Source organism: Monodelphis domestica, chromosome 6 (assembly GCF_027887165.1).
Source record: "Monodelphis domestica isolate mMonDom1 chromosome 6, mMonDom1.pri, whole genome shotgun sequence".
Taxonomy (NCBI): domain Eukaryota; kingdom Metazoa; phylum Chordata; class Mammalia; order Didelphimorphia; family Didelphidae; genus Monodelphis; species Monodelphis domestica.
Window position 1 is genome coordinate 21,427,706 of NC_077232.1, and position 72,089 is coordinate 21,499,794.

At 37.4% G+C, this 72,089-nt stretch overlaps 4 protein-coding genes across 4 annotated transcripts; all 4 read right to left on the reverse strand.

Moving 5' to 3' along the window:
- Positions 1–3,345: 3,345 nt before the first annotated feature.
- LOC100024664 (olfactory receptor 9G4-like) lies at positions 3,346–4,293 on the reverse strand. Its single transcript, XM_001375827.4, has one exon. The coding sequence runs from the start codon at positions 4,288–4,290 to the stop codon at positions 3,346–3,348; it is 945 nt and encodes a 314-aa protein (XP_001375864.4). The 5' UTR covers positions 4,291–4,293.
- An 8,956-nt stretch (positions 4,294–13,249) lies between these two features.
- Positions 13,250–18,628, reverse strand: LOC100024645 (olfactory receptor 9G4-like). The gene is made up of 2 exons (XM_001375813.4): positions 18,545–18,628; positions 13,250–14,206 (listed from the first exon to the last, which is right to left on the reverse strand). The coding sequence occupies exons 1-2, from the start codon at positions 18,626–18,628 to the stop codon at positions 13,250–13,252; spliced, it is 1,041 nt and encodes a 346-aa protein (XP_001375850.4).
- A 4,971-nt stretch (positions 18,629–23,599) lies between these two features.
- LOC130455210 (olfactory receptor 9G4-like) lies at positions 23,600–25,301 on the reverse strand. The gene is made up of 2 exons (XM_056803757.1): positions 25,215–25,301; positions 23,600–24,556 (listed from the first exon to the last, which is right to left on the reverse strand). The coding sequence occupies exons 1-2, from the start codon at positions 25,299–25,301 to the stop codon at positions 23,600–23,602; spliced, it is 1,044 nt and encodes a 347-aa protein (XP_056659735.1).
- A 7,594-nt stretch (positions 25,302–32,895) lies between these two features.
- On the reverse strand, positions 32,896–33,840 carry LOC100617928 (olfactory receptor 9G4-like). The gene has a single exon (XM_003341531.2). It carries the CDS (start codon positions 33,838–33,840, stop codon positions 32,896–32,898), a length of 945 nt encoding a protein of 314 aa, XP_003341579.1.
- Positions 33,841–72,089: the final 38,249 nt, after the last annotated feature.

A 72,089-nucleotide genomic window follows, 5' to 3' on the forward strand; every position in this document is an offset into this window, starting at 1 on the left:
TTTCAAGTCAAGAGGAAGGAGAATCATGAAACTTCCAATAAGAGAGCATCTTCCCCTCCTGGACATCATGTTGTTCAAATATATTTTTTTCTTCTTTCTCCATTCATTCTTCCATGATACCAAGTCAATGAGATCTGGAGATTGAACAATCCTGTAATCCAGGAAAAGTCCTGTAATGGGACTCCATAGCAGAGTTTTTAGTAGTCATAATAGCAAAGCCCACACAATGAGCATGTCCCCAAGGAGTGACCTGCTTAAGCCAGCTCAACAATGAATTGACTGGGCAGCTGACACTCAATAGCATGAAAGGCATGGAACAAAGTGCTTATCAGCTATGTCATATTCCAAAATGAAGTTGGTGGAAGGAATATGTAGTTACTATATTAAAATTTAGTGTGTTCTCTCCAAGGTCCTAACTGGTGAAGAAAATATAAATTCTCTGTGTTTAATTGGGAGATTTTATTGCATTCATTTTACATTTGTTTCCAATACCCTTTGTTTGTGCCTACTTGTTGAGGTACAGGGAGGATGAATGTCATATTTTGGGGGGACACTCTTCGAACTTCATTGTTTATGTCTCTTTTCATTAAATATCACTTTGTAAAATCTAATTGATGTTGAGGCAATAATTATTTACTAGAGGCTATACAAAAGAGAATAATTGGGTGAATGTTATCAAAGAAATTATACCAGATGGGGGAATTGTATATGATTGTATCAGAGACACCCTAACCTCTCATGGCTATATTAGGAACATAATGGCAAGAAGAATTAACCTTTCTCAAGGGATCAAACCTACTAATATGAGTTTGATATGGGAGAGTGGCCCCAGAACTTATCTCTTTTACATTTACACCTACTAAAACAGGTTTAGTCTTCTCTTTTGCCAATGATTGATAGACTTAATCATGCAAGCTCAGAGAAAAAAAATGCTTTACTCATTTTTCTGAGTGATGATCTAATGAGACCCTATAAGTATCCTGACACTATTTTACCAAGAGAAGCCTATAGATTATTATTAAAATAATGTTATTAAATGCATTAAATAAAATACATAGCTATAGATGTAAACTTTACTAAAGAATTAAAAAAATACTTAGGTCCATCTAGTTTATAGAAAATAATTCTATAATTACCATATCAAAACTTCCAAGAATCCCTGACTCCTAGACTTTAAGAGTTGAGAGGAACCTTCCTGGCAAATGTATAATTTAGGAAACAACTGGTACAACATATATCTAGAAGTAATCTTCACTATAATGTACCAAGTAAGAGATCAATCTGCCTCAATCTGAAGACCTATAAGGATGAGGAATCTAGTACCGCTTGAGGCATTCCAGGCTACTTTGAAGGAATTTTTATTGTAAGCAGATTTCCCCACCAGATATTATGCTAATTTTGATGCTTTACAAGTTTAACTCTTTGCTTATGTATCTGCATTTTCCAATTATGGACACATTTAATTAATCTATGAGTAAACAAATATAAGAACTTAGTCATAATAGCTTTCTATATAACTTTTAAGATTTGCAGAGTTTTATAAAAATTCTGAGATAGCTAGATTACTAAGTGGATGGAGTCCTGGTCCTGGAGTCAGGGAGATATAAATCCAAATTCAGCCCAAGACTCTTAGTAGCTATGTACCATTGGGCAAGTCACTTAATTTGTGTTTACCTTAATCTACTGGTGAAGAAAATGGCAAATCCTTGTGGAATCTTTATCGAGAAAACATAAGGATAATATGATTCACAGAGTCACAAGAGCTGGACATGGATAAATGACTGAATAGCAACAGTGAAATATTTCATTTTATTCTCAAATAATTCTGGGGCATAAATCCTATTATTAGCTCCAACATACCATTTGAGATAATTTAAGCAGGTCAAATTGAGGTGACTTGCCCAAGGCCACACAGCTAGTGAGTGAGGCTGATTTGAATTCTTGTCTATCCTGACTATAGATTCCAAAATTCAGCATTCTATCAACTTGGCTACTGGCTGGTTCAAAAAACTGACCTTTATAATGAAATTAATTCTATAAAGGATTCACACATTACAATAAAGATCAAAAAAGTAACTTTCTTTTTGTCTCCACAATTGTTTTGTCTTTCTTCCTGGAACTGCTTTGATTTAAAAATGTACCACCCTATTCCCAATAATAGCCCCCCCCCTCTCTCTTTCTCTTTGGTCCTCTCTCACCCTTTGCTTCCTTTGTCTCTTTCCTCCTGTCTCCTGTCTCTCTCCCTCTCCATACTTCCGTCCCTCCCCCCCCCCTCTCTCTTTCTCTTTGGTCCTCTCTCACCCTTTGCTTCCTTTGACTCTTTCCTCCTGTCTCTCTCCCTCTCCCTCCCTCCGTGCCTACTCCCCCCCCCCCCGTCCTTTCTCTCACCCTCTTGCTTCCTTTGTCTATCTGTCTGTCTCTTTGTCTGTCTGCCTGTCTTTCTCCTATTCTCATTTTTCTTTTCATGACACTTGGTACTCTCAATCATCTCCCTTTTGTGTAGGTATCTTTTTGACTGACCATGGATACACATAATTTACCACTTAAAGCCTATAAAAACTCAGATCCTTGTGAAAAGTAGTTTTTGGACTAACATATAGTTTGCCATTAAGTGAATTAAATATACATGTTTAACCTAATACTTCCTCTTTTCATCAGTGTACATTTTAATTTCACATAGTGGGAATAAGGACTGTAAAAGGAATTTCTTATTCTAGAGAACTTCTTGTCAAGGGTCTTCTTTATACCCTTATACCATTGAGGGTCAATTCCTTTACCGCTTTTTATAATCTTATACATCTGCCAAGAATACTCCCTGATTAAGACACTTGCCAGCATATCATGGAAAGAAAGATCTATATTAATGTGAATAGCTGGCTACAATCTAAGATAACAGCATAATATCATAGCTAGTTCAGAGGTCAGGGTGCTCCTATATTTTTAATTATACCTAAAAGAAACAAATATCAATACAAGGAATCTCACAAATACCATATTACATTGACATTTTGTTAGTTCTGAACTTTAACATTAACTTTTGTAACACATTAGGACCTCAGAATTTGTCTTAATACCTCAGATTCTACATAAAGAATAGGAGGCTTATAAAGTTATGTTGCTTGATCTGGATTTCCAAGGAAGTGCCAAGTAGAGATCAATTCTCTTGCCATCTATTAGAAGATTCATCACTTAAAATTAGGCTCTCTTTACCCTTTGGAAAGATTTCTTAAATTAATAAAATAACATTAATATTCAAATTAATTTCAACAAGAATACACTGTCTAAACACAATATTTGTCTCCTTTTTTTAAAGAGATGATAAAAAATCCTGGATATGAAGAAAAGTTATCTTGGTGTTTGGATGCTCTGAATTGCTTTCTTGAAGGCCTCCTTCACATCCTTGTTCCTGAAGCTGTAGATCATTGGGTTGAGCAAAGGATTCACCACTGTGTAGAACAGGGAAGCCAACTTGTCCTTCTCCAAGGAGTAGGTAGAGCTGGGTCTTGAGTATGTGAAGAGAAGGGACCCATAGAAGAGCATGACAGAGATCATGTGAGAAGCACAGGTGGAGAAAGCCTTCCACCTTCCTGAAGCTGAGCGGATGCGAAGGATGGCCAGGAGGATATTGAAGTAGGAGATCAGGATGGCTAAAATACTAGAAAGGACCGTGAAACCCACCATTCCCAGGAGTACCTTCTCATAGACTTTTGTGTCAGTACAAGACATCTTTACCAGGGGTGGTGCATCACAGAAAAAGTGGTCGATGATGTTTTTCCCACAGAATTTCAGGCGAAATGTGTTAGCAGTGTGGGCTATGGCATTCATGAACCCACCTATATAGGACCCAGCAACCAGTCCAACACAGAGAGACTTGGACATGGTGGCAGAATAGAGAAGGGGGTTACAGATTGCTACATAACGGTCATAGGACATAGCAGCAAGGAGATAACACTCAGTGTAGGCCACAAAAGCGGAAAAGAAAAATTGAGCACCACAGCCTGCTAAGGATATACGCTTGTCCTCTGATATACAGGTAGCCAGAATTTTGGGGATATACACAGATGTATACCAGAAATCTAAGAATGACAGATTCCCAATGAAAAAATACATGGGAGTATGTAAATGGGAGTCACTCCTGATTAAGACAACAAGAGTCATGTTCCCAGCCAATGTTACCAAGTAAAGGGCCAAAAAAACTACAAAGAAGACCAGTTGCATCTGGGAGTCAGCCGAAAAGCCAACTAAGATGAATTCATTTAAGGTTGTTCGATTCCCCACTTCCATAGACATGGTGTTGTAGCCTGATTGAATCAAAGGAGCAGCAACGAGAGAGACAGAATTTATTAGTTGATAGGATTTAGATTTGGGGTACATTCATGTAGTGGGTAGAGCTTTAGACTTGTAGCCAAGAAGACCTGAATTCACAATCAGTTTTATCTGTTTATTATCTGTGGAACCCTGGGTACAACACTTACAACCTCTATATCACAAATGTTTCTCATCTGTAAAAAGGGAATAATAATAGTAGTGACCCCTGAGGATTGTTGTGTGGATCAAATGGAATAATGTTTGTAAAATTCTTTGTAAAACTTAATGCAATATCTAAATCCTAGCTAGGCCTTTCCCTTCATTTCACAGAGGAGGAAGCTGGGCATCCTAAAATGTAAGACACTGAAGAATATAGAAGAGAGAATTTAAGGTCTCGGTGGTCCCTTGGAATATGGAATGTCTGAATTGGAAAGTACAATTCAGATTGTCAACTTGGTGATCATCAGCTTTCTCATTTACTAGATCATGGGGATTATTTTACCTACATTGAAAGGGAGATTTTTTTTTTACAACTGGAAGTTAAGATGGAAATTTGTGGCCATAGGGGACAGAGAGTGCAAAAGCATAAAGTTGATATACAGAACATCATATAAGAGGAATACCAAATAAACCGATATGGCTCGACCTTACATCATGGGAGATCACTATATTAAAGGACTGGAAAGATAGGATGAAGATAGATTGTGAAGAGCTTTAATTTCCTTACAGCATATTTAATATTAGATCCTAGAAGTAATAGGGAATTATTGCCTTTTGTAGAGTAGAGTACTGACTTTATCAGATCTATCCTTTGGGACAATCACTTTGACAAGGATGTACAAGATGGATTTGAGGGGGGTGCAGACTGAGAGACCTGAGGAAGGACAATCAATCAGTTAGGGGGAAATTGTGGCAGCACATGTGAAAGGTACCAAGAGCTTGAAATACAGTACTTTGTGGATAGAGAAAAGATGCTGTATATGAGAAATATTGTGATATTTTTTTTAAAAAAATCCTTACTTTCTGTCTTAGAATGAGTACAATGTGTTGGTTCCAAGGCAGAAGAATGATTAGGGCAAGACAATGGGAGTTAAATTACTTGCCCAGGGTCACATAGTTAGGAAATCTCAAAGTCCAGATTTGAACTCAGGACCTCCAGTTTCTAACCTGGCTCTCAGTTCACTGAGTCACCTAGCTGCCTGCAATAGTAATACCTTTATTTGGTAATAGATTGGTTACATGGAATGACTATTATTGAAGAGTTAAGGATCACAGCAACCAATGCTGTGAAACTGACTAGAAAAATGGAGGTGTCTGTGAAAGTAATAGCAAATTTCAGGGGAGTTTTGGTGGAAAAGATAATGAATCTGTTTGCACATTTTGAATTTGAGATGCTTTTGGGAAATTCAGTTGGAAATGCCAAATGGCTGATAGGAGATGATAGTGGAGTTCAGGAAGAGGACTAAGACTGGAAAAAGTAGATTTTTGAGTAATCTGTTATAAAAGGAAAATGTTTCTGCAAACCCTTTGGAGGTGGGTACTCATTCATACTTTTTAATGACCATAATTGGAAGCTCACCCAGCATGTGAAGACGGCTTCGGCTGAACAGAACGAAGAAAACAACAAGAAGGTTCAATGGCTGAGAGGGCGACGCAGCAAAGCACTGTGAAGTGCTCAGGACGTGATGGAGCACAAAAGACAACATGGCCATCCAATGCAGCTGAGGAAGTCTCCAGCTGTAATGACTTTTCGTGCTGCTGGACCCAGGCTTCCAACGCCAAGAGAGTGGGACTGTCTCTGTGCATCGACTTTTCCACTTAAATCTCCTTCACGCACAAGTGTCTTTGTGCACACGCATCTATCCTAATCCCAAGGGTACACCATAGATGAAAACGCACAAAGACAATCGTCATTCTCAGTTACTGAGAGACTACTACTATATACTAGTTGGAAGCAGGATGCCTTGGAACAAATGAGTTATAGAACCTATGGAAGAAATTTTTGGAGTCTTCCATGATCTCTATCCTCAGACTGTACTGAAGAAAAAAAAATTCTTTAACATATATAGTAGCATGATTATGTAATAATTTACTCCTAGAACATTTAAGCTGAGAGAACCTTCAGGGACTAGACTATCAAAATATGCTATGATAAGTAAGATTTAGCCCAATTATTTTATAGAGAAAGAAAAGAAAGGCAAGAATAAGCATATGACTTCCCCAAGGTCATGAAGCTATCTAATAGAAGACCAAGGACTAGATCCTAGTTCTCCTGCCTCTCAGTTCAGCTTGTATTCAGGAATAGAATATGAATATAAAGAGGTAGTTATCTATTAAAGAGAGAAGTCATAGAAAGCTAAATTAAATCAAACTATAGCCACTGTTTTATGGAATTATTGCCTTCGAAAAATCTCTTCCTTTCTCTGGACTTTCTCTGGATGTCATCTGCCAAATAATGTCATTATACAAGATCATGTCTAGATTTTATGTTCCTATATTTGCATAATAAGGAAAGATTCACATGTTGGAAAGTATAAGGAGTGGGGATTTGAGCATACACTAAAAACCAGTTTGCTTAGAATACAAATATTCATCACACCTCAGACTGTGGGAAAGGCTAACATTTTTTCCTTACAGCTTACTTTTAGGGGAATAACATGACTTAATACTCAGCAACTTCAGTAGTCATAAAAAGAGAAAATTCTACAACCTAAATAAGGGCTGGAATCAGGAAACTTTCAGGCTTACATAAGGACCTCCAGGTTTCTATTTTATTTAATACTCTAGAATGCTGACAAAGCAAAAGATAAAACATCCAATAAAAACATCCAAAATAGCTTTGTGTAATGAGTAAAGGCATATTATTCTTTTTAATATTAATCTAAGGATAAAAAATAGTGGGAAATTTCTTCTTGATCCCTTCCAGCCTGGACCAGTCCTAAATATAATGATGAAAAACATGTTTTGGAAATGAAACTAGACCTAAAACAAAATGAGCCTAGATTAAAATTACCCTAGTTCAATTTTGACACTAGATTAATCATTTCACTTCTGTGAATCTTGATCATGCTATCTGAAAAATGGGAAATATTTTGTTTTTATGATGTCATTTTTAGTCATGTCATATTCTTTGTGATACTTTTTGTGGATTGCTTGGGAAATATTTTGGAATGCTTTTTTCATTTCCTTCTTAACCTCATTTTACAGATAAGAAAACTGAGGCAATAGAGTTAAATGACTTGCCCAGTTTCACAAAGCTAGTTCATATATGAAACCAGTTTCAACTCAGGGAGATTTAAAGAGGAGGAAACATAAAAATACTAGTTGCCATCATTGCTTAATACATAAACAATTAATTTTTTTTAAGGATGAAGCCTGTTGTGAAAAAAAGAGCACTTTATTTGGATGGATGAGACCCAGGTTCAAATGCTGTCTCTGGCACAACCAATGTGAGCTCGAATATGTTATTTACTGTCTTTAGGAACCATTTCTTAACTGCAAAATAAGGAGCTGAGGCTAAATACGTTTTAAATTCACTTCTGTGAAAGACCATTTTAATATGATAGGAATCCAGGTTCTGCTATTAACTACATGTGTGGTTTTTGAGAAGCTCCTTCCTAAAGTCTCTGATCTTTACTTTCTTCATCTGTATAGTAAAAGATAAAACAATTCCATCTATAAGTTCTTCTCTGACATCTCTGCTTCTATGGTCTTAAGAGTAAAATCAGATTCAGCTCACTTGGTACCCATACGTCAATTTCTAGGTCTAGCCACTTACCTTAAGTCTGGCAGTGGACAGCTGGGGGCACAGACAGTCTCTTTCCTTACTTGATCTACAGCTCAGACATATCTTCTCTTGGACCTGAACATATCTCCAGTACATCCCTATGGGGCCTCTCCTTCCCAGGCTCTCAGAAACCCATACTTGAGTCTCCAAAGAGTCAATTAGAGTTGTTCTGGAGTTTAGTGATGGCACATTAATTGGGGACTGATGAAATATGACTTATTTTATTTTATTTAAGGTACACTTTTTCATTGTGAGTATCCTTGTTTATCTTCATGTTGGGAACAATGATTCCCAAAGGCATTCCTAGAGCTCCATAGATTGATTAGATATCAAGTTTTTCTTGATATAGTATGTGGTGCACGGGTGGAGGAATTAAGTTAATTTCAATTTTTTACAATATGTGAATTATTTTTTTTGTTTTATACATATGTGTGTCTTTTGAGAAGAGCTGAAAAAAGAGGGAAGAAGTTAACTTTCAAGGAGCGAAACTACTATGATTAAAATATCTTGAGAGGCTGATTTTTTGGAAAGAATCTAAGGTTATTAATTATATCAGGTTTATACATTAGGATAGCATCATAACCAATAATCATATAGGACTCCACAACTCTCTGGCAATGAGGGACAAATTGACCTTGGTTTAGTAGTTCATTATTCAGCCTATCCCTTAAATATTACAATATATATTTAAATGGTAATAGCCAATTAAGAGGTTTTCCATCATCTTCACCATCCCTTCCCGTCCTCAAAGCTGAATGGAACAAAAATTCATTTTGTTACTCAATTCCTTTATTATCCAATGTTTCTGTATTACTCAAATTCTGTAAATAGGAAGTAATTCCCTCAGATTTCCATGGAAAAGGAAAATGAAAAAAGCAGCAGACTAGATGGTATCTCTGATCTGTAATAGGCATATTTGGGGGATGAGATTGGATGGGATCAGATGAACTATTTTGGGCCAGTAACAAAAGTTTTGCACCATCGGTGAAAGGGAAGTCTTGCCGAGGCCAGAGTCTGATCTAGGGTCTAGCACACAGACCAATCAGTTACAGAATAGGGAAAAGTCACTGGAAGTTGAAATTTATCCCTTTATAGAGGTTTTGAGAGAAAAGGGAATGACTATCACTATTTTCTAGTTAATGATCCAAGAAACTACACCTTTTCAAGAAAGGTCTTTATAGAGTTGTGGGACTACTCTTATTACCCTCTTTTCTCTCACCAAAAAATCCCTAACTATAAAACTAGCAATTTTACACTAACTCAAACCTCTTTTGATTGTTATTAGAGGTATTAGTCTATGCAAGATTAAACAGGGACCCAAGGGAAAAGATCCCAAATCCAGATGGACTCAGATCTCCCACTCACTGACAGCTGCAGATGACTGGATACTGTTTCAGGTCAGCTTTGGGTTCAAAGATCTTCTTCCTAGGGAAACACAGGTATCAACAGCAAGGACAGGCACAGGAATTCCACCAGGTATTTGGAAGCAAATCCTTCCAGGTGTTTACAGTTATCAAATTCCTAGTGAGATTCCCAGCTCCTGAGTTCTCAGCTCAACCCTTCCTTTTCAGTATTCCAGAATATTTCCTCATGCACCTGTCCTCTGCAGAACATCAACTCTTACTATAACCCTCTGTTCCTTATAATGGATCCAGACCCTGGATATAGAGATACACAATATTTTTACTAATTTAAAGGAATGAATATTGTATATGAAAAAAAAATTTTCTCAATCCCCCCTTTTCTTCTTGGGGAAAGAGAGCCTCAGTATCCCCTATTTAGTAAGCTAAGAAAGAGTGTAAAATGATTGACAAGAGCATGTGATACAGAATCTCAGGAGAGCCTGGGTCAAGATTCCAAGCGGATCATGGTCCCAACTGAAAGCAGACTTTGGCTGTAGCTTTGGGATGTAGCTGTGATTTCCACCTATCTACAAGATATCTGGCCCTCTGTGACAAACCAGCTTGAGGAGAAAGAGACTTGAACAGGCAACTGGCAGCTAGATTAAAGACCAAAGAAGAACCATCAATTCTCTACTGGACCTAATTTGGATTTTTCCTGTTGGATCTTGGTTCATTTCAGGTCTCAGTTCATGAGATTCTGTTTGGAGGGAACTTAACTCATTTAACTTAGATAAGTTAGCTAATAGGTTAGTGTTAAGGGAAATTAGTTTTGGAGATAAGATTAAGAAATTTTTCTTCTCCTTTGTTACCCTCATTCCTAACCCATTTCCCTATCAATAAATTTGAACTATTTAGATGTTTACCTCTTGTGTCTTCCCCTTAAACATCCCTTAATAACACCTATGAATCAGAACCATAGAAAAGGGTCTCAGTGCCATAGATGACTATTAACTACAAGCTAGGTGAGTGCATAGAGGGCAGTGGGAATGATGAAAGAAATCTTCCCCAAGAAGGTAGTGAACAGATCTCTGAAGATACTGTTGTTTTTCTACTTCCTTCCCATCAAATCCAGCTAACAGCAAACTTCTATTTAATAGACCTTGTACGAATGGCTAATTCCACATCTAAACTCTAACACAGATTAATAAAGGCTGGTCCAAGGAGGTTATAGAAAATAATTCTACAATTCCAAGACCAAAACTTCCTATAATCTTTGACCCCTATACTTGAAGAATTGAGGGGAACCTTTGTGGCAAATGTACAACTAGTAGCACACACATCTGGAAGTAATCTTCACTATAATGTACCCAATAATTTGCCAATTTGCCTCAATCTGAAGACCAGTGAGGAAAGCCAGTCTACTTAGAGGGATTTCTTTTTGTAAGTACATTTCCTCACCTGATGTGAAGTCTAGTTTTGATGTTTCACCAGCTTTACCCATTGCTCATGTATCTGCATTGTCCAATTATGGACACATTCAAATTCTCTTTGAATAACTGACAAGACTTCAAATACGATAAGAGTACTTATATCTCCTTCAATCTCAAGTCTTTTTTTCTGAATTAACTATTCAAACTTCTTTCAAACAATCTATCCTCTTAGAATGATCTTTCTCTGATTCTCTCTTTTCCTCCCTCCATTCATTCCTTCCTTCCTTCCTTCCTTCCTTCCTTCCTTCCTTCCTTCCTTCCTTTGCTCCTTCCTTTGTTCCTTCCTTCCTTCTTCCTTTCTTCCTTCTTACCTTCCTTCCTTCGCTTCCTCCTTCCTTCCTTCCTTTCTTCTATGTAACAGATATTTATTTATATAGCTAAAAATTCTATGAAGATTTTTTAAAAATTTACTTTGTTTCATGCTGTTATTTGTAGACAAAACACAGTGACTTGTTTTCTCTAACAATAGCCCTTTAAAGAAGGGTGAAGAAATGTGTTTCCTTTAGTATTATTTAGGGCAGTTTCTGATGTCTTTCAGAGAAAAATAGACCAAGGATAAACTCAAATAAAAGAACTTAATCATGATTTAATTTTTATATAACTTTAACATTTGCTGGGTGTTAGGCAAATACTGAGGTAGCTAAATTATTCAGTGCATATAGTGGTGGTCTTGGAGTCAAGGAGACCTAAGTCCAAATCCAGCATGAGACATTAATAGCTATGTAACCCTGGGCAAGTCACTTAACTTCTGTTTATCTTAATCTCCTGGTGAAGAAAATGGCAAACCACTTCATAATCTTTATAGAGAAAACCCTATGGGCCGTATGGTTCAGACAGCCACAAAGAGTTGGATATTGATAAATGATTGAATGACAATAGTATAAATATATCATTTTATTCTCAAAATAATTGTTGGGCATAAGTGCTACTATTATTCATCATTTGAGAAAACTTAAACAGATAGAGTTGAGGGGACATGCCCAAGGCCATACAGTTAGTGAGTGAGTCTCATATCAATATTCATATCTATCCTGACTGCAGATTCCAAAATCTAACAGTCTATCAACTTAGCTTTTAGTGGTCTCTGAAAATGTACCCTTATAATGAAGATAAATCTATATTGGATTCATTCATTACAATAAAGATAAAAGTAAAGCCACTTTATTTGCCTCCAGAATTGTTTTGTCTCATCTTCCTGGAACTACTTTCATTTCAAAATGTAGCATCCTTTGATGTTCCCAGTAGTCTCTATCTCTCTCTCTCTATCTTTCTGTCTCTGTCTGTCTCCCTCTGCCTCTGTCTCCTTCTCTCTGTCTCTGTGTCTCTCTATCTCTTTATCTCTATCTCTGTCTCTGTTTCTCTGGCTCTCTGGCTCTCTCATCCTCTCTCACCCTCTGTCTTCTTTTGTCTGTCTGTCTGTCTGTCTCTTATTCTCAATTTTCTTCTCATGACACTTGGTACTCCTAATTATCTCCCTTTTGTGAGGGTATCTTTTTTGACTGACCATGGATACACATGTTGTATCACTTAAAAGCTATAAAAACACTTGCAAAAACCCTAGTTTTTGGACTAACTTCTAGTTTGCCATTAAGTGAGTTAAATATATGTGTCCGATCTAATATTTACTACTTTCATCAGAATACATTTTAATTTCACATAGTGGGAATAAGGACTGACTGTAAAAGGAATTTCTTATTCTAGAGAACTTCTTGTCAAGGATCTTCCTTATACCATTGCTGGTCAATACCTTTACTGCTATTTATAACTTTACACATCAGACCAGAATGCTCCTAGAATAAGACACATGCCTGGATCTCATGGACAGAAAGATCTATATTGATGTGAATAGCTGCCTACAACTGAAGAGAACACCATGATATTATAGCTAGTGTGGCAGTCAAGGTATTCCTATATTTTTAATTATACCTAAAAGAAACAAATATCAATGCAAGAAATCTCACAAATACCATGTTATACTGACATTTTATAAGTGCTGAATTATAACATTAACTTTTGTAACACATTAGGACCTCAGAATTTGTCTTAATACCTCAGATTTTACATAAAGAAAATGAAGTTTATAAAGTTATGTTACTTGCTCTGGATTACCAAGGGAGTGACGAGTAGAGCTCAGTTCTCTTTCCTTCTATTAGAAGATTCATCACCTAAAACTAAGCTATCTCTTTACCCTTTGGAACCATTTCTTAAATTAATAAAATAACTTTAATATTCAAATCACTTTCAACAAGAATATATTGTGAAAACACAAGACTTGTCTCCCATTTTTAGATATGATAAAAAATCTTGGATATGAACAAAAGTTAGCTTGTTGTTTGGATGCTCTGAATTGCTTTCTTGAAGGCCTCCTTCACATCCTTGTTCCTGAAGCTGTAGATCATTGGGTTGAGCAATGGATTCACCACTGTGTAGAACAGGGAAGCCAACTTGTCCTTCTCTAAGGAGTAGGTAGTGCTGGGTCTTGAGTATGTGAAGAGAATGGACCCATAGAAGAGTATGACAGAGATCATGTGAGAAGCACAGGTGGAGAAAGCCTTCCGCCTCCCTGAAGCTGAGCGGATGCGAAGGATGGCCAGGACGATATTGAAGTAGGAGATGAGGATGACTAGTATGTTAGACAGGACAGTGAAACCCACCACCCCCAGGAGTACCTTCTCATAGACTTTTGTGTCAGTACAAGACATCTTTACCAGGGGTGGTGCATCACAGAAAAAGTGGTTGATGATGTTTTTCCCACAAAATTTCAGGCGGAATGTGTTAGCAGTGTGGACCGTGCCATTCAAAAACCCACCTATATAGGACCCAGCAACCAGTCCAACACAGAGAGACTTGGACATGGTGGCAGAATAGAGAAGGGGGTTACAGATTGCTACATAACGGTCATAGGACATAGCAGCAAGGAGATAACACTCAGTATAGGCCACAAAAGCGGAAAAGAAAAATTGAGCACCACAGCCTGCTAAGGATATACGCTTGTCCTCTGATACGCAGGTCACCAGAATTTTGGGGATATACACAGATGTATACCAGAAATCTAGGAATGACAGATTTCCAATGAAAAAATACATGGGAGTATGTAAACAGGAATCACTCCTGATTAAGACAACAAGAGTCATGTTTCCAGCCAATGTTACCAAGTAAAGGGCCAAAAAAACAACAAAGAAGACCACTTGCATCTGGGAGTCAGCCAAGAAGCCAACTAAGATGAACTCATTCAAGGTGGTTCGATTCCCCACTTGCACAGACATGGTGGTTGTAGCCTGAATGAATCAAAGAAGCAGCAAAGAGAGAGATAGAGTTTATTAGTTGATAGGACTTAGATTTGGGGTGATCTCTGTTGGGTACATGCATGCACAGAGGATAGAGCTTCAGACTTACAGCCAAGAAGACTTGAATTCATATTCAACTTCAGCTGTTTATAATCTATGGGACCCTCTGTACAACACTTACCATCCCTATATACCAAATGTCCCTCATCTGTAAAAAAAGGGTATAAAATTAGCAGTCACCTTCCAGGATTGTTGAGTGGATCAAATGGAAAAATGTGTATGAATGTAAAATGCTTTGTGAAACAATGCAATATATAAATCCTAACTAGGCTTTCCACTTCATTTCACAGAGGAGAAAGTTGGTCATCCTAAAATGTTCTACATCCTAAAACCTTCTACACTGAAGAGTGTAGAAGAGAGAATTTAAGGTCTCAGTGGTCCCTTGGAATATGGAATGTGTGATTTGGAAAGTACAACTCAGATTGTCAGCTTGGAGATCATCAACTTAAGCTTTCTCATTTTCTAGATCATGGATTGTGACTGAGAATCTAGAGAGGCTCTTAAATATTACTCCATTTCTAATGCAATATAGATGGAAAATAGCCACAGGAAAAAAGCCCTGGTAGCTGAAGGCTTAGGAAGTGATTATTTAACCTACTTGAAAGGGATCCTTTTTGTTTCTTTTCTTAGTGCTGGAAGTTAAAATGGAAATTTGCACCTATGGGAGACAGAGAGTACAAAAACATTATGTTGATAGACAGAACATCATATAAGAGGAATATCAAATAAGCCAATATGGCTCCACCTTGTATCATGGGAGATCAATATATTACAGGACTGGAAAGATCACATGAAGCTAGCTTGTAAGGAGCTTTAATTTCCGTACAGCATATTTAATATTAGATCCTAGAAGTAATAGGTAATTATTGCCTTTTGTAGAGTAGAGTACTGACTATCAGATCTATCCTTTGGGACAATCACTTTGACTGGAACATACAAGATGGATTTGAGGGGGGGTGCAGACTGAGAGACCTGAGAAAGGACAATCAATCAGTTAGGGGGAAATTGTGGTAGCACATGTGAAAGGTACCAAGAGCTTGAAATACAGTGCTTTGTGGATAGAGAAAAGATGAGGTATATGAGAAATATTGTGATATTTAAAAAAATTTCTTCGACTCAGTACAATGTGTTTGTTCTAAGGCAGAAGAGTGATTAGGACTAGACAATGGGAGTTAAATGACTTGCCAAGGGTCACACAGTTAGGAAATCTGAAAGGCCAGATTTGAATTCAGTCTCTAACCTGGCTCTCAGTCCACTGAGTCATCTACCTGTCTGCAGTAGTAATACCTTTATTTGGTAGTAGATTGGATACATGGAATTAGTGAAGAGTTACGGATCATACCAACCAGTGCTGTGAAACTGACTAGAATAATGTTGGTGTCTGTGACAGTAAGAGCAAAGTTCAGGGAAGTTTTGGTGGAAATGATAATAAATCTGTTTGTACATTTTGAATTTGAGATTCTTATGGGAAATTCATTTGTAAATGCTAAATTGCTGACAGGAGATGATACTGAAGTTCAGGAAGAAGACTAAGACTGGAAAAAGTAGATTTTTGAGTAATCTGTTGCAAAAGGAAAATGTTTCTGCAAGCCCTTTGGAGGGCTCATACTTTTTATAACCCTAGTTGGAACAGGCTGCCTTGGAAAAATTGAGTTATGGAACCCATGGAAGAAATTTTTGGAGCCTTCCATGGTCTTTATCCTCAGGATATTCTTAATATGATTTTTTTCTTTAACAAATATAGTAACGATGATTATGTAATAGTATACTCTAGAACAATCAAGCTGAGTGAACCCTCCAGGACTAGACTCAAAATTTTGCTATGATAAATATGATTTAGCCCAATTATTTTATTTTATAGAAAAAGAAAAGAAAGGCAAGAATAAGAATAAGACTTCCCCAATGTCTTGAAGCTATCTAATGGAAGACCAAGTACTAGATCCTAGTTCTCCTGCCTCCCAGTCCAGCTTTTATTCAGGAATAGAATATGAGTATAAAGAGATAGTTATCTATGAAAGAGAGAAGTCATAGAATACTAAATTAGGTCACAATATAGCCACTGTTTTATGGAATTATTGCCTTGGAAAAATCTCTTCCTTTCTCTGGATATGTCATCTGTCAAATAATGTCATTGTACAAGATCATATCTAGACCTTATGTTCCTTTATTTGCATAAAAAGAAAAAGTTCACATGTTGGAAAGTATGAGGAGTAAGAATTTGAAGATTCACTAATGGCCATTTTGGTTAGAATACAAAGGGAACTGTTCAGCAAGTCCCTAATATTCATCACTCCTCAGATTGTGGAAAAGGCTAATATTTTTGCCTCATTGTTTACTTTTAGGGGAATAACATAACTTAATACTTAGTAACTTCAGTGGCCAAAAAAAGTGAAAATTCTACCACCGGAATAATTACTGGAATCAGGAAACTCTTTCAGGTTTACATAATGACCTCCAGGTTTCTATTTTATTTAATCTAGAATTCTGACAAAGTACAAGATAAAAAGTCAAGTAAATAGCATCCAAAAGAGCTTTGTGTAATGAGTAAAGGCATATTATTCTTTTTAATACTACTCTAAGGAAAAAAAATTGTGGGAAATTTTTTCTTAATCCCTTCCTCCCTGGACAGGTGCTAAATCTAAAGATGAAAAACATGTGTTAAGGTCTGGGAATTCACCCCCCACCAATGCTTTGTACTTCAGTTTGGTTACACACTGAAATATTGCTAAAGAACTTAATCAGAGTTATTTGGAAGTTGTGAAGTTCAAACTAAAAAATTCACTGAGAGTAAATTGTTATGAAAGAGGCACTGGTTGAATAAGGATGGGCCAGGGTTGCTAGGTAATAAGATCTAAGTCAAGGCCAGCAGCCTTGGGCTAAAATTGCTCAGAAGCTATTAACCCCTTCCTTGAACCCAGGAAGGAGAAAGAAGTGTTTATAACATTATGAACTGACATGGGGGCTTCAAAGAGTTAACAACCACTGTGTGATTGAACTTAAAGATGAGTATATCTTAATTGTAGAAACAGAGGTTTTAAGGTGCTCAAGCAAGCAAATATTGCCAGCCCCGTCTGACCAAGGTGGGGGAAGCGGGTGAGCCCCCAAATCTTAAGGTCCGGGAATTCACCCCCCAACAAGGAAGGATCTCAGGCAATGTAATCAGACACAGAACAGGCCCTTTATTGCAAAAACAAAACAAAACAAAACAAAAAAACTGATGCGCATCAGTGGGAACCTCTGCCACCAGAGTTCCAAGTTGCTTCTGACAGGCAGGGGTTTAAATACTTTTTCATGAATAACCTTTGTTGGAAAGTTGCTTTTTGCACCTGTGGCCTCTGTGCTGAAGTTTATCAGAGACCTTGGACAGGCCCAGCACAAGCCTGGAGCTTATCTGTCTGTGGGGCCTTGGCATTTTTCAATTATGATCTCCCTCATATATTGTGGAAATGACACTAGACCTAAAACAAAATGAGCCTAGATTAAAACTTACCTAGTTCAATTTTGACACTAGATTAATCATTTTATTTCTGTGTATCTTGATCATGCTATATGGAAAAAGGAATAGTATCATCTTTTGTTGTTTTATGATGTCATTTTTAATCATGTCATATTTTTTGTGATACCATTTGTGGTTTGCTTGGGAAATATACGGGACTGGTTTTTCATTTCCTTCTTGACCTGATTTTACAGATCAGAAAACTGTGACTATATAGTTAAGTGACTTGCCCAGTTTCACACAGCTAGTACATATATGAAAATAGTTTCAAATCAGGAAGAAGATCTAAAGAGGAGGAAACATAAAAATATTGTTAAGGATAAATTCTGTTGTGAAAAAAAGAACATTTTATTTGGATGGATTAACCCAGGTTCAAATGCTGTCTCTGCCAAAAACAATATGAGCTTGAATATATTATTTAATGTCTTTAGGAATCATTTCTATGCTGTAAAATAAGGTGAACCTAAATACCTTTTAAATTCACTTCTGTGAAAGATCATTTTAATATGATAGGGATATAGGTTCTTCTATTTACTACATGTGGTTTTTGAGAAGCTCCTTCCTAAAGTCTCTGATCTTTACTTTCTTCATCTGTATAGTAAAAGATAAGACAATTCCATCTCTAAGTTCTTCTCTGACATCTCTGCTTCTATGGTCTTAAGAGTAAAATCAGATCCTGCTCACTTGGTATCCACGTGTCAATTTCTAGGTCTAGCCACTTACCTTTAGTCTGGCAGGGGACAGCTTGGGCCACAGATAGTCTCCTTCCTTACTTGCTTTTCAGCTCTGACATATCTTCTCTTGGACCTGAACATATCTCCAGTAGGTGCCTTTGGGACCTCTCCTTCCAAACCCATACTTGAGTCTCCAAAGAATCAATTAGAGTTGTTCTCGAGTTTAGGGATGACACATTAATTGACACTTAATTGGGGACTGATGAAATATGACATATTTTATTTAAGGTACACTTTTTCATTGTGAATATCCTTGTTTATCTTCATGTTGGGAACAATGATTCCCAAAGGCATTCCTAGAGCTCCATTATTCGATTATATGGAAAGCTTTTCTAGATATAATATGTGGAGGATGGGTGGAGGAATTAAGTTAATTTAAAATTTTTACAACATGTGAATTATTTTTTTTGTTTGTCTTTATGCATATGTGTTTCTTTTGAGAAGAGTTGAAAAAAGAGGGAAGAAGTCAAGTTTCAAGGAGCTAAACTACTATGATTAAAATTATCTTGAGAGGCTGATTTTTTGGAAAGGATATAAGGCTATTGATAATATCAGGCTAATAGATTAGATTAGCATCATAACCAATAGTCATTTAGACCTCCATGACTCTCTGGCAATGAGGGACAAATTGACTTGGGTCAGCAGTTCATTATTTAGCCTATCCCTTAAATATTACAATATATATTTAAATGGTAATAGCCAATTAAGAGGTTTTCCATCATCTTCACCATCCCTTCCCGTCCTCAAAGCTGAATGGAACAAAAATTCATTTTGTTACTCAATTCCTTTATTATCCAATGTTTCTGTATTACTCAAATTCTGTAAATAGGAAGTAATTCCTTCAGATTTCCATGGAAAAGGAAAATGAAAAAAGCAGCAGACTAGATGGTATCTCTGATCTGTAATAGGCATATTTGGGGGATGAGATTGGATGGGATCAGATGAACTATTTTGGGCCAGTAACAAAGGTTTTGCACCATCGGTGAAAGAGAAGTCTTCTCCAGGCCAGAGCCTGGTCTATGGTGTAGCACACAGACCAATCAGTCAGAGAATAGAGAAAAGTCACTGGAAGTTGAAATTGATCCCTTTATAGAGGTTTTGAGAGAAAAGGGAATGACTATCACTATTTTCTAGATAATGATCCAAGAAACTACACCTTTTCAAGAAAGGTCTTTATAGAGTTGTGGGACTACTATTATTACCCTCTTTTCTCTCACCTAAAAATCCCTAACTATAAAACTAGCAATCCTACACTATCCCAAACCTCTTTTGATTGTTATTAGAGGTATTGGTCTATACAAGATTAAACAGGGACCCAAGGGAAAAGATCCCAACTCCAGATGGACTAAGATCTCCAACTCACTGACAGCTGCAAATGACTGGATTCTGTTTCAGGTCAGCTTAAGGTTCAAAGATCTTCTTCCTAGGGAAACACAGGTATCAACAGCAAGGATAGGCATAGGAATTCCACCAGGTATTTTGCAGCAAATCCTTCCAGGTGTTTACAGTTATCAAATTCCTAGAGAGATTCCCAGCTCCTGAGTTATCAGCTCAACCCTTCCTTTTCAATATTCCAGAATATTTCCTCATGCCCCTGTCCTCTGCAGATCATCAACTCTTACTATAGCGCTCTGTTCCTTATAACAAATCCAGATCAAAAATATAGATACACAATATTTTTACTAATACAAAGGAATGAATATTGTATATGAAAAAAAATTTTTCTCAATACCCCCTCTTCTTCTTGGGGAAATAGAGCCTCAGTATCCCCTATTTAGTAAGCTAAGAAAGAGTGCAAAATGATTGACAAGAGCATGTGACACAGAACCTCAGGAGAGCCTGGGTCAAGATTCCAAGGGGATCATTGTCCCAACTGAAAGCAGACTTCTTGCTGTAGCTTTTGGATGTAGCTGTGATTTCCACCTATCTACAATATATCTGGCCCTCTGTGACACACCAGCTTGAGGAGAAATAGACTTGAACACAGCTGCTGGCAGCTAGATTAAAGACCAAAGGAGAACCATCAATTCTCTACTGGACCTAATTTGGACTTTTCCTGTTGGATCTTGGTTCATTTCTGGTCTCAGTTTGTGAGATTCTGTTTGGAGGGAACTTAACTTATTTAACTTAGATGAGTTAGCTAATAGGTTAGTATTAAGGGAAATTAGTTTTGGAGATAAGATAAAGAAATTTTTCTTCTCCTTTGTTACCCTCATTCCTAACCCATTTCCCTATCAATAAATTTGAACTATTTAGATGTTTACCTCTTGTGTCTTCCCCTTAATCATACCTTAATAACACCTGTGAATCAGAATCATAGAAAAGGGTCTCAGTGCCATAGATGACTATTAACTACAAGCTAGGTGAGTGCATAGAGGGCAGTGGGAATGATGTAAAGAATCTTCCCCAAGGAGGTAGTGAACAGATCTCTGAAGATACTGTTGTTTTTCTACTTCCTTCCCATCAAATCCAGCTAACAGCAAACTTCTATTTAATAGACCTTGTACAAAGGTCTAATTCCACATATAAACTCTAACACAGATTAATAAAGGCTGGTCCAGGGGAGTTATAGAAAATAATTCTATAATTCCAAGAACAAAACTTCCTAGAATCCTTGACCCCCACAATTGAAGAGTTGAGAGGATCTTTTCTGGAAAATGTACAACTAGTAGCACACACATATGGAAGTAATCTTCACTATAATGTACCCAATCATTTGTCAATTTGCCCTAATCTGAAGAACAATGAGGAAACCCAGTCTACTTAGAGGGATTTCTTTTTGTAAGTACATTTCCTCACCTGATGTGAAGTCTAAATTTGATGTTTCACCAGTTTTACCCATTGCTTATGTATCTGCATTGTCCAATTATGGACACATTCAAATTCTCTTTGAATATCTGACAATACTTCAAATACTTTAAGAGTACTTATATTTCCTTCAATCCCAAGTCTTTTTTTCTGAATTAACTATCCCAACTTCTTTCAACCAATCTAACCTCTTAGAATGATCTTTCTCTGATTCTCTCTTTATCTCCCCCCTTCATTCCTTCATTCCTTCCTTCCTTTGTTCCTTCCCTCCTTCTTTCCTCCTTCTTGCCTTCCTTCCTTCCCTTCCTCCTTCCTTCCTTCCTTTCTTCTATGTAACAGATATTTATTTATATAGATAAAAATTCTATGAAGATTTTTTAAAAGTTACTTTTTTCATGCTGTTGTTTGTAGACAAAACACAGTGACTTGTTTTCTCTAACGTTAGCCCTTTAAAGAAGGGTGAAGAAATGTGTTTCCTTTAGAATTATTTAGGGCAGTTTCTGATGTCTTTCAGAGAAAAATAGACCAAGGATAAACTCAAATAAGAGAACTTAATCATGATTTAATTTTTATATATCTTTAACATTTGCTGGGTGTTAGGCAAATACTCAGGTAGCTAAATTATTCAGTGAATATAGTGCTGGTCTTGGAGTCAAGGAGACCTAAGTCCAAATTCAGCATGAGACATTAATAACTATGTAACCCTGGGCAACTCACTTAACTTCTGTTTATCTTAATCCACTTGTGAAGAAAATGGCAAACCACTTCATAATCTTTATAGAGAAAACCCTATGGGCAGTATAGTTCAGACAGCCACAAAGAGTTGGATATTGATAAATGACTGAATGACAATAGTATAAATATATCATTTTATTCTCAAAATAATTGTTGGACATAAGTGCTACTATTATTCATCATTTGAGAAAACTTAAATAGATAGAGTTGAGGGGACATGCCCAAGGCCATACAGTTAGTGAGTGAGTCTCATATCAATATTCATATCTATCCTGACTGCAGATTCCAAAATCCAACAGTCTATCAGCTTAGCTTTTAGTGGTCTCTGAAAATGTACCCTTATAATGAAGATAAATCTATATTGGATTCATTCATTACAATAAAGATAAAAGTAAAGCCACTTTATTTGCCTCCAGAATTGTTTTGTCTCATCTTCCTGGAACTACTTCCATTTAAAAATGTAGCATCCTTTGATATTCCCAGTAGTATCTATATCTGTCTCTGTCTATTTTTCTGTCTCTGTCTGTCTCCCTCTGCCTTTGTCTCTTTCTCTCTGTCTCTGGGTCTCTCTATCTCTCTGTCTCTATCTCTGTCTCTGGCTCTCTGGCTCTCTCATCCTCTCTCACCCTCTGTCTTCTTTTGTCTGTCTGTCTGTCTCTCTCTTATTCACATTTATCTTCTCATGACACTTGATACTCCTAATTATCTCCCTTTTGTGAGGGTATCTTTTTTGACTGACCATGGATACACATGTTGTATCACTTAAAAGCTATAAAAACACTTGCAAAAACCCTAGTTTTTGGACTAACTTCTAGTTTGCCATTAAGTGAGTTAAATATATGTGTCCGATCTAATATTTACTACTTTCATCAGAATACATTTTAATTTCACATAGTGGGAATAAGGACTGTAAAAGGAATTTCTTATTCTAGAGAACTTGTCAAGGATCTTCCTTATACCATTGCTGGTCAATACCTTTACTGCTATTTATAACTTTACACATCAGACCAGAATGCTCCAAGAATAAGACACATGGCAGGATCTCATGGACAGAAAGATCTATATTGATGTGAATAGCTGCCTACAACTGAAGAGAACACCATGATATTATAGCTAGTGTGGAGGTCAGGGTATTCCTATATTTTTAATTATACCTAAAAGAAACAAATATCAATGCAAGAAATCTCACAAATACCATGTTATACTGACATTTTATTAGTGCTGAATTATAACATTAACTTTTGTAACACATTAGGACCTTAGAATTTGTCTTAATACCTCTGATTCTACATAAAGAAAATGAGGTTTATAAAGTTATGTTACTTGCTCTGGATTACCAAGGGAGTGACGAGAAGAGCTCAGTTCTCTTTCCTTCTATTAGAAGATACATCACCTAAAACTAAGCTATCTCTTTACCCTTTGGAACCATTTCTTAAATTAATAAAATAACTTTAATATTCAAATCACTTTCAACAAGAATATATTGTGAAAACACAAGATTTGTCTCCCATTTTTAGAGATATGATAAAAAATCTTGGATATGAACAAAAGTTATCTTGGTGTTCGGATGCTCTGAATTACTTTCTTGAAGGCCTCCTTCACATCCTTGTTCCTGAAGCTGTAGATCATTGGGTTGAGCAATGGATTCACCACTGTGTAGAATAGGGAAGCCAACTTGTCCTTCTCTAAGGAGTAAGCAGAGCTGGGTCTTGAGTATGTGAAGAGAAGGGACCCATAGAAAAGTATGACAGAGATCATGTGAGAAGCACAGGTGGAGAAAGCCTTCCACCTTCCTGAAGCTGAGCGGATGCGAAGGATGGCCAGGACGATATTGAAGTAGGAGATGAGGATGACTAGTATATTAGACAGGACAGTGAAACCCACCACCCCAAGGAGTATCTTCTCATAGACTTTTGTGTCAGTACAAGACATCTTTACCAGTGGTGGTGCATCACAGAAAAAGTGGTTGATGATGTTTTTCCCACAAAATTTCAGGCGGAATGTGTTAGCAGTGTGGACTGTGCCATTCAAAAACCCACCTATGTAGGACCCAGCAACCAGTCCAACACAGAGAGACTTAGACATGGTAGCAGAATAGAGAAGGGGGTTACAGATTGCTACATAACGGTCATAGGACATAGCAGCAAGGAGATAACACTCAGTATAGGCCACAAAAGCGGAAAAGAAAAATTGAGCACCACAGCCTGCTAAGGATATACGCTTGTCTTCTGATATGCAGGTCACCAGAATTTTGGGGATATACACAGATGTATACCAGAAATCTAGGAATGACAGATTCCCAATGAAAAAATACATGGGAGTATGTAAACGGGAATCACTCCTGATTAAGACAACAAGAGTCATGTTCCCAGCCAATGTTACCAAGTAAAGGGCCAAAAAAACTACAAAGAAGACCACTTGCATCTGGGAGTCAGCCAAGAAGCCAACTAAGATGAACTCATTGAAGGTGGTTCGATTCCCCACTTCCCCTGACATGGTGGTTGTAGCCTGAATGAATCAAAGAGGCAGCAAAGAAAGAGATAGAGTTTATTAGTTTTTAGGACTTAGATTTAGGGTGATCTCTGTTGGGTACATGCATGCACAGAGGATAGAGCTTCAGACTTACAGCCAAGAAGACTTGAATTCATATTCAACTTCAGCTGTTTATAATCTATGGGACCCTCTGTACTACACTTACCACCCCTATATCCCAAATGTCCCTCATCTGTAAAAAAAGGGTATAATAATAGCAGTCACCTTCCAGGATTGTTGTGTGGATCAAATGGAAAAAAGTGTATGTATATAAAATGCTTTGTGAAACAATGCAATATATAAATCCTAACTTGGCTTTCCACTTCATTTCACAGAGGAGAAAGTTGGGCATCCTAAAATGTTCTACATCCTAAAATCTTTTACACTGAAGAGTGTAGAAGAGGTCTCAGTGGTCCCTTGGAATATGGAATGTGTGATTTGGAAAGTACAACTCAGATTGTCAGCTTGGAGATCATCAACTTAAGCTTTCTCATTTTCTAGATCATGGATTGTGACTGAGAATCTAGAGAGGCTCTTAAATATTACTCCATTTCTAATGCAATATAGATGGAAAATAGCCACAGAAAAAAAGCCCTGGTAGCTGAAGGGCTTAGGAAGTGATTATTTAACCTACTTGAAAGGGATCCTTTTTGTTTCTCTTCTTAGTGCTGGAAGTTAAATGGAAATTTGTGGCCATGGGAGACAGAGAGTGCAAAAACATAATGTTGATAGATGGAACATCGTATAAGAGGAATAACAAATAAACCAATATAGCTCCATCTTAGATCATGGGAGATCAATATATTATAGTACTGGAAAAATAAGATGAAGCTAACTTGTGAAGAGTTTTAATTTCCATACAGCATATTTAATATTAGATCCTAGAAGTAATAGGGAATTATTGCCTTTTGAAGAGTAGAATACTGACTTTATCATATCTATCCTTTGGGACAATCACTTTGACTGGAACGTACAAGATGGATTTGAGGGGGCTGCAGACTGAGAGACCCTAGGAAGGACAATCAATCAGTTAGGGGGATATTTTGGCAGCCCATGTGAAAGGTGCCAAGAGCTTGAAGTACAGTGCTTTGTGGATAGAGAAAAGATGCTGTATATGAGAAATATTGTGATATTTAAAAAAAAAATTTCTTTGACTCAGTACAATGTGTTTATTCAAAGGCAGAAGAGTGATTAGGGCTAGACAATGGGAGTTAAATGACTTGCCAAGGGTCACACAGTTAGGAAATCTCAAAGGCCAGATTTGAACTCAGTCTCTAACCTGGCTCTCAGTCCACTGAGTCATCTACCTGCCTGCAGTAGTAATACCTTTATTTGGTAGTAGATTGGTTACATGGAATGAGTATTAGTGAAGAGTTACGGATCATACCAACCAATGTTGTGAAACTGACTAGAATAATGGAGGTGTCTGTGATAGTAATAGCAAAGTTCAGGGAAGTTTTGGTGGAAATGATAATAAATCTGTTTGTACATTTTGAATTTGAGATGTATGTGGGAAATTCAGTTGGAAATGCCAAATGGCTGACAGGAGATGATATTGGAGTTCAGGAGGAAGACTAGGACAAGAAAAATGTAGATTTTTGAGTAATCTGTTGCAAAAGCAAAATGTTTCTGCAATCCCTTTGGAGGAGGGTACTCATTCATATTTTTTATAACCTTAGTTGGAAGCAGGCTGCCTTGGAACAAATGATTTATAGAACCCATGGAAGAAATTTTTGGAGCCTTCCATGGTCTTTATCCTCAAGATATTTTTAAGAAGATTTTTTTTCTTTAACAAATATAGTAGTGATGATTATGTAATACTATATTCCTAGAACATTCAAGTTGAGAGAACCCTCAGGGACTAAATACAAAAATATGCTATTATAAATATGATTTAGCCCAACTCTTTTATTTTTTAGAACTAGAAAAGAAAGGCGAGAATAAGCATATGACTTTCTCAAGATCATTGAAGCTATCTAATGGAAGACCAAGGACTAGATCCTAGTTCTCCTGCCTCCCAATTCAGCTTGTATTCAGGAATAGAATATGAGTATAAAGAGGTAGTTATCTATTAAAGAGAGAAGTCATAGAATGCTAAATTAAGTCAAACTATAGCCACTGTTTTATGGAATTATTGCCTTGGAAAAATCTCTTCCTTTCTCTGGTTATGTCATCTGTCAAATAATGTCATTGTACAAGATCATATCTAGACCTTATGTTCATATATTTGCATAATAAAGAAAAAGTTCACATGTTGGAAAGTATGAGGAGTAAGGATTTGAACATTCACTAAAGGTCAGTTTGGTTAGAATACAAAGGGAATGTCTGAGCATGTCCCTAATATTCATCACTCCTCAGATTGTGGATAAGGCTAATATTTTTGCCTTACTGTTTACTTTTAGGGGAATAACATTACTTAATACTTAGCAACTTCAGTGGCAAAAAAAGTGAAAATTCGACCCCAGAAATAAGTACTGGAATCAGGAAACTCTTTCAGGTTTACATAAGGACCTCCAGGTTTCTATTTTATTTAATAATCTAGAATTCTGACAAAGTAAAAGATAAAATGTCAAAATAGCATCCAAAAGAGCTTTGTGTAATGAGTAAAGGCGTATTATTCTTTTTAATAATACTCTAAGGGAAAAAAAAATTGGTGGGAAATTTCTTCTTGATCCCTTCCAGCCTGGAAGGTCCTAAATCTAAAGATGTAAAACATGTTGTGGAAATGACACTAGACCTAAAACAAAATGAGCCTAGATTAAAACTTACCTAGTTCAATTTTGACACTGAATTAATCATTTTATTTCTGTGAATATTGATTGTGCTATATGGAAAATGGGAATAGTATCATCTTTTGTTGTTTTATGATGTCATTTTTAGTCATGTCATATTTTTTGTGACACCATTTGTGGTTTGCTTGGGAAATATACGGGACTGGTTTTTCATTTCCTTCTTGACCTGATTTTACAGATCAGAAAACTGTGACTATATAGTTAAGTGACTTGCCCAGTTTCACACAGCTAGTACATATATGAAAATAGTTTCAAATCAGGAAGAAGATCTAAAGAGGAGGAAACATAAAAATATTGTTAAGGATAAAGTCTGTTGTGAAAAAAAGAGCACTTTATTTGGATGGATGGACCCAGGTTCAAATGCTGTCTCTGCCACAACCAGTATGAGCTTGAATATATTATTTACTGTCTTTAGGAATCATTTCGTAACTGTAAAATAAGGAGCTGAAGCTAAATACCTTTTAAATTCACTTCTGTGAAAGATCATTTTAATATGATAGGAATCCAGGTTCTTCTATTTACTACATGTGGTTTTTGAGAAGCTCCTTCCTAAAGTCTCTGATCTTTACTTTCTTCATCTGTATAGTAAAAGATAAGACAATTCCATCTCTAAGTTCTTCTCTGACATCTCTGCTTCTATGGTCTTAAGAGTAAAATCAGATCCTGCTAACTTGGTATCCACGTGTCAATTTCTAGGTCTAGCCACTTACCTTAAGTCTGGCAGGGGACAGCTTGGGCCACAGATAGTCTCCTTCCTTACTTGCTCTTCAGCTCTGACATATCTTTTCTTGGACCTGAACATATCTCCAGTAGCTTCCTATGGGACCTCTCCTTTCCAGGCTCTAAGAAACCCATACTTGAGTCTCCAAAGAATCAATTAGAGTTGTTCCGGAGTTTAGGGATAACACATTAATTGGGGACTGATGAAATATGACATATTTTATTTAAGGTACACTTTTCCATTGTGAGTATCCTTGTTTATCTTCATGTTGGGAACAGTGATTCCCAAAGGCATTCCTAGAGCTCCATTATTTGATTATATGTAAAGCTTTTCTTGATATAATATGTGGTGGATGCTGAATGGAACAAAAATTCATTTTGTTACTCATTCCTTTATTACCCAATGTTTCTTTATTACTCAAATTCTGTAAATAGGAAGTAATTCCTTCAGATTCCCATGGAAAAGGAAAATGAAAAAAGCAGCAGACTAGATGGTATCTCTGATTTGTAATAGGTATATTTGGGGGATGAAATTGGATGGGATTAGATGAACTATTGTGGGCCAGTAACAAAGGTTTTGCACCATAGGTGAAAGGGAAGTCTTGCCCAAGCTAGCACCTGGTCTAGGGTCTAGCACACAGACCAATCAGTCACCGAATAGAGAAAAATCACTGGAATAGTTGTAATTTATTCCTTTTTAGAGGTTTTGAGAGAAAATGGAATGACTATCACTATTTTCTAGATAATGATCCAAGAAACTATACCTTTTCAAAAAGGGTCTTCATAGAGTTGTTGGACTACTCTTATTACCCTCTCTTCTCTCACCTAAAAATCCCTAACTATAAAACTAGCGATCCTACACTAACCCAAACCTCTTTTGATTGTTATTAGAGGTATTGGTATATACAAGATTAAACAGGGACCCAAGGGAAAAGATCCCAAATCCAGATGGACTCAGATCTCCCACTCATTGACAGCTGCAGATGACTGGATACTGTTTCAGGTCAGCTTTGGGTTCAAAGATCTTCTTCCAAGGGAAACACAGGTATCAACAGCAAGGACAGGCACAGGAATTCCACCCGGTATTTGGCAGCAAATCCTTCCAGGTGTTTACAGTTATCAAATTCCTAGAGAGATTCCCAGCTCCTGAGTTCTCAGCTCAACCCTTCCTTTTCAGTATTCCAGAATATTTCCTCATGCACCTGTCCTCTGCAGAACATCTACTCTTACTATAACCCTCTGTTCCTTATAATGGATCCAGACCCTGGATATAGAGATACACAATATTTTTACTAATTCAAAGGAATGAATATTGTATATGAAAAATAAATTCTCTCAATCCCCCCTCTTCTTCTTGGGGAAATAGAGCCTCAGTATCCCCTATGTAATAAGCAAAGAAAGAGTGCAAAATGATTGACAAGAGCATGTGACACAGAATCACATGAGAGCCTGGGTCAGGATTCCAAGGGGATCATGGTCCCAACTGAAACCAGACTTCTTGCTGTAGCTTTTGGAGGTAGCTGTGATTTCCACCTATCTACAAGATATCTGGCCCTCTGTGACATACCAGCTTGAGGAGAAAGAGATTTGAAGACGGCTGCTGGCAGCTAGATTAAAGACCAAAGAAGAACCATCAGTTCTCTACTGGACCTAATTTGGACTTTGCCTCGGAGATCATGGTTCATTTCTGGTCTCAGTTTGTGAGATTCTGTTTGGAGGGAACTTAACTTATTTAACTTAGATAAGTTAGCTAATAGGTTAGTATTAAGGGAAATTAGTTTTGGAGATAAGATTAAGAAATTTTTCTTCTCCTTTGTTACCCTCATTCCTAACCCATTTCCCTATCAATAAATTTGAACTATTTAGATGTTTACCTCTTGTGTCTTCCCCTTAAACATCCCTTAATTACACCTATGAATCAGAACCATAGAAAAGGGTCTCAGTGCCATAGATGACTATTAACTACAAGCTAGGTGAGTGAGTGCATAGAGGGCAGTGGGAATGATGAAAAGAATCTTCCCCAAGAAGGTAGTGAACAGATCTCTCAAGATACTGTTATTTTTCTACTTCCTTCCCCTCAAATCCAGCTAACAGCAAACATCTATTTAATAGATCTTGTACAGATGTCTAATTCCACATATAAACTCTAATGAAGTTTAATAAAGGCTGGTCCAGGGAGGTTATAGAAAATAATTCTATAATTCCAAGACCAAAACTTCCTAGAATCCTTGACCCACACACTTGAAGAGTTGAGAGGAACCTTTGTGGCAAACGTTCAAGTAGTACAACACACATTTGGAAGTAATCTTTCTATAATGTATCCAATAGTTTGTCAATTTGCCTCAATCTGAAGACATCTAATGATGAGGAATCCAGTGTCTCTGGAGGCAACCCAGTCTACTTAGAGGGATTTCTTTTTTCTGAGTACATTTCCTCACCTGGTGTGAAGTCTAATTTTGATGTTTCACCTGTTTTACCCATTGCTTATGTATCTGCATTGTCCAGTTATGGACACATTCAAATTCTCTTTGAATATCTGTTAAGACTTCACATACATTAAGAGTATTTATATCTCCTTCAATCCCAAGTCTTTTTTTCTGAATTAACTATCCCAACTTCTTTCAACCAATCTATCCTCTTAGAATGATCTTTCTCTGATTCCCTCTTTTCCTCCCTCCCTTCATTCCTTCCTTCTTCCTTCCTTCCTTCTTTCCTTCCTTCCTTCTCTTCCTCCTTCCTTCCTTCCTTTCTTCTATGTAACAAATATTCATTTATATGGATAAAAATTCTATGAAGATTTTTTAAAAATTTACTTTTTTCATGCTGATATTTGTAGACAAAACACAGTGACTTGTTTTCTCTAACAATAGCCCTTTAAAGAAGGGTGAAGAAATTTTTTCCTTTAGAATTATTTAGGGCAATTTCTGATGTCTTTCAGAGAAAAATTGACCAAGGGTAAACTCAAATAAAAGAACTTAATCATAATATAATTTTTATATAACTTAAACATTTGCTGGGTGTTAGGCAAATATGGAAGTAGCTAAATTATTCAGTGCATATAGTGCTGGTCTTGGAGTCAAGGAGACCTAAGTCCAAATTCAGCATGAGACATTAATAGCTATGTAACCCTGGGCAAGTCACTTAACTTCTGTTTATCTTAATCTCCTGGTGAAGAAAATGGCAAACCACTTCATAATCTTTATAGAGAAAACCCTATGGGCAGTATAGTTCAGACAGCCACAAAGAGTTGGACATAGATAAATGATTGAATGACAATAGTATAAATATATCATTTATTTCTCAAAATAATTGTGGGGCATAAGTTCCTCTATTATTCACCATTTGAGAAAACTTAAATAGATAGAGTTGAGGTGACTTGCCCAAGTTCATACAGTTAGTGAATGAGGCTCATATCAATATTCATATCTATCCTGACTGCAGATTCCAAAATCCAACAGTCTATCAACTTTGCTTTTAGTGGTACCTGAAAATTTATCCTTATAATGAGGATAAATCTATATTGGATTCATTCATTACAATAAAGATAAAAGTAAGGCCACTTTATTTGCCTCCAGAATTGTTTTGTCTCATCTTCCTGAAACTACTTCCATTTCAAAATGTAGCATCCTTTGATGTTCCCAGTAGTCTCTCTCTCTCTCTCTCTCTCTCTCTCTCTCTCTCTCTCTCTCTCTCTCTCTCTCTCTCTCTCTCTCTCTCTCTCTCTCTATCTTTCTGTCTCTGTCTGTCTCTGCCTCTGTTTCTGACTCTCTGTCTCTGTCTCTCTGCCTCTATCTCTGTCTCTGTCTCTGTCTCTGTCTCTGTCTCTGTCTCTGTCTCTGTCTCTGTCTCTGTCTCTGTCTCTGTCTCTCTCTCTCTCTCTCTCTCTCTCTCAGTATCTCTCTCTTTCTTTCTCCTCTTCTCATTTTTTTTCTCATGACACTTTGTGCTCCCAATCATCTCTCATTTGTGTATCTTTTCTGACTGACCATGGATACATATGATTTATTACTTAAAAGCTATAAAAACTAAGGTCTTTGTGAAAAGTAGTTTTTGGCCTAACTTCTGGTTTGCCATTAATTGAATTAAATATATGTGTCTGATCTAATATTTACTCCTTCGATCATTGTACATTTTAATTTCATGTAATAGTTAAAAGAACTGGAAAGGTAATTTCTTATTCTAGAGAAGTTCTTGTCAAGAATCTCCTTATGCCATTGCAGGTCAATTCTTTTACTGCTTTTTATAATCTTTTCATCTGACAAGAATACCCCCCAGGTTAAGATACTTGGCAGGGTTTCAAGGACAGGTAGATCTATATTAATGTGGATGGTTTATTACAAGCTATGATAATACTTTGATGCCATAGCTCGTAAGAAGATCAGGGTACTCATAGATTCCTTAATGTACATTAAAGAAGTATTAGAAGAGTCTCACAAACACCATGTTATACTGACATTTTGTTAGTGCTGAATTATAATATCAACATTTGCAAAGCTTTAGGACCAAAGGATTTATTTCAATACAGCACTCTATAGATAGGGAAACTGTGGATTATAAAGTCTTGTGACTGGCTCTAGATTGCCAAGGGAGCCAATGGTAGAATGAAGAGCAGAACTCAGTTCTCTTGTCTTCTGTTAAGTGCTTCTTCTCTTAACACCAGGCTGCCTCTTTACCATTTCTTAAATCAATATAATCAACTCCTATATTTGAATTAATTTCAACAAGAATACACTGTGAAAACACAAGATTTCTTTGTCTCCTATTTTTAGAGATATGATAAAAAATATTGGATATGAACAAAACTTATCTCGGTGTTTGGATGTTCTGAATTGCTTTCTTGAAGGCCTCCTTCACATCCTTGTTCCTGAAGCTATAGATCATAGGGTTGAGTAAGGGATTCACCACTGTATAAAACAGAGCAGCCAATTTGTCCTTTTCCAGGGAGTAGGTAGAGCTGGGTCTTGAGTACATGAAGAGAAGGGACCCATAGAAGAGCATGACAGAGATCATGTGAGAGGCACAGGTAGAGAAAGCCTTCCACCTCCCTGTAGCTGAGCGGATGCGAAGGATGGCTAGGAGTATATTGAAGTAGGAGATCAGGATGGCTAGTATACTAGACAGGACCGTGAAACCCACCACCCCCAAGAGCACCTTCTCATAGACTTTTGTGTCAGTGCAGGACATCTTTACCAGGGGTGGTGCATCACAGAAAAAGTGGTCGATGATATTTTTCCCACAGAATTTCAGGCGAAATGTGTTAGCAGTGTGGGCTATGGCATTCATGAACCCACCTATATAGGACCCAGCAACCAGTCCAACACATAGAGGCTTAGACATGGCAGCTGAATAGAGAAGGGGGTTACAGATTGCTACATAACGGTCATAGGACATAGCAGCAAGGAGATAACACTCAGTGTAGGCCACAACACAGGAAAAGAAAAGTTGAGCACCACAGCCTGCTAAGGATATACGCTTGTCCTCTGATATACAGGTAGCCAGAATTTTGGGGGTATAAACTGATGTATACCAGAAATCTAAGAATGACAAATTCCCTATGAAAAAATACATGGGAGTATGCAGACGGGAATCAATTCTAATTAAGATAACGAGAGTCATGTTTCCAGCCAACGTTACCAAATAAAGGGCCAAAAAAATTATGAAGAAGACCAGTTGCATCTGAGGGTTCGCTGAAACACCAATTAAGATGAACTCATTCAAGGTGGTTCGATTCCCCACTTCCACAGACATAATGGTTATAACCTAATTTAATCAAAGAAGCAGCAAAGAGAGACACAGAGTTTATTAGTTGATAGAATTTAGATTTGGGGTACATGCATGCACAGAGAATAGAGCTTTAGACTTGCATCCAGGAAGAGCTGAATTCACAATAAGCTTCCTCTGTTTATCATCTGTGAGATCCTCAGTACAAGACTTACAACCCCTATTTCCCAAATTTTCTTCATCTGTAAAAAAGGGTATAATAATAACTCTCACTCCAGACGATTGTTGGGTGGGTCAAATGGAAAAAAAAATGTATGTAAAATGATTTTTAAAACTGAATGCAATAAATAAATCCTAGCTAGGCTTTCCCCTTCATTTCACAGAAGCGGAAGCTGGAACATACTAATACGTAAGACACTGAAGAGTATAAAAGAGAGAATTTGAGGTCTCGGTGGCACCTTGGAATATGGAATGTCTGATTAGGAAAGTACAACTTAGATTGTCAGCTTGGAGATCATCAACTTGGCTTTTCTCATTTTCTAGATCATGGGATTGTGACTGAAAATCTGGAAAGGCTCTTAAATATTTCTCTGTTTCTAATGTTATCATTTCAGAGATGAAGCAGCTAAGGCTCAGGAAGTTGAAACGACTTGTTTATTGTCATATGAGTATATCAGTAAGCACTGGGTGTGGGGGGAAGGTAAGATATTATGTCAAATTCAGTGAATCTGGTGCCAGTATCTTTTCCACTCTAGCATACAGAATACACTGTTCTATCTGTCTTCTACTCTTGGGTTTTTGAACTCTCTTGTCCCTATGTCTGCAACTTTCCTTCTTAACTTCCAGCTCTAAAAAATAGTTTTGAGTGCATACTGAAGAAAAATTACTGAGCTTGTGTTCATTGATCAGTTTGTTAATCAAGAACTTAATTGGTCAAATAATCATTAAACATTTGTCATTTGCTTACTATATGCCAGGCACCGTCCTAGATGCTGGGGATATAAAGAAAAATAGAAATAAATGAGCAAAACTAGTTCTTGTCTGAAGAGGGTGACAACAAATACAAAAATTCATCTATAGAGGAATAATACAGAACAGATAGAAAAAAGCTTCAGAAGAGAAGGCCCTGGAAGCTGAAGAGACTATGAAAGCATACGGGAGGGGGTATTTGAGCTATATTTTAAAGGAAGCTTTTTTTTTAAAGAGCTGGGAGTTAAGATGGAAATTTGTAACCATGGGGGACAGAGAGTACAAAAACATAAAGACAGAAGACAAAACAACATATAAGATGAATTCCAACTAGACCGTGTAGTATTCATATGGAAAGATGGGGGATTAAAAAAAAAAGGACATAGGGAAGGTTTGTAACAAGGAATGGAGGAGTTGAGGGGTGAGAGGGAATATGGTTACTGGTGAGGCAAAGGAGAGTGATTCCCCCTGCCGAGAGGCTATATTTTGAATAAAACAGGTTGTCCAAGAAATGAGTCACTTATGATAGCCTGCAGGGATGGATGTCTTCTCGCTGAATTGCTGCCAAAGTTGCCCCAGAGCACGTAAACACTAATCCTCCTAAGGGACAACCTTTCCCCAGAATTTGGTCACCCAGTAGGGGTTCGATAAGGAAAGTTTGTAATTGGATAACTGAACTGAGATTCAACTCCCTCTATGCCCCAGAAAAGATAATCCACTTATCTGACTGCGATATTCAATTAAAATAAAATTTAATAACCAGTTCAGATTGGAGAGTTATCAGGGAAAAGGGATGGCCCTAAATAAGTTTGGAGTCTTTCTCAGCTTTGGAGCTGAGGCCAGGTTTCACAGGCTGGTGGAGGGTTTTTCTTATTCCTATCTACACTATATCTGTGCTACTTTTCTTAATTTCAAAATCATAGCAGTAGACAGCAAGCTACAAGAAAAGTTCTGACTTTCTAAGGTGGTTGGGCCTGTCTCTTTGGGCTGAAGAAAGTAGAGGCGCTCTATCCAGACTGGGAAGCCAAAGCTCCTCCCACTTCCAATGCCAGGAAGGAAGTGCTCTAGTCAAAAGATCACCTACCACTCCCAGGTGCCCCTTCCCCCATTAAATGTCAGTCTTATCAATTTAGTCTCCCTCTAATATTCCCATTGTTGCCTGTTCCAACACAGTGGCAGAAAGTCCAGAACTTGTTCTAGTTTCCTTTCCACAACCAATATAGCTAGATCTTTGATTATGAGAGATCAGTGTATTTAAAGAACTGGAAAGATAAGACAAGGCTGTGAAGAGTTTTAAATCCCATGAGGAAGATTTTATATTGGATCCTAGAAGTAATAGGGAACTATTGCCATTTGTAGAATAGGGTATTGATGTAATCAAAACAACCCTTTGGGACAATCACGTTACCAGGGGAGGTACAACACAGGAAAATTAAACAATGATGTTTTTCCCACAAAATTTCAGGTGAAATGTGTTAGCACTATGGGCTACAGCATTCATGAACCCGCCTATGTAGCACCCAGCAACTAGTCCAGTGCAGAGAGACTTGGACATGGTGACTGAATAAAGAAGGGCATTACAGATTGCTATGTAATGGTATAAGAGCAATGTGCAGGATGAATTTGAAGGGGTGCAGACTGAGAGACATGAAGCAGGGCAACTAGTTAGGGAGATTTTGTGGGAATCCATATGAAAGGTGCCAAGGACTTGAGCTAGAGTGGTTTGTGGGTGGAGAGAAGATTCAGTATATGAGAAATATTGTGATTATTTTTAAATCTTTCTTTTTATATTCAAATTAACATGCATTGCTACCAAGGCAGAAGAGTGATTAGGGTTAAGCAATGGGGGTAAAATGATTTGCCAAGGGTCAAACAACTAGCAAGTGTGAAGGGCCATATTTGAACTCAGAACCTCCAGTCTCTAACTTGGCTCTCAGTCCACTGAGTCACCCAGCTCCCCCAATAGCAATACTTTTATTTGGTAGTTGATTGGTTACATGGAATGAGTATTAGTGAAGAGTTAAGGATCATACCAACCAGTGCTGTGAAACTGCATGACTAGAAGAATGGTTGTGTCTGTGACAGTAATAGCAATGTTCAGGGGAGTTTTGGTGGAAAATATAATGAATCTGTTTGTACATTTTGAATTTGAGATGCTTATGGGAAATTCATTTGTAAATGCCAAATGGCTGACAGGAGATGATAATGGAGTTCAGGAAGAAAACTGACTGGAAAAAGTAGATTTTTGAGCAATCTATAGCAAAAGGGAAATGTTTCTGCAAGCCCTTTGGAGGTGGGTACTCATTCATACTTTTTAATGACCCTAGTTGGAAGGAGGCTGCCTTGGACCATACGAGTTATAGACCTATAGAAGAAATTTTAGGGGCCTTCCATGATCTTTATCTTCAGGCTATTCTTAAGAAGATTTTTTTTCTTTAACAAATATAGTAGTGATGATTATGTAATACTATACTTCTAGAACATTCAAGCTGAGAAAACCCTCAGGGACTAGACTCAAAAATATGCTATTATAAATATGATTTAGCCCAACTCTTTTATTTTTTAGAACTAGAAAAGAAAGGCAAGCATAAGCATATGACTTTCTCAAGATCATGAAGCTATCCAATGGAAGAACAAGGACTAGATCCTAGTTCTCCTGCCTCCCAGTTCAGCTTGTATTCAGGAATAGAATATGAGTATAAAGAGGTAGTTATCTATTAAAGAGAGAAGTCATAGAATGCTAAATTAAGTCAAATTATAGCCACTGTTTTATGGAATTATTGCCTTGGAAAAATCTTCTTTTCTCTGGACTGTTTTGTCATCTTTCAAATGTCATTATACAAGATCATGTCGAGACCTTATGTTCATTTATTTGCCTAATAAGGAAAAGATTCACATGTTGGAAAGTTTAAGGAGTGGGGATTTGAGCATACACTAAAGGTCAGTTTGACTAGAATATAAAGGGAATGTCTGAACATGTCCCTAATATTCATCACACTCCAGATTGTGAGTAAGGCTCCAGATCTAATATTTTTGCCTTATTGTTTACTTTTAGGGAAATATAAATAACTTAACACCTAGCTATTTCAATGAGTCCTGGAATCAGGAAACTCTTTTAGGTTTACATAAGGAACTCTAGGTTTTTATTTTATTTAATGATGTAGAATTCTGACAAAGTAAAAGATATAATTTCAAGGAAATAGCATCCAAACGAGCTATGTGGAATGAGTAAAAGCATATCATTCTTTTTACTACTACTCCAAGAGTGAAAAATAGTAGGGGATTTCTTCGTGAGCCCTGAAGGTAATAAACCTAAAGAGGAAGTGGCAGAAATGACACTGGACCTGAAGTCAGAATGAGCCTAGATTAAATCCTACCTTGCTCCTTTCTGACACCAGACAGATCATTTTACTTCTGTGAACCTTAATCAAATTAGCTGTAAGATGGGAAAAGCATCTTTTGCTGTTTTTTTGTCATTTTTAATCATGCCTTATTCTTTTTGATACCATTTGTAGTTTTCTTGCCAAAGATGATGGAGTGGTTTTTCATTTCCTTCTCCAGCTCCTTTTAGCAATGAGAAAACTGAGTCAAACGATTCAAGTGACTTGAAGGTTCTCACAGCTAGTAAGTTTCTCAGGCCAGTTTGAACTCAGGAGTATGAGTATACTGATTTTTAAGAGGAGGAAACTGAAAGATGTTAATTGCCATCATCACTTAATAAAAGAACACTTTAATATTTTTAAAGATAAAGTCTTCCATTATAAAAAGAGCACTTGATTGGTGGGATGAAACCTACATTCCAAATCCTGTCTCTGTCACAACTATTGTGAGTTTGAAAATGTTATTTGATGTCTTTTGGAAATATTTCTTAATTGTAAAATGAGTTGTTGAGGCTTACTATTCTTTAAATCCCTCAATATTTATAAATCAATGATCTTAGTATCATATGAATCCAGACTTTGCTAATTACTAGTCATATGGTCTTGAGAAAGCTCATTCCTAAAGTCTCTGATCTTTAGTTTCTTCATTTGTATAGTAAAAATTAGACAATACCATCTCTAAGTTCTACTTTCCTTCTCTGACATCTCTGCTTCTATGGTCCTAAGAGTAAAATCAGATCCCACTCACTTGGTGCCCATATGCCACTCTCTAGTTCTGGCCACTTACCTTAAGTCTGGCAGGGGACAGCTTGGGAACAGTTTGCTTCCTTACTTCCTTACTTCAGCTCTGACATATCTTCTCTTGGACAAGAGCATATCTCCAATTGGTTCCTTTGGGATTTCTCTTTTCCAGGCTCTCAGAAACCCACACTTGAGTCTCCAAAGAATCAATTAGAGTTGTTCTGGAGTTTAGGGATGACATATTAATTGGGGACTGAGGAAATATGACATTTTATTTAAGTTACACTTTTCCTTTGTGAATATTCTTGTTTATCTTCATGTTGGGAACAATGATTCCCAAAGGCATTCCTATAACTCCATTATTTAATTAGATGGAAAACTTTTTTTGATACAGTGGGTGGTAGAAGGGTGCCCTGATTTGAAGGCAGATGAGTTTGGTTCAAATCTTAGGGCATAGACAAAGCCATTAAAATGTCAAGTCCTCCGTTTCCTCATCTTTAATATGAGGCAATTGGACTAGCTGACCTCTGAGGTCCTAAAGTCTAAGAAATTGTTAAACCAAAATCTGAACTCTTTCTTATATTTGAAGACCCTTTGCATTTTGGCACACATCTACCTTTCTAAATTCAATATCAATTATTCCCACTCTTGACTTTAATCAAACAAGATAACATATTTGGTCCCTGTGACAGAGACAGGACATTTTGCAAACAATCTGAGTAATGCATACATCAGAGTGATTGACAGGAGCATGTGACTGAGAGTTCCATGGGAGCCTAAAGGTCAAGATTTGGGGAAGGTTCTAAAGACCCAACTGTCTGGGAACTTCTTCCTGAAAGGACTTGAGGTTGGAGGCTTGGAAAAACAGGTTTCTGCTTCTCCTGATACCAACTTAAGAGAGGAATCTTTTGATCTGGCTGCTAGAAACTTGAGTAAAGAAGACTAAGGACACACTTCATCACTGGACCTGTTTGGACAGTTATCAACTGAAGATCCTGGCCTATTTGATTGGACTCCATTTGTGAGACTTGGTTATTAGGGAAACTTACTGCTTAGGTTAGAATAAGATAGGTTTAGATAGAGTTATAGAAATTGGTGTTTAAGATAACTTGTAGTAATTCTCCTAATCCCTGTTCCTTCCTCCTCTTCCCAACCAATAAACCTGAATTTTTTATACATTTCCATTGTAAAGATAATTTTTAAAAATAAATTTAATTGATCATTTCCAAGCATTATTCATTAGAGACAAAGATCATTTTCTTTTCATCCCCCCACCCCATAGCCAACACGTGATTCCACTGGGTATCACATGTGATTCGAACCCATTTCCATGTTGTTGGTATTTGCACTAGAGTGTTCATTTAGAGTCTCTCCTCAGTCATTTACCCTCAGCCCCTGTAGTCAAGCAATTGCTTTTCATCAGTGTTTTTACTCCCATAGTTTATCCTCTGCTTGTGGATAGTGTTTTTTAGATCCCTGCAAGTTGTTCTGGGACATTGCATTGACCCTAATGGAGAAGTCCATTACATTCGATTGTACCACGGTGTGTCAATCTCTGTGTACAATGTTTTCCATCACTTCCTGGAAGTTGTTCCATGGAATTCCTCCAGTTTATTATTCCTTTGAGCACAATAATTTTCCATCACCAACATATACAACAATTTTTCAGCCATTCCCCAATTGAAGGGCATCCCCTCATTTTCCAATTTTTGGCCACCACAAAGAGCGCAGTTATGAATATTCTTGTATTCATTATCTCTTTGGGGTACAAAGTCAGCAGTGCTATGGCTGGATCAAAGGGCAGACAGTCTTTTGTCGCCCTTTGGGCATAGTTCCAAATTGCCCTCAAGAATGGTTGGATCAATTCACAACTCCACCAGCAATGAATTAGTGTCCTTACTTTGCCACATCATCTCCAGCATTCATTACTTTACATAACTGTCATGTTAGCCCATATGCTAGGTGTGAGGTGATACCTCAGAGTTGTTTTGATTTGCATCTCTCTGATTATAAGAGATGTAGAACACTTTTTCATGTGCTTATTAATAGTTTTGATTTCTTTGGCTGAGAACTGCCTGTTCATGTCCCTTGACCATTTATCAATTGGAGAATGGCTTGATTTTTTGTACAATTGATTTAGCTCTTTGTAAATTTGAGTAATTAAACCTTTGTCAGAGGTTTTTATGAAGATTGCTTCCCAATTTTTTGCTTTCCTCCTGATTTTAGTTATATTGGTTTTGTTTGTACAAAAGCTTTTTAATTTGATGTAGTCGAAATTATTTATTTTACATTTTGTGACTCTTTCTATGTCTTGCTTGGTTTTAAAGTCTTTTCCTTCCCAAAGGTCTGACATGTATACTATTCTGTGTTTGCCTAGTTTACTTATAGTTTCCTTCTTTATGTTCAAGTCGTTCACCCATTTTGAATTTATCTTGTTGTAGGGTGTGAGGTTTTGATACAAACCTAATCTCTCCCACACTGTCCTCCAATTTTCCCAGCAGTTTTTATCAAATAATGAATTTTTTGATGCAAAAGCTGTGACCTTTGGGTTTATCATATATTGTCTTGCTGAGGTCACTTGCCCAAAGTCTATTCCACTGATCCTCCTTTCTTTCTCTTAGTCAGTACCAAATTGTGTTGATGAATGCTGCTTTGTAATATAGTTTGAGATCCTGGACTGCAAGGCCACCTTCCTTTGTATTTTTTTTTCATTATTTCCCTGGATATCCTTGATCCTTTGTTATTCCAAATGAACTTTGTTATTTTTTTTCTAAATCAGTAAAGAAAATTTTTGGAAGTTCCATGGGTATGGCACTAAATAGAAAGATAAGTTTGGGTGGGATGGTCATTTTTACAATATTGGCTTGTCCTACCCATGAGCAGTTAATGTTTTTCCAATTGCTCAGGTCTAGTTTTAGTTGTGTGGAGAGTGTTTTGTAGTTGTGTTCATATAGTCCCTGTGTTTGTCTCGGGAGATAGATTCCTAGGTATTTTATATTGTCTAAGGTGATTTTGAATGGGATTTCTCTTTCTAGTTTTTGCTGCTGAGCTGTGTTGGAGATGTATAGAAATGCTGATGACTTGTGTGGGTTTATTTTGTATCCTGCAACTTTGCTAAAGTTTTTGATTATTTCAATTAGCTTTTTGGTTGAATCTCTAGGATTCTTTAAGTAGACCATCATGTCATCTGCAAAGAGCGATAACTTGGTCTCCTCCTTGCCTGTTTTGATGTCTTCAATTTCTTTTTCTTCTCTAATTGCTACTGCTAGTGTTTCTAGTACAATGTGAAATAGTAGAGGTTGTAATGGGTATCCTTGTTTCTCTCCTGATCTTATTGGGAATGCATCTAGTTTATCCCCATTGCAGATAATATTAGCTGATGGTTTTAGATTAATACTGTTTATTATTTTTAGGAAAGACCCTCCTATTCCTATGCTGTATAATGTTTTTAATAGGAATGGATGTTGTATTTTATTAACGGCTTTTTCTGCGTCTATTGAGATAATAATGTGAATTTGGTTGGTTTGATTGTTGATATGGTCGATTATGTGGATGGTTTTCCTAATATTGAACCAGCCCTGCGTCCCTGGTATAAATCCTACTTGATCATGGTGGATGACCCTTCTGATCACTTGCTGGAGTCTTTTTGCTAGTATCCTATTTAAGATTTTTGCATCTATATTCATTAGGGAGATTGGTCTATAATTTTCTTTCTCTGTTTTTGGCTTGCCTGGTTTTGGAATCAGTACCATGTTTGCGTCATAAAAGGAGTTTGGTAGAACTCCCTCTTTGCTTTTTATGTCAAATAATTTGTATAGTTTTGGGATTAACTGTTCTCTGAATGTTTGATAGAATTCACTTGTGAATCTGTTGGGCCCAGGGGATTTTTTCTTAGGGAGTTCTTTGATGGCCTGTTGGATTTCATTTTCTGATATGGGATTATTTAAGAATTCTATTTCTTCTTCTGTTAGTCTAGGCAGTTTGTATTTTTGTATGTATTTGTCCATGTCACCTAGATTGGTGTATTTATTGCCATATAATTGGGCAAAGTAATTTTTAATGATTGCCTTAATTTCCTCTTCATCGGGAGGTGATGTCCCCCTTTTCATCTTTGATGCTGTTAATTTGCTTTTCTTCTTTCCTTTTTTAAATTAGATTGACCAGTACTTTGTCTATTTTGTTTGTTTTTTTTCAAAGTACCAGCTTCTTGTCTTATTTATTAAATCAATAGTTCTATCATTTTCAATTTTATTAATTTCTCCCTTAATTTTTAGGGTTTCTAGTTTGGTTTTCTTATGGAGGATTTTAATTTGGTCACTTTCGAGTTTTTTTATTTGTATTTCCAATTCATTGATCTCTGCTCTCCCTAGTTTGTTAACATATGCACTCAGGGATATGAATTTACCTCTGATTACTGCTTTGGCTGCATCCCAAAAGGTTTGAAAAGATATCTTGTTAGATTTAAAATTGTTGAAGGCCTTCAACTTTAACAATTAAAAGAATGATGTTGTAAACTGTACTGAGTTAAAATGGTGGAAGCTATAAATTGTGATAGATATAAGAGAGTGTGAGTAAATTTGAACGCAGAAAGTATGTTTCACTACAGTGTCTTGGTTTTTAAATCAAATATAAGGTGGTCGCCAGGGAAATATTCCCAATTATTCAAATACCCAAGTCAACTGGGTTTTATAGAGATTTTAATTAACACAAATGTGGAATTAAAGAAAAGAGAGAAAGAGAGAAAAAGGAAATAAGTATGAAGGGCCTTAAGCCCTGAGTCTTAAGAGAGAGATCAGTTAGTCAGTCTTTTAACACTTACCACAAGGTCTGTCTAAGCAAGGATTCTAGTGACACCAGGCCAGCTCCATCTCAGCTGACTTCACCAGAGAGAGTTCCAGCCAGAGTCCTCCTTAAAGAGCTTTCCAGCTAGAGACTATTCCAAAGGACCTCTCTCCAGAGCCTCCAGAGGGACAGAGTCCCCTCAGAGGAGATCCAGCAAGACCTCCTTAGAGATTGTCCTCCAAGAGCTTCCCTTCCCCAGAGCCTCTCTCAAGAGATTCTTCCCAAGCGATCCTCATCAGAGATCCTCCAAAAGCATCTTTTTTCCCCCCAAGAGATTCTGCTTTTTCTTATATAGGGGTTTTTCTCCTATGTCACCTCCCCTAAGTCCTTACATCTACCAATCACTGTAGACGTTTTCCAAAGGACTGTCCATCTGAATTCCTGCTAAGTTAACTAATCTCCTCAGTAAGTCTGAACCAGAAAAAATGCTACTGTGTAGACTAATCTCCTCAGTAAATCTGAACCATTGAAAACACAGCTTAGTCAACTAATCTCAATAAGAGAAAATTTGCCCAACCCTTTTAGGTACCTAGCATCTCATTGTATCAATTCTAAAAAACAGGCATGGCTCAAAGAACTCCTTGCCTTATTATAAGCATGGGTCCAAGTACTTTCATTGTTTAGCAAGGAATTTTCTCCCCTAATGCAGTCTTATGTATGGGTGGAGTAGAGGTTCTCCTATTTCTGATCCTGGCGAGTTTTCACATCAAAATGGGGAATGTTTTCCAGTAGGGAATTTGTTCCAATGGAGGATTCCTCAATGTGGAAATTTTTAACATTCACAAGTCTGAGAAATTTCAAGATTTACAGTCTCGCTATTGTCATTTTCCTTGATGAAATTATTAATTGTTTCTATGATTTCTTCTTTAACTAAAAGATTTGGGAATATCATATTGTTTAATTTCCAATTAATTTTTTTATTTGGTTTTCCACTTTTTTTCCATTTCCATTTTTTTCCATTATTTTTATTGCCTTGTGATCTAAAAAGGCTGCATTTATTATTTCTGCTTTTCTGCATTTGTATGTCATGTTTCTGTGAGCTAGTGTATGGTCAATCTTTGTGAATGTGCCCTGTGGTGCTGAGAAGAAGGTGTATTCCTTTCTGTCCCTATTTATTTTTCTTCAAATGTCTATTAATTATAATTTTTATAAGATTTCATTCACTTTTTTTACTTCTTTCTTATTTATTTTTTTATTTGATTTATCTAAATTTGATAATGGTTGGTTCAAGTCTCCCACTACTATGGTTTTATTGTCTATTTCTTCCTTCAATTCTCCTAGTTTCTCCGTTAGAAATTTGGGTGCTGTATTATTTGGTGCATACATGTTGATTAGTGATATTTCCTCATTATCTAAAGTCCCTTTTAACAAAATATAATTACTTCCCTTATCCCTTTTAATCAGGTCTATTTTTGCTTTGGATATATCAGATATCATGATTGCCACTCCTGCCTTCTTTCTGTCAGTTGAGGCCCAGAACATCTTACTCCATCCTTTAATTCTGACCTTGTGGGTGTCTACCCGCCTCATGTGTGTTTCTTGAAGACAACATATGGTAGGGTTTTGGATTCTAATCCATTTTGCTATTTGTCTACATTTTATGGGTGAGTTCATCCCATTCACATTCAAAGTTATGATTGTCACTTGTGGACTCCCTGGCATTTTGATGTCTTTCCCTGATTATAACCTTTCTTCTTCAGCTCTATCTTTTAATCCAGTGATTTACATTAAATCAGTCCCCCTTGTCCCCTCCCTTGATATGTTTCCCTTTTTAGTCCCTCCCTTTTTGTTCCCTCCCCCTCCCCCCTCTTCTTCCCTCCATTTTTTGTGTTCCCACTCCCCTACTCCCCTTGGTTTTCCCTTTTCCCTACCCTTGTTGTGTAGGATAGAATTCAAGATCCCAATGGATCTGAATGTTCTTCCCTCTCAGGGTTGATTTCCCTGAGAGTAAGGTTTGAGTGAAAAGTCTCTTCCTCTCCTTCTTATAGGAATTTTCTTCCCCTCCCCTTCCCGTGTGAATCTTTGTGTGAGAAAGATTATTCTATTTGGTTTTTCTTTTCCCCCTATTTACACATTACATTTTCCCCACATATTAATATACATAGATTGATATAGATGTAGTCCTTATAGAAGAGAGTTTGAATAAATGTTAAAGATAACATTTTTCTCTATTTCCCTTTCCTTCATAGTTACGTTTTCAGGTATTCAATGCTCTTTGTTTTTCGATATCAAACTTTCCACAGAGCTCTGGTCTTTTCTTTGCAAAAAATTGGAAATCTTCTATTTTGTTGAATGCCCATACTTTCCCTTGGAAGTAAATAGTCAGTTTTGATGGATAGCTGATTATTGGTTGAAGGCCCAGCTCTCTTTCCTTTCTGAAAATCATGTTTCATACCTTATGGTCATTCAGAGTGGAACTTGAAAAGTCTTGTGAGACCCTGATTGACATTCCTTTATATCTAAATTGTCTTTTTATGGCTTCTTGTAAGATTTTTTCTTTTGCTTGAAAGCTTTGGAATTTGGCAATTACATTTCTGGGAGTTGTTTTTTGGGTATTTAGTGTAGAGGGTATTCTGTGAACTCTTTCAATGTCTGTATTGCCCCTAGTTCTAGGATCTATGGGCAATTTTCTTTGATTATATCTTGTATTACAATGTAGAGTTTGCTGTTTGTTTCTGGCTTTTCTGGAAGTCCAATTATTCTTAGATTGTCTCTTCTCCCTCTATTTTCCAAGTCTATGATTTTGTTAGTGAGATATTTTATGTTTTCTTCTAATTTCTTGGTTTTTTGGCTTTGCTTTATTAATTCTTGCTTGTTGTTTTCCATTTGCCTAATTCTGACCTTTAAAGCCTGGTTTACCTTTTCAGTTTTGTCAAACCGGTTTTGTAGATGCATGAATTTATTTTGCATTATTTCCCACTTTTCCTCCCAGAAGGCTCCCATCTTTTTGATCGTTTCTGATTCAAATTCTTCATGAGTTTGTGGAGAGTTCCCATTTCCTTTGGGAGACAAGCATTTGCTTGTGTTTCCTCTTCTATCTCCTCTGTATTTTGTATTTTTGCTCCATAAAATGTGTCCAAAGTCACCCCCTTCTTTTTGTTTTTCTTAGAGTTTTTAGGTTTATCTGTGCTGTTTGCCATCTCTATCTGAGTGGGGAGGACCAGCTTTTCTTATCTCTGTCTGGTATTCAGAGGCTTTAGCCCTAGGCAAATTGTATGTTCTATGCAGTTATTGTTCTGTCTTCCAGGGGAAGTCCGGGGTTTGGGATGTTACTGCCCTCAGTTCCCTCCCAATGCTTCTTCATTAACTTACTTCCATGCTCTGAGCCTGGCTCAGCACTTTCTGGAAGGTTTTTCTGTGCCTTTGCCATCCAGAAGAGCCTGCATTCTGAGGGGGGAGGGGCCATGGCTTCCTGTGGCTCTGAGGGCTTCTGATAGGATTAACTTCAGCTGGGTTGGACTGAGTATGCCCTGATGCTGGGACCTTTCCTGAGACTCAGATGGAAGGATCCAGCCTGGGGGTTACAGGTTCTGCCCCGTCTCTCTCTGTTTCCCTGCTGTCTGTGTTGGGTGCCCCCGCAACTGAGTCAGGTTGTTTTCAGGATGCGGCCTTCAGAATAGCCAGCCCTGAAGTCCTTTTGAAGGCTCTGAGTTTCCCGCTGCTGCCTCGGATTCAGCGCTCTGGGTTGGGAGAGATAGGTCCTGGGACCTTCCTTCTGCCTATCCCTTAGATCCGAATGATCTCGGGTTATGGCTTTTGGGGGGCCATACCTTTTGATCCAGGTCCAGGAGGAGGGTTCCATGAGTCTATGCTGTTTGTTTTGAATTCCGGTGCCCTAGGAGCATACAGTTTGAGATAGGTAAGGAAGGGTTTCTGGAGATCTGAACTTTAACTTCCTCTCAAGATGGTGGCTTAGAGAAAGCTAAAGTCCATTGTAAAGATAATTTTAGCATTGTGACTTAATATCTAAATTTCATTTGGTTGCCAAGGAAAATCCCAAATAATCAAATACCCAAGTCAGCTGGAAATTTTATGGTGATTTAATTGATATAGTGGAGGAGATTAAGAAGAAGGAAGAAGGAAGGGGCTAATACTGGATGGGAAGATTAGGAGATCTAGAAAGTAAGGTTTTGAGTGTGAAAGAGGAATGAATTAGCCTGACCTCCAAAAGAGCTCAGCCAAGATGCCCGAACATGAATCAACTCCAGGACAAACTCACCACCAAACCCAAGCAAATAACTGCCACCACTCCAAGATGTCAGAATGCCTAGCATGCTGCCAGCCAGAGTCACCTCTCCAGGGAAAGAGAGCGAATAGATCCCGTGATGTGTCTTATATAGATGATTTTACATCAGTTTCCTGGGTCTCATCTGTACCAATCATAGCTTAGCTTGATTTAGAGCAGCCCAAGGGTCTATCTGCTTTTTCTTTAAATATCTGTTGAAGGCCATTTTTCTCAGATACTTAATCCTTGAGTTTAGTGCAGACCTTCCTAATCTTGTTAAACTAAGGAGGGTAGGGAAATTTAGAGTTCCCAAGACCTGATTCTGTTAGAACAAGTATCTCTATTTTTATTGATCAGGAAATAGCTAAATCATATCTTCTAAAGTACAGTCTTATTAGAGTGGAGTAGTTTTAGGATTCACACCTTCTTGTTCATTCCACACCAAATTCCCATTATAAAAGTTTTTCAGAGCCAGCTATGTTTATTGTATGCTTATTGTATTAGTATTTCTTAAGTATAATATAGTAGGAAAAAAAGAGGCCAGTTTGAGCCAATATTCTAAAGCAACTTTAGACAGCCAGAAGCTGAGGGGGAAATCCAAATAGAATTCTGAGGACTTGGCTTACTCAGAGGGTTTATTTTGACTGCATCACAGACACTCAGCAGTGGCCATCTTGGAGTGGCCATCTTGGGAAAAGTGTTTTTTTTTATTTAAAATTTGCTATTTATTTATTTGTTGTATGTATAAAATATAATGTAACATTATTATTTTGGATAATACTTTAACTATGGAAGCTAACATGTCAGCAGGCCTGTTTAGTACTATGCTAAAGTTATTGTTTGAATATTTAATGTGTATTCCTTTTTTGGCTTTTGTATCCTTCCCTAATTACTGTCACTATATATTCAAAATGGACTGTATGAAGGCAGTAATGGATATGCAACTGTGTGATGTAATGGCCTATGTAACCCTTACTGTTATCTGTGTGATGTAATGGCCTAGATACCCCTTACTGTTATCTGTGAGTGTATTGTGTACAAGTCTTGTGCATCTTTGTGCCTTTGTGTAAATCACCTAAATGATCTAGTAGATTGGTTTAGAAGGGATTCTGACTTAAAACTTATGCACATGAAACAATAAATGGATACACTGGAGCAATTTATAAATAACATTAATATGACCCAGTGCTGTGTAAATGATAACAACAATATAAACAATAAATGATTAAAAGACTAAATAGGCTGTAGCAGGAAGAAGAAGCAGGAATAGTGAATTTATGTCCCCTAAGAGATATGGTAGAGGTTACAAAAAATGAGGTACATGAGGTTAGAACTCACAAAAGATTTTCCCCAGAGGAACTTGAATCCATCAAAAGGAGGACCCCAAATTTTAGTGATTAGCCAAATAAAGTGATTAAGGAAATGTGTAGGACAATTGACTTATATGATCCTGATTATAATAATTTTGCCCTATTAATGAAAGAGGTTCTAACTAAGAGAGAGAGAAATAAGTTTATAGAGGAGAGAAGAGATCCTTTGTTACAATCTTGGCCAGAAAACTTAAAACTGGATACCGCAGATGATGGGGTTCATGATTGATTGAAGCAAGACATGCAATCATAGATGTTATGGGGAGATATACTAAAAGGCCCAATACTTGGTCAAAGTTTGAGGCCATAAAGCAAAAGATTTTTGAAGATCCTTAGGTTTTCCTGGAAAGGATAACCAAGTCAGCTGAAACTCTATTAGGGATGGATGCATTGGAAGAAAGCACCATTGCCCACATCAAACAGGTCTTTGTGAAGAATACAGTCTCAAGCATCAGACAATTTTTTAAAGTCAAATTACCATGATTGGGAAAAAATTCGATCTTGATGAATCAAGAGGAAGGCTATTTATTTGACAAATGATCTAGATGAAAAATCTGATGATAGGGATTCCATTGTTGAGGACTTGAAGAGAAAATTAAAGGAAACTGGAATGAAAGCTAAAGAAAGTGATATTAAGGAAATAAAAGCTATGGCTTTTATAATATATTATAATTATAATAATAACAACAGATGGAAAAACAACAACAATATTAATAATCATAAGGATTCTCTGAAGGTTCATAAGCCTAGTCCTAACCTAAAGTTATCTTTTACATAGAGAAAAACAGATTTATTAAAATTAACATTAAATAATTAAAAGAACCAAGAAAAATAACTACTTGCTAAGTTTTTTGACTCACCCCCACAACACACAGAGGACTATTTTTACCTCAATCTACTCCCCCTCTCCTATTCTAGTTTCCCTCCTGTGCCCTCGTTTTTACATTGGGTTTTAAGAATTATGAATATCTTGTTTACAACAAAATAGATGGGCAGGATATGACAATATGCACTGTTAAGTGCTGTAACTGGGAGAGTGAGGCTTATAGATCTCTTAAATCTGGGACTTCTGAGACAAAAAACTGACCAAGTATTAGCATGAAATATTGCATTGATGTGGTGAGCTCCCATAATTAGATGGCTATTACGATGCAAAGGGAGGGGAGAAAGAACCCCTGTCAGAAAAATAGGATGTTAAAGCTCCTGTGCCTTGTTAGTGATCCAATCTCAAAAACCAATAACAGCAACAAGTTAGATGTTTTTGCCCAAATCCCATATTGGGGCACAGAAGATCTCAGTAGTAATGTAGAAGAGGATCTAAAGAGTTTTTTTTTAATTTTTTTTAATTTATAGAAAAATTTGTGCACAAATCTTCTTTTCCCACTCCAAGATGTCATTAGGAATGGAAACAATATAGATTGTAGTTAGTGTTTTTTATAATCTCAAAGAGTAAAAGAAAATAATCTATATTAGTTAAGTTTTGAATTATTTACACACAAGATACACATATGACAATAGTGTTTTGAACTTCCCATTTCTGAACAATTTTCACTAAGCCTCTAAAATGTTTCCTCCAGGGAAAGCATTTAATTACACAATTACATCAACATATATATCAAAATAAATTGTGCTTATTCTTAAATCAACTTTTGGAAAAAATAATATCTCTTATCCTTTAACTATTATGGTATTTGTTAGAAGTGATAACACCAATATTTTACATTACAGTTTCTTTCTTAAGTTACAGTTTCTGTAATAGTCTGATATGACAAAATAGTTCCAAACATGAAATGGATTTTTCAGTGGGTCAACATAAAATTAAAAACCTTTCCTTTTTGAACAGAATATCTTATCCCTTTTATAATAAGAACTAGAAAAGTGTTAAAGGGAAAAGAAGCATCACTGCAATCTCTCTCTAGCAATGCTGTATTTCCCCCTGTATCATCTTTAAAGTTTAAAGAAGATGATAGTAAATTTCTTTCTTCATTTCTGTCTTCATCTTGTAAAGTGACACTCAAATTCACAATCAAAACACTCCCAGGTATGGATTCTGGAGCTGTCATATCCTGTATATCCTCAAGATTTCCCCAGTATCTTGTGAATCTTGAAATTTCTCAGACTTGTGAATGTTAAAAAATTCCCCTTGGGGAAATTCTCCATTGGGACAATTCCCTATTGGGACTATTCCCCATTTGTAAAGTGAGAAATCTACTTAGATCAGAAATGGTAAGAACTCTACTCCACCCATACTTAAGCCTGCTTTAGGGGAGAAAACTCCTTGCTGAAATAATGAAAAATACTTACACCCATATTTAAGCCATGCCTATTTTTAGAATTAATTAAAAAGGGTGCTAAGTACCTACAAAGGTCAGGCAACTTGTAAACTCACAAGGAGCAAAGAGGTGAAAACTTATTCAGAAGTTTTTTCTGGTTCAAACTTACTAAAGGGATTAGTCGACTCAGCTGTGAATTCAGAATGGGCTGTCCTTTGGAAAACATCTACTGTGATTGGTAGATGGAAGGACTTAGGGGAGGTGACATAGGAGAAAAACCCCTATATAAGAAAAAGGAATCTCTTGAGAAAGGATCTCTCTTGAGAAGGATCTCTTGAGAAGGAGGTCTTGAGAAACAATCTCTGGCTGGAACTGTTACCGTAGTGCTTCTCGTTGTAGATGACCAAAGCTGAGGCATTTCTGTGAGCTACATTGAGCACCTTGTCCTTGAAGGTGCAGTCCCTGTAGGCCACCAGGGCAATCCAGATCTCACTCCTCCTGGCCATCCGTCCCCAAAAATGAGGCATGTAGTAGCAGGTAGTGGGCACATAGCTCTTCCTGTCATGGCCTGGGGCATGGGGGATGCCCACCAGACTTTTGTAAGGATAATTTTATAGTTATGATTTAAAAATCTAAGTTAATTTGGTCACAAGGGAAAATCCCAAATAATAAAATACCCAAGTCACCTGGAAATTATGGTGATTTTAATTAATATAGAGAGAAGGAATTAAGGAGAATAGAGAGAAAGAGGAAAGAGTTAAGTTCATTTAAAATGCTCTGGCTCAGGCTGAGCCAAGCAGGAGTTAAAGGCCTTGGCCAAAGGCCTCCCTTGAGAGTCAAAGGAGAGGGAAGTCAGTCTTATCACTCACCATGGTGGCAGTCTAAAAGGAAGTCTGGGTGTCTGTCTTCTAGTCACTCCTCTGAGTCAGTGCCTGAATATCTGAATGTCCAAATGTCCCCTTCTGGCCTTTACATGCTCTTTTTAAAGATCTTTTTAAAGATCTCTTCTCTTGTGTCACCTCCCCTAAATTTTCACATCTACCAATCACAGCAGATGCTTTTCTCAAGGACTGCCCATTCTTTAGTTCTCACCTTCTTTGGTTAGATTTTCTCCAGGACTGTCCACTCATTAGTTCTCACCTTCTCTGGTTAGATTATATCTTTTGAGCTACTTCACATTTTTTGTTAAGTTCACCTTTTGTTAGTTACTTGATTTTTTTGTGATTAATTTAACCTTTGTAGGTACTTAACATCTTTTTGTAGTAAGATACTAAAAATAGACTTAGCTTAAAGTTCTAGCTTCACTATAAGGTGAGAACTAAGTACCTTCATTGTTCAATTAGGAGAACTTCATCTTCCTCTAAAGTGCTGTCTGAGCATGGTGGAATAATTTAAAGTACTACAAGATATTCCTGATTCTGTTAAAGGGAGTGTCTTCATTTTTACAATCAGGAAATAGCTAAATCAGGTCTTCTAAAGTATGGTCTGAGTAGGGTGTAGTAGTTTTAAAGTTCACACCTTGCAGGCTCTCCTTGGGCAAGTTGTCACCTTAGCGTCCACTCTCAGTGGTGACCTGCATTGTAGTGTTTGTCAGTGGGTCCACATATACTGTGCTCACCAAGGCCAAGTACCATTCAAATGCAGCCACGGGTCCCCAGCAGCTCACAGAAGGCTATAGCCAGCAGGACCATGGCACCCCAGAGGCCGCCACCATCACTCTGCCACTGCTGCTGCCCCCACACCATGGCCTCACTGTGATGAACTGAGAAGAAGGAGGATGAGGCAGCAGTAGTGACAGCAGCAGGGCTACAGGGATAACCAGGAGGGGAGATAGCCCCCCTAGAGGGCACCCTGAGTGCGAGTTATACTTCTTCCTGATTTTCCAAAGAATGGTGAACCATTACATGAATGTATAAAAGTAGTAGATCTAGTGGATATGCCAAGGATGGATTTAAAAGACTCTGCACTTGAAAATCCAGATTTTGTTTTATTCACAGATGATTCTTCATATTTGTGTGATGGAATTCAATGTACAGGTCCTTCAGTTGTCACAGACTTTGAGACACTGTGGTATGGCTCATTACCTAGTAATATTAGTGCTCAATGTGCAGAGTTGGTTGAATTAAAGCAAGCATGTCTTCTGGCTGGTGGTAAAAGTGCAAATGTATACAGACTCCCATTATGCTTTCTCAGTGTTTCATGCTACAGGAAAGATCTAGAAACAATGAGGTTTTATTCCTGCATTGGGAAAATCAATTGCTCATGCAGAAATAATAACTGAGTAGTTGGATGCTATCTAGAAGCCTAAACAGCTAGTGGTAATCCATTGAAGAAGTCATACTAATAGCAGAGACTCAATTGCTAAAGGAAATCATAGAGCTGATATAACTGTGAAATTTGCTGCCAGAAATGTTCCAGTGTATGTTATTAACTTATCAACTATAGAATCTGATGATCTAGAAAAAAAAACTTATGTAGATTCAGAAATACAAAAATGGAAAGAGAAGTTTGGAGCAAGAAAAGAACATGGTACATCCTTAAGAGATACTGGAAAGCCACTGTAATCAACAGACTTGTAATCAACACCATAAAGAGACAATGGGTTAGTCCTGGAACAAGTACTGTAGCAAATAAGATCTGCTCAAGCTGTTCTTTTTGCCAACAATTTAATCAAGGGGCATTCAGACAGAAATGTTTAGGTGGTAGACCTTTAGCATATGTCTATTTGAGATTGCAGACTTTGTCAGCATGCCAAAAGCTGGAAGATACAAGTTTTGCTTGGTAATTGTTGACAGATTAACCAAATTGCCTGAAGCTTTTCCAGCAAATACAAATAGAGCTAGCTTTGTGGTGAAAGTGTTGATTAAGGAAATTATACCTAAATTTGTAGTAGCAATAACAATAGACACTGATCAAGGATCACATTTTACTCAATACATTCTGAAAAGAGTCTATGAAACTCTAGGAATAACACCAAAATACCAATGGCCTTATCATCCACCAAATTCATGGCAAGTAGAGCATGTAACTAAGGGATTAAAGACTATGGTGGGGAAGCTCTGTGCTGAAACTCATCTCAAGTGGCCAGATTCTTTCCATACTTTTGTTTTAGCTATGTACGAGACCAAGAGAAGATTCATATATCATCCTATGAAATGCTTTTTGGACATCCTCCACTACTGGCAAAAATTTGTAAGACAGTTTATACATCTCTCTTAGGAGAAGATTGTCAACTTGCTTCTTACTTAAGTGCTTTACAACAAAGACTAAAAGAATTACATGATATAGGAGTATTAATTCAAACTGGTCCTTTGGATTATTCTCTTCATAATTTTGAACTAGGAGATATAGTATATGTAAAAATTTTTTTTCTAAAACATCAGCAACACAAGAAAGTTGGTTAGGTCCTTACACTATTGTGTTAATTCCTCCATCTTCAGTAAAAGTTTTTGGTAGAGAATCATGGTATGTCATTGTTTACATATAAAATCTCACATGGTATAAATAATGAAAATGTACAAGTCATCGAAGAAGAAGAAAATAAAGAAATTACAGAAAATCAGAATCTTCAGTCAAATTGAGTCTGCAGTCAAAAAGATCAGTAAGGAGAGGACCATTCCTGTGGAAGAGGATAGACAAGTACAATGCCGATGAAGAGGAGAATTCAGGAATTAATCAACAGTGTTAAAAGACTGAAAACTTATAAATTTAAAGATTTTGTGAAATTTGCAATGAAGATTATAGGGTAAATGGACTAAGGAACTGATACTTTGGGGTAATATATTATAGTACTAAATAACAGCATTTATTCACATACAAACACAAATATATTTACTACTATGGAATTGCAGAAGAATATTGAAGAGGAGAGAAGAGTAAGAAAGATCCAAAGTAGGGGTAAGTTTGTTGCATACAACAGTAACATAACTCTTACATAACAGTAACACTGACATCAAAATAGCAAAACAACATGACATAATAGCAAAAATCACAACATAATAAAACAAAAATTCAAAACTTACCCATCGTTAGGTTACATTGAATCACTACTTAAATGAGTGAAACAATATATAGTTAGAGTACTAACAATGTTATGATTAGCTATAGACGTGTTATTTACTAACAAAATGTAGGAACATACTTAGATTTAGTTTAGATATAGAAATCTATTTAGAAGTAGTATTTTGAAGATAGGGATTAGTTAGGTAGGATTAAGGAAAATGAGATAAGAAATTAGATACTGACTTGCACTACATCATACATTACACAACATAAACAACATATGACATCACATATCAAACAAAATTGTAAATCAATATGTAAATATATGTTAATAGGATGCATAATAGTATTGTAAATTAATTGTATTATACTGTATGTATATATGTAAATATGTGTACATTTGAAATGTACATAAGTGTATAGATGTGCATGTGTATGGCATACATGTATATATTTTATGCATTTAATATATGTATATATATATATATAAATTATCTACTTAGTTCACTTATATCTAGTGTTACAGGTTTTTGCATAAGTGAGTTTGATGTTTGGTTTGATTTTCAGTGTAAAACTTATGCAATGTCGTGTTTATTGCAATTTTCAATTTTTTTTTCTCTAAGTTTAATGTTAATGTACTGCAATAGTAGTACAATTTTCTATATTAGCTGATGAGTATTTTGAGTTTGATGTTTCCATGGAATCTTGTCCATTCCTCACCAAATTCCTACTGTAACATCCCAAACATAATTTGTGAGCACTTTTAATCATTTATGGGTTTTTTAATGTTTTCTTTTTTTTTCTTATGAACTCCCACCACTATCAACGCCCTCTATTTTCACTCTGGTCTTCTGGTTTCTATCTGCCTGTTAAAACTCCACCCATTTTTAAAGATCTGTTCATGTGTCTATCCAACCATAAAAGGTTCATTGTTCCCCTTACCTAGACATTAAGAACATTACTTTTGTTCCTCTTCTCTCTTTTTTTTTAACCCTTACCTTCTGTCTTGGTGTCAATAATGTGTATTGGCTCCAAGGCAGAAGAGTGGTAAGGGCTAGGCAATGGGGGTCAAGTGACTTGCCCAGGGTCACACAGCTAGGAAGTGTCTGAGGCCAGATTGGAACCTAGGACCTCCCGTGTCTAGGCCTAGTCCTCGATCCACTGAGTTACCCAGCTGACCCTATTTTCTTTTGGTTTTTATCATGTTCTGTTTTGAATTACTTTGGTTAATGCTATTTGGTTTGATTTATAACCTCTCTTTTTGTTCTTATGATTGTTGTACTTTCTATGGGGTGCTCAGGGAAGGGTAGTATCTCTGGTATGGAGGGCTTGTTGTGCCCTCCTAGGGCAGCTCTCCAGCCTCTGACCCCCACCTGACACCCAGCTCTCACTTGTGGCTCCCAGTAGTTGCTAGCATGTGGCAGTGGCCACACCCTGGGCAATGGCTTCGACAGGCCGGCTAAACCTTGTGAGGGTAGCCATTGGGTCTTCGACCCCTGGTGAACCAGGGCTTTGCTCACCCAGCATGTGAAGACTGCTTCAGCGGAACAGGTGGAAGAAACCAATAAGAAGGTTCAACGGCTGAGATGTCGATGCAGCAAAGCACTGTGGAGTGCTTAGGGCGTATTGGAGCACAAAAGACAACACGGCCATCCAATGCAGCTCAGGAAGTCTCCAGATGTAACAATTTTTCATGCCACTGGACCCAGGCTTCCAACACCGAGAGAGCGGGACTGTCTCTGTGCATCGGCTTTTCCACTTAAATCTCTTTCACGCACAAGTATCTTTGTGCACACTCATCTATCCTGACCCCGTCCACCCTCTTCAAGCCCTGCGGTGATGGGGGGTGGTGACGCAACAGGTGGAGGTGACCACTGGCAGTTGTAGTCACAATCCTGTATGTAGGCAGCCCACGGACCAGTGGTCGCTCGGCCCTGTGGCCAGCAGGGACATTTAGCAGCATCCTGGGCGACTGAGCAGCCCTCTCTAGGATAGCACTGCTCACCCTAATCAAGGGAGGGGACTAGAAAAGGTGTCCCAAACATTGCCTGCCCTACAAACACCCGGTCAGCACACCGCGGCTGGCAGGTCATCCCTTAAAGTGGTCAAAATCAAAGAAAAAATACAAAGAAACTCCTACTAGGAGCATGGAACATCAGGAAATTACTTGATTGAGAGAATACCCCAAGACCTGAGAGAAGAACAGCTCTAATCGGTAAAGAACTGGCGCGATATAACATCGACATCGCAGCCTTAAGTGAAACATGCCTACCAGAAGAGGGATCACTTAGCGAACCCATCACTGGATACACATTCTTCTGGAAAGGTAGAGCCACAAATGAAGACAGAATTCAGTGTTGGCCTGGCTATCAAGACCAATTTGCTCAAACAGCTGCCAGATTTGCCTGTGGGCATCAGCGAGAGGCTCATGAAGATCCGTTTACCTCTCAGCAAAGATCGGTATGCCACAATCATCAGCACATATGCCCCAATACTGGCTAGCACAGAGGAGACCATCAAACAATTCTACTCTGACCTGAGTGCCCCCCTGAACTCAGTGCCCACCAATGACAAGCTGATACTACTGAGAGACTTCAACGCGCGTGTTGGCCAGGAATACGAAAGATGGAAAGGAGTGCTCGGCAAACATGGCGTGGGCAAAATGAACAGCAACGGCCTACTGCTACTCAGCAAATGCTCAGAATTCGAACTCACCATCATGAACACTGTGGTCAGAATGGCGAACAAATATAAAACAACTTGGATGCACCCACGATCAAAACAGTGGCAACTTATTGACTACATCATTGGAAGCCGGTGATACATCCAGGATGTACAGATAACCAGATCCATGAGAGGAGCTGAATGCTGGACAGACCACCAATTGGTTAGAGCGACTCTTCAAATGCGCATTGCACCTCGCCATCCAAAACATGCCCAGACAGTTCGTGCATTTTACAACATGAGTCATCTTAGAGATCCATCTTATTTGCAAACATTCCAGTCCTTCCTGGACAACAAGTTGTCTGGCAAGGGACCACTCACTGGAAGCTCAACCGAGAAATGGAACCAGTTCAGAGATGCAGTGAAGGAAACATCAAAGTCAGTCCTAGGCCCCAAACAATACAACCACCAGGACTGGTTCGATGAGAACAACACTGCTATTGAAGACCTATTGAGCAAAAAGAACAAAGCCTTTATGGAGTGGCAAAATAACCCAAACTCTGCTCCTAAAAAGGACAGATTCAAGTCTCTCCAAGCCATGGCACAGCATGAGATCAGGAATATGCAAGACCGATGGTGGGAAAAAAATGCAGAAGAAATCCAGCAATTTGCTGATATGAAAAACTACAAACAATTTTTCAGTGCCCTCAAGACTGTCTATGGACCATTACAACCCACCACCACTCCCTTGCTATCCTCTGACGGTGACACTCTCATAAAAGATAAAAAAGGCATCAGCAACAGGTGGAAAGAACATTTCAGTCAGCTTCTCAACCAACCGTCTTCAGTCGACCAAAGTGCCCTTGACCAGATCCCCCAAAACCGCACCATTGATGTCCCTCCTTCAATAGAGGAAGTCCAAAAACCCATTAAACAAATGAGTGCAGGCAAGGCACCCGGTAAAGATGGGATCCCAACTGAGGTGTACAAGGCCTTAAATGGAAAAGCGCTCCAGGCATTCCATATAGTGCTGACCAGCATATGCGAAGAGGAAGACATGCCCCCAGAACTCTGAGATGCCTCCATCGTAGCCCTATACAAGAACAAAGGCTCACGAGAAGCCTGTGACAACTACAGAGGCATCTCACTACTCTCCACTGCTGGAAAGATCCTTGCCAATGTTATATTCAACAGACTCCTGTCATCTCTTTCAGAGCAGAACCTGCCAGAATCACAATGTGGCTTCCGACCAGATCGCAGCACCATTGACATGGTCTTCACGGTGAGGCAAATGCAGGAAAAATGCCTTGAGCAGAACCTAAGTCTCTACATTGTCTTCAAAGACTTGACATAGGCGTTGACACAGTGAACAGGGATGCATTGTGGGTGATTCTCAGCAAGCTTGGTTGCCCAGCAAAATTCGTCAAACTAATCCAGTTCTTTCATGTCGACATAACAGGGGAAGTCCTATCTGGTGGAGAGACTTCTGATCGCTTCAGCATCTCCAATGGCGTGAAACAAGGCTGTGTCCTTGCTCCGGTACTATTCAACCTATTTTTCACCCAAGTATTATGACATGCTGTGATGAATCTAGACCTGGGCGTCTACATCAAATACCGACTGGATGGCTCACTATTCGACCTTTGCTGCCTGACTGCAAAAACAAAGACAACAGAGAGACTCATCCTGGAAGCTCTCTTTGCAGATGACTGTACTCCCATGGCCCACCAAGAAAATCATCTCCAAACCATTGTGGACAGGTTCTCTACAGCAACAAGACTGTTTGGCCTGACTATCAGCCTCAGCAAAACAGAGGTGCTGTTCCAACCCGCACCAGGGAGGCCAAATAACCAGCCATGCATTACAATCGATGGCACACAGCTTTCCAACATCAACACTTTCAAGTACCTGGGCAGCACCATCGCTAACGATGGGTCCCTAGACCACGAGATTAATGCCAGGATCCAAAAGGCCAGCCAGGCACTCGGGGAGCTGCGCTCCAAAGTCCTCCAACACAGAGGTGTAAGCACTGCGAAGAAGCTCAAAGTGTACAACGCAGTGGTCCTCAGCTCGCTCCTGTACGGTTGCGAGACATGAACACTGTACCCGAAGCACATGAAGCAGTTGGAGCAATTCTACCAATGCTCCCTCCGGTCAATCCTGAGGATCTGATGGCAGGACCGAATCACCAACCAGGAAGTCCTCGACAGAGCCAACTCCACCAGCATCGAAGTCCTGGTCCTCAAAACCCAGCTACGATGGTCTGGACACGTCATCCGCATGGACCCACAGCGAATACCAAGACAGGTATTCTATGGTGAACTGTCAGCTGGACTCAGGAAACAAGGCAGACCAAAGAAAAGATTCAAGGATCAGCTAAAGTCCAACTTGAAGTGGGCTGGCATTACACTAAAGCAACTAGAACTCGCTGCCTCTGACAGAAGCAGCTGGAGAACCCACATTAAACATGCCGCCACCACCTTTGAAGATGAACGACGTCGATGTCTTGCCGCTGTGCGTGAACGCTGACACCAGGCCACAACCGCACCCCCCGTAACAATTGGCATCCCATGCCCCATGTGCCATAAACTCTGTGCCTCAGTCTTTGGACTTCAAAGCCACATGAGGGTACATCAATAGATGATAATGCACAAAGACAATTGTCATTCTCGGTCACCAAGAGACTACCACTAACATCAAACAAGGCATATATTTTGGACATGAAGTGCTCGTTTTGGCTGGTTACACACATCTCTCTCTCTCTCTCTCTCTCATATATCTATATCTATGTATGTATATGTAATATATGTATATATATTTAAACCCTTACGTTCCATCTTGGATGGTTCCAAGGCAGAAGCATGTTAAGGGTTAGGCAATGGGAATTAATTAACTTGCTCAGGGAACATAGCTGGGAAATGTCTGTGGCCAGATTTGAACCCAGGACCTCCCATCTCTAGGCTGGGCTCTCAATCTACTGAGCTATCCAGCTACCCCCTGGTTACACTTATTTTAACAAGTGTTTTTGTATCTTTTTTGTTTTATTTTTAGTGATGGAGGCTAGAAGGGAGAAAAATGTTTGATAATTGAACAATAAATCTAATGAGAGTAATTTATATTTGTACCTGGAAGTAATAGAGAACCATTTGATTTTATTGAGAAAGGGAATAACTTGACCAAGCCTGCATTTAGATAGAAAACAACAGCAACAACAACAACAACAATAGCAATGACAATAACCCTAGCAACTGTGTAGATGAATTGGAATGGGAGGATGAGGCAGGGGGGTTTAAATTAACATCACTTTTAGAGTTCTCAAAACTACTCCACCTAAAAAGGTGAGCATAGTTTGATCTATGTCCCAAGCTTCTTGTTTGTTTCTTTATTTGTTTTTAAGACCCAAGGTCTTAAACTGTTAAAGGTATTCTTTTTTTTTAAAACCCTTACCTTCCATCTTGGAGTCAATACTGTGTATTGGCTCTAAGGCAGAAGAGTGGTAAGGGCAAGGCAATGGGGGTCAAGTGACTTGCCCAAGGTCACACAGCTGGGAAGTGTTGGAGGCTAGATTTGAACCTGGGACCTCCCATCTCTAGGCCTGACTCTCAATCCACTGAGCCTCCCAGATGCCCCCTTTTAAAGATATTCTTGACAAATTGTTATTATAAAACTGACAAGAAAGATTGGTCTCTATCCATTTTCTAAAGTACTAAATATCTATCTATCTAAGTACTAAATATCTAAGAATTGCATTCAAGAGTGATGATAAATCATTATCATTTTTAGTACTGTACGCTGCTGAAAACTATCACCTTCAACCTCTTCCCAGGATACATGCACATTAGAACTATTAGACTGGACAACTTAACATTGATGCTCTATCCCAGACACTTGCTGGATGGCAAATTGGATTAGCTTTGTTCCTATCCATCATTCCTCATTTCTTTAGTAAGAAGCTTATTTAGAAAATTAGAATAAATCATAAATTAAATAAATAAAAATAAGTTAATTTGAAAAGTTAGTTTTGAAAATGCTTTCAGTTTAGTCTTTTCTGTTACTACAATCTTCCCCCAATGAAAATAGGAGAGTCTTCTATTAGTGACATGTTGAGTCTTGACAAAAACTTGGTAAGTATGATGGGCCCTGCACCTTTGACCAGAGTATGAATATCACTTAATTTCCATAGCTGAAGCCCCTTTCTCCATAATGCCGTTGGACTAAGGGTAATGGGAATCACACTCTGAGATTGTACCCTATTAGTATTTGTTTTCCCCTTGGGAGTAGCAATAGCTGACTTTTCAGAAGGGCTGCTATTCTTCGTTCTAACTATTCTTTTCTCCTTTGTATTAAATTATCCATTAAGTTAAATATGTCTTTGGAAAATATTATTTAGGAAAATTTTATGTGATTTAGCATTTCAGCAAATATATTTTGAGAAATGTGGTATGAGATGGTAATACAAAAATCTCAGAATAATGGTCCCTTCTCTTAAGGAGCTTATATTACATGGAAAGGGGAAATAATATGTAGAGAATAATTTATAAACATATTTGTGTGTATATGCATGTATGTATGTCTGTATCTATATGTAACTATACATTATTCAAAATATATACAAGTAAATGTGAGGGGGAAAATCCTTTTTTTGGGGTGGAGGTGTGGGGAGGGCAATAGCAACCAAGACACTGGAAAGCCTTCATATTGAAGGTTCAGCAAAGTTTTGAAAGAAGAGGGTCATTCCAAGCATACATACATTTAGACACATACATATTTGTACACACACACACACACACACACATACACACACATATATATATACATATATATATATATATATATATATATATATTTCAGTCATATCTGACTCTTAGTGACCCCATTGGTGATTTTCTTGGCAAAGATACTAAAGTCTAGTTCATTTTACAGATAAGGAAACTAAGACAAAGTGGGTTAAGTGACTTGCCCAGAGTCATACAACTTAGTCCAAATCTGGGGCCAGATTTTAACTTAGGAAGATGGGTGTTCCTGATTCCAGGTGGTGCCATCTTGCTGCCATATATATGTGTAAATGTGTGTGTATATAATATATATGCACCATATTTTGATCTATTTCTACCTTTATGTCTTTGTATATCTCCTCAAACCTTCCTCTGTCTTTCTACTTTTGTCTTTCTCAGTCTCTTTTTAATCTCTGACTGTCTATCTTACACTATTCTCTCTTGCTGATGGTTTCTTTCTTTCTCATTTCACTTTCCAAATAGGTGGTACAATGGATAGGGCACTGATCCTTAATTCAAGCAGATCTTCATTCAAATGTCTTCTCAGACTGACTAAATATGTAATGATGGACAAATCACTAAAGCTCATCCATCTCAATTTCCTCAGCTGTAAAAAAGGGTATAATATCAGCACTCACCTCACAGGATTCTTGTGAACAGCAAAGGAGATATTTGCAACATGATTAGAAATATCTAGCACAGGGTAGCTTAGTGGATTGAGAGCCAGGCCTGGATATGGGAGATCCTAGGTTCAAATCTGGCTTCAGACACTTCCCAGCTGTGTGACCCTGATCAAGTCATTTGACCCCCATTGCCTAGCCCTTACCTCCCTTCTTCCTTAGAACCAATACACAGTATTGATTTCAAGATGGAAGGAAAGGGTTTCGAAAAAAAAAGAAATATCTAGCACTTGTAGGCACTTAATAAGTTCCTACTTCTTTCTCTTCATTCTTCTTTATCTTTTTATTCTCTCTATGTATAAGCAATCACTTATATTGCATACATGCATTCCCTCTAAGTTTGAATCTGCATTGTGCTTTTCTGTATTTTAAGTTAGAGATAAACTGAGATAGTGAAGAGAGACTAGCAGACTAGTGTATTTGCATCTCCCTAGTTGCCTATATACATTATGTATAGTGTCTGTATATACATGTGTATCTATGTATATGTGTAAATGTATACATAAGTATTCAACACATATATAGATATGTGCAAATACCTATGAACACAAATGTATCACAGGGTCAGTTTTCCAAGGAGTCAGGAATGGCAATTTATTGTGTGATATGTATAGTATATAGGCCTACATATTCACTATATACCTGCATTCTTGTATATATGCATATAATGTATATATGGATACATGCATGATTATAATTGGTATCTAGTAATACTGACAAGTCATACAGGCTATGTCATGGCCAGTTGTCTACACAAGTACAAAAGTCTTAATGTGGGAAATGCTTAGAAAGAAGGAAAGGAAACAATCAATTAAGTAATGGAAAATCAGCATGGATAAGAACCAAACTGGGGAAATAATGAAAAAAAAATACAAAGGAAGGGGGCCTTGCAGTCCCAGATCTCAGACTATATTATAAAGCAGCGGTCATCAAAACAATTTGGTACTGGCTAAGAGACAGAAAGGAGAATCAGTGGAATAGATTTGGGGTAAGCGACCTCAGCAAGACAGTATATGACAAACCCAAAGATCCCAGCTTTTGGGACAAAAATCCACTATTCGATAAAAACTGCTGGGAAAATTGGAAGACAGTGTGGGAGAGACTAGAAATAGATCAACACCTCACACCCTACACCAAGATAAATTCAAAATGGGTGAATGATTTGAACATAAAGAAGGAAACTATAAAAAAATTAGGCAAACACAGAATAGTATACATGTCAGACCTTTGGGAAGGGAGAGGCTTTAAAGCCAAGCAAGACTTAGAGTCATAAAATGCAAAATAAATAATCTGGAATACATCAAATTAAAAAGGTTTTGTACAAACAAAACCAATATAACTAAAATCAGAAGGGAAGCAACAAATTGGGAAACAATCTTCATAAAAAACCTCTGACAAAGGTTTAATTACTCAAATTTACTAAGACCTACAGCAATTGTACAAAAAATCAAGCCATTCTCCAGTTGATAAATGGGCAAGGGAATGAACAGGCAGTTCTCAACCAAAGAAATCAAAACTATTAATAAGCACATGAAAAAGTGTTCTACATCTCTTATAATCAGAGAGATGCAAATCAAAACAACTCTGAGGTATCACCTCACACCTAGCAGATTGGCTAACATGACAGCTATGGAAACTAATGAATGCTGGAGGGGATGTGGCAAAGTAGGGACACTAATTCATTGCTGGTGGAGTTGTGAATTGATCCAACCATTCTGGAGGGCAATTTGGAACTATGCCCAAAGGGCGATAAAAGACTGTCTGACCTTTGATCCAGCCATAGCACTGCTGGGTTTGTACCCCAAAGAGATAATAAGGAAAAAGACTTGTACAAGAATATCCATAGCTTCACTCTTTGTGATAGCCAAAAATTGGAAAGCAAGGGTATGCCCTTCAATTGGGGAATGGCTGAACAAATTGTGGTATATGTTGGTGATGGAATACTATTGTGCTCAAAGGAATAATAAAGTGGAGGAATTCCATGGAGACTGGAATGACCTCCAAGCAGTGATGCAGAGCGAAAGAAGCAGAACCAGGAAAACATTATACACAGAGACTGATACACTGTGATACAATTGAAGGTGATGGACTTCTCCATTAGTGTCAATGCAATGTCCATGAACAATCTGCAGGGATCTAAAAAATACTATCCACAAGCAGAGGATAAACTGTGGGAGTAAAAACACCGAGGAAAAGCAACTGTTTGACTACAGGGGGGAAGGGGATACGACTGAGGAGAGACTACATGAACAGTCTAATGCAAATACCAACAACATGGAAGTGGGTTTGAACCAAGAACACATGTGATACCCAGGGGAATCTTGCATTGGCTATGGGAGAGGTGGTGGGAAGGGGGTGGGGGGAAGAAAAGAAAATGATCTTTGTTTCCAATGAATAATGTTTGGAAATGAAAAAAAATAAATTCTGTTGATAAAAAAAAAAAAAAGATCCAATCTGACCATAGGTGGGTGGAACAGATAAATGAGTCCAGGCTTTAGACATAACACAACTCAATTTCATTATCTATGGACCAGAAGTCCATAATTAGATGCTGATTCCCTGATAAAATCAGAGATTTTAATCCACTAGAATTTCAAGAAATAAAATGTTATTTCTGATTAACCAAGAAAGTGGAATGTAGGCCAGTGTCTAACTCTACACAAGGGTTCAGTAAAGTTTCTTATTGTGTCCAATCTTTTGAAAATTTAACTACTTTGTTAAGTATTTATATTTATTTCCTGTATGTCTTTAAACTTATGCCATACCCATACATCACACTTATATTATATATATATATATACATATATATACCTATATATGTGTGTGTGTTTGTGTGTGTGTATACACAATAATAGACATTATTGTAAACTACTCCTTGTGGGTATGAATTGCTTAATATTTTGCCTTGTATCCCTAGTGTTTAGCACAGTGCCTGGCATATAGTGGGCATACAACCTTTCTATAATAAGTCCACACAGATTGACGAATGCCAACACCAAATTCTGAGGCTCATTAGAAGATGAACAATTTTAGAGTAATCTCATCAGTCCCAATAGGAGGAACTTAGTAAATCAAAGTCATGAAACAATATTAAATGGGTAAAAAAAAATGGAAAAAGGAGGAAAGTCCCCACAGCAAGACCTCAGCAGTTATTAGAGATTAATTGTTGGCCTGGGACATCATCCCTTATGAATCTCAGCATCAAATGGAGCTGGCTCCAAATGTGATGAATCTTTGCTTGAGCAGAGACTTAATTGGCCTGGTCACATGCCTAAATCTTTCTCCTTTGAAAGTTACCTATAAAGGTCTCAAATTAGAAATATGATTTTGTACAGACAATGATCCCATGCATCTTACTCTTGGGTATTTTGTGGAATACATACTCATATTTGCAAACATTGACACAGACACACATACACATATTTCCTTCATGCTACTTTGTCTATTTTATACCAGATGGGCGTCATCTTGCATATGCTTCCAGAATGGTCAGGTAAAGTATCCCTTACCTTTTTCCCCAGGACTGTCTTCAGTTTGTGAGGCTAGTTCACCTCCAAAATGGAAACGTTAAATGTTCAAAAAGTAAGAATTTGACTCAATTAAATTAGCTTGAATTGTAGGATTTTTTTTTAAATCAATTTGATCATCTCCCTGTCCCCTCCCTTGTATGGATGCTCTGATTCTGGAGATGCTATTGAGACAGCTGTGTATTACTCTTTGGTAAAAGGACAATTGTAATGATTTTGTTTATCTTATGAATTGGATTTGGGATATTTCCCTGGCCTGGCCCTAGATAAAAATAATGAGTTTAGGTTCAGTTTAAGATTAGGGTTGGAGTGGGCATTTTACCCAAGGATATTCCCTTGTTTCAATCCTGTAGGCACTCTTTCCTTCCTTCTGTATAAAAAGCTGTGGAATCCATGTATTGTTCAGCTGAAGATGTGTCAATGGAGTAGATCACTAAAATTCTAGGGCAGGAGTTCTTTTTCTGAGTTCTATGAACCCCCAAGTGTCCATGATTAGATTTCAGAGGTTCTATTTCCTTTTTTAAATATATTTTAATTACATTTTAAATATAAATAATTTCCTTTTTATCTTAAGTCTTTTATACTACGAATATAGAAATATTATTCTGAGAAGGGACTCATGGGCTTCAGCCGATTGTCAAAGGGGACTCTGGCACAGAGAAATGATAAAGGATCCTCAGGCTATCAAGAGAAAAGCAACCAGGATGGTGAGGTGCCTAGAAACCATGCCATAAAAGAACCAATAAATGAACTGGGAGTTTTGGCATGGAGAAAAAGAAGTAAAAGGAAGACATTATATCTGATAAGTTTTCAAGTAGTTAAAGTTCTGATTTAAGGAAAAATGCATTAGACTTGTTCTGTTTAACCCTAGAGAACAGTATCAGGAGTAATTTGTTGAAGTTAACAAGAAAGCATATTTCAATACAAGCTTCTATTTAAAAAAATATCTTTAATATATTCCATACTTGAACTTTTGGTATCATAACAAAATGTTTCTGGTTAAATAGGTATCTATAATTATCACTTTTGAGCTGGAGAAAACCTTAGAGATTATCTAATTTCACTCAGTTATCTTCAAAGAAGAGGAAACTGTGGACCAGAAAAAATGTTTTTCCTGAGGTTATATAGCAATTAATCAAGGACCTAAGATTTTAGCATTGGATCTGAATCTAGAAATTTCATACATTTCCATTATTCTGTGTTTAAAACTTTTATTGACTTTACCATTGGCATAAGTCATGTAAATATGATGTTTTCAGATGATTTGTCCTCTTGTCCTAGACTGGCTTCAATTTCTCCTTCCCTTTCCTTCTTAACTCCTGACTGTATTCAATTCAATTTAATACCAGCTTTTGAAATAAATAACATTTGATAATACTCTTAACATGTTCAAGGTACTATTCTAGTTGCTGGCAGTAGAATTTTTTTTAAGCTACACATCCCTTTCACCTTATTCTATATCTATATGTCTTAATATTTTCCCTCCTTGAACTTGGGGGAAAAACAACTTGTCATAAGGTAGGAGGGAAAAATGTCAAAGAAGAGGTCTAGAACAGTTCTATTAAAAAATGAGTGAGATTACCTTCAGCTAATAGTAACTGGACAACAACTAGGAAAGGCTTCAAGGAAGAAGCAGAAACTGAGTTAGTTCTTGGAGAAAAAAAGAATATTTCTGAAATTAGATACAAAGAGAAAATGTGATTCTGACAATAGCCACAGCTTGTACAAATGCACAAAAGAACCTAGGAAGATGAGAAGAAATTAAGGACAGTTAGCATTTCTAATTTGGCTGGAATTTACACAGGATGAAGAGAAAGAATGTGCAAGTAGTCTAAAAAGGTAAATTGCAAGAAGAATTCAGAGGGTCTCAAAGTCTAGGTTGAGGAAGTATTTTATCCTAGTGATTAGGGTAAAACTAGGTACTGACATGGTCAGATCTCTACCTTAAGATGATTATTTTTACAAGTAAAATACAAATAATACATTGGAAAGACAGGAAAAAAGGAAGCAGGTGATGAGCTAGGAACAAAGAAGGAAATTTTCAATGTATTTATCTCATCATTAGACTATGGAAATAGGAACCATATTTATGAAGGAAAAGTTATAGATCTATAGGGTGTTAACAAACTTGACATGATGCAAAATCCCAATATACCTGTGAGCTTTCTACATTTAAAGATTGATATTCATGAAAGGCCACTATTATTTGAATTAAAAGTTTGCCATTTATGGAGAATTGACAGTGATGGTTAGTGTAAAGAGAGTTAAATGGATTTTCACTACTAAATGAAATATACAATATTTGTAGGACTTGGTTCAGAATTTAAGCTGTGTAAATTATATACCTTAATAAATCAAGATAATATGGAAATATACTTCAGTGCCACAAATATTTATGATCCAGTGGGTGTTGGTATTCCCACTAATGATTCACATTGAGATTCATCCTTGCGTGGTCACTTAGGATGATTTTAAATGCTTTTCCATATAGTTTATTTTGCAGATAATTCAATAGTTGAGCTGTTATTTTTGTAAATATGTATCTAGCTATATTAGCATTTCTATCTACAAATCTATGTTTATTTATCTATCTCATTGTGTATTTCTTTCTATCAATCTCTCTTCCTCTCTGCCTGTCTATGTATTTATCTATCTTTGATAGTGGTGGTAATATTTTCATTCTTCTTCATTTCTCCCCCAGCACCTAGAAAAATCCCTTTCACAAAGAAGTCACAATTTCTGAGTTCAAGATTTAGTTAGTGTGGCAGCTGTGTCTATTGACAAAGACCTTAGATCACTCCTCACTCTCAGCTCCAACCTTACCCCTTAAAGCTGGAGGAATAGTTGAAGAAACTTCCATGACTGAATAATCTATTGCCCTGTGTTATATCTGATTATGAGTCTCTCTTAATTTAGCTAAGGTGGTCCAAATATTGTCCAAAAGTCTATGACAAAGCCTTTGAAGCATGGCAGGATCTTCCATCTCTTGTGCTCAATGGGCACAGTTTTTAATATGCTAGGTTATCCTTCCCATCAAGATGAAGATTCAGAGGATGACTTTAGTGGAAGATAGTTATCATCCACGTAAACGACATTTCTAGATTTTAAGATTTGTAAAGCATGCAAATGCCAAATAAGTTTTAGGAAAGGAGAGGAATATAGGAGGAAGAGAAGAAAGGAGAAAAGAATGAAAGATAGGAGGAAAAGAAAGAGGAAAGGGAGAAAGAATGGAGAAGGGAGGAAGGAATGAAAATGAATTTAATTTTTTCTTAATGACATTGTGGTCACTATTATGAATATCTTTTATTGTTCTCCATATTATAGGGATGGTTCTCTTGGATATTTGGTTCCACATTACATCTGCTTTTTCAGGTTTTCATTAGACCATTACTAACCATTTCTGAGTTTTTTCCTTTCACCCTCCTAATGCTTTGTATTTGCTATTATAAAATTCCCACTTCTATTCTGTTGACATATGGGAAACAACAGAATCAAGCTTTTGCAGTCCCTCCAAATGTTTAAATATATATATATATATATATATATATAGTAGTAGTCTCTCGGTAACCAAGGATGACGATTGTCTTTGTGTGCTTTCATCTGTGATGTAGATGAATGTGCACAAAAACACTTGTGCGTGAAGGAGATTTAAGTGGAAAAGTCAATGCACAGAGAAAGTCCCACTCCCTCGGCAGTGGAAGGCTGGGTCCATTGGCACGAAAAATTGTTACACCTGGAGACTTCCTCAGCTGCATTGGATGGCCCTGTTGTCCTTTGTGCTCCAACACGCCCTAATCACTCCACAGTGCTTTGCTGCGTTGCCATCTCAGCCATTGAACCTTCTTATTGGTTTCTTCTGCCTGTTCCGCTGAAGCAGTCTTCACATGCTGGGTGAGCAAAGCCCTGGTTCACCAGGGGTCGAAGACCTGATGGCTACCCTCACAAGGTTTGGCCGGCCAGTCAAAGCCGTTGCCCAGGGTGTGGCCGCTGCCTCATACTAGCAGCTACTGGGAGAGACAAGTGAGAGCTGGGTGTCATGTGAGGGTCAGAGGTTGGAGAGCTGCCCTAGGAGGGCACTAAAAGCCCTCCATACCAGAGATACTACCCATCCCTGAGCATCCCATACACCCCAAATATATATGTATATATATATATAGTGATTAAAATAACATTTTATATTATATAATGTTTTAAGTCATGCCAAATATTTTGCATGTGGATTAATTTATTCCTTTCAACCATTTTATGACGTAGGTACTGTTGTTAACTCTTTTTAGATGGGGAAATTGAGGCTTTGGGAAGTTACATCATTTGCCCAAGTTCATTTAGCTGGTAAATATTTAAGGCAGAATTCAAACAAAAGTATTTCTTACTACAAGTGCAACACTCTGTTCACTATGCCCCCTAGAAAATGCTTATTTTGGTTACCTGGAAAAACTTTTTTTTTACTAATCTTACTTAAAAATAGGTATAAATAAATAATGCCTATATATATTTGCATGTTTGTATGCTTGCAATAGTTTGCAAAACTATATATATATATATATATATATATATATAACTGTTTTTCTTAAGCCATTTTGTAAGGCTGCATTCTTTACATACTACTTTTGAAACTACTGGCATACCATTTTGCTCTTTGGACCCTGAGTTTTCTCAAAATTTAAGTGGGGATAATAATAACAGCAGTATGTACTTCACTGAGTTTTTGGGTAAGACAATAAAATCAATTCATACAAAATTTGGGGCTCTGAAAGCCTTTTCTCCACATCATATATTTTTATTATTATTGCACATGCTGTTGCTGGTGGTTATGTTAGAAAGGAAG

Excerpts from the sequence above, each read along its gene's own strand:
- LOC100024664 (XM_001375827.4), bottom strand. The coding sequence starts at position 4,290 with ATGTCTATGGAAGTGGGGAATCGAACAACCTTAAATGAATTCATCTTA.
- LOC100024645 (XM_001375813.4), bottom strand. The coding sequence starts at position 18,628 with ATGGGTTTGGAAGGAGAGGTCCCAAAGGCACCTACTGGAGATATGTTC. Across the intron at positions 14,207-18,544 it reads ATGTCAGAGCTGAAAAGCAA|GCTACAACCACCATGTCTGT; the intron begins GTAAGGAAGGAG and ends TGATTCATTCAG.
- LOC130455210 (XM_056803757.1), bottom strand. The coding sequence starts at position 25,301 with ATGTTTTTGCACTCTCTGTCTCCCATGGCCACAAATTTCCATTTAACT. Across the intron at positions 24,557-25,214 it reads ACAAAAAGGATCCCTTTCAA|GCTACAACCACCATGTCAGG; the intron begins GTAGGTTAAATA and ends TGATTCATTCAG.
- LOC100617928 (XM_003341531.2), bottom strand. The coding sequence starts at position 33,840 with ATGTCTGTGGAAGTGGGGAATCGAACCACCTTGAATGAGTTCATCTTA.